Raw genomic sequence first — 72,089 nt, forward strand, 5'->3', positions numbered from 1 at the left:
ATCTATATTAACACAACTCATGTGGTGATGGCCTTCGACGATGACCAGAAGGAGGCATTTGTGCACCCTAATTGGTTCAAATGACACAAGCATGCCTTCGACGTGGACACCTTCTTTAGAGGCACATCATCGACACACTCTGACACTCTGTGTCATAGTTAGGCAGTGTACCTCTAGCATTGACACAACCTTCTCAGGAGGTGTACATGACCCCTGCTCCTCCAGCCTGGCCTAGTCAGAATGTGGTCCCTTTGACTCACTCACATACTCCGTGGCACACGTGAGGGCTGGACATAAGGCGACCAAGCCAGGAGTTGCATGCGGGGTTGCCCTAAAGTAGGGGAGGCAATAGGCTATATTTCCTATCACTTTCGTTTTCCAAGTGTATATATAACTACTACATTGCATTACTACTTATATGATATTTTACTTACCTATGCATTAACAACCATGCATTACTTTCTTTCCTTTGTAGTATAAGTTAGACTTGTGTTAGATATTTATAGGCTAGTACTACAACTTAAGGATGATATGACAACTAAGGGTGTAGCCTTTCTAGATGGATATTACAACTCATGATAAGAGATTTTTCTTTTCCAGATATAGCCTTTGTAGATGATGGGACAACCCAATATCATGCATCTAAACTTCACCTGGATCCTTAAAAAAATATGAATAGAGATGGTCTTACAATTTTAATGTTCAATATTATAACTCGTAAAAAAGACATAGGATATTGTTGCTCAGGCGACAGATCCTTGTTACCTAGCCTTTAGGTGGCAGGTTCTAGTCGCCCAAATATGAGGCGGTTTTTTCATGTCATTTCCACCTCAGCTGCAAGCATGCCACCTAGCGTACCTGAAACCTTGTCGCCTAATAATTGGGTGACAGAAAAATCGCATGGCAGCTAGGCGACTATTAAAAGTTGCCCCTTGGTTAGGCGACAGGTGCTTAGTCTTGTAAATTCTTAAATCGGGTGTCTTTTTTCTTTTTTAAAAAATAAATAAAATCCTTGGTTTCAACCTTATATAACAGCCGATGAGGAAGGAGAATGCTACCACAAGCCAAACATTCTCTACATGGATCACCAGCCTTGGTGTCGCCATTGCCCCTCGTGGGCCGAGTCAGGAAACGCACCGTCTCTAGGGCCGGTGAGATGGGCCGAAGCGGAGTTGGTGCCAAGTAAATTGGGCCAAACCTAAAAGGGCGAGCGGGCTGACCAGAACCTGGTCGTGGACGAGGCAATCGGATCTGGGCGTTCACGAAGGAAAAAAAAGTTGGGACAACTTGACCACCTTTGGTGTACTACCTTTCCTCTTTCCGTTCTCTCAAATGTGCGCGCCACGTGAGAGCAAAAAAAAAAAAAGTGCGCGCCACGTGGCACACAAAAGGCACCTACACTGACCAAAAGCTCAAGCGAGCCCACTCCCGCGAAGTGGAGAGCCGCACGCGAGATGCGACGCGCTCCAACAGCTGAGCCTAAAGATCGTCAGCACCTACACTGACCTGTGGGACTGCCTTTTCCCCTGGTCCCGCATGTCATGTCACCGTGCTGCACGCGTCCCTCTGCCTCGGCTTGCCATGCGCGCGCGCTAGTGCGACCGCCGCTTATGCCAAAAGGGTCGTTTATCTTTATGTAATCGTCTTGGGATGCGGAGCTGCTAAGGGCATGCTTGATTCATGATTACATGTTGTCATATTTGGTCACGTTAAAAGTTTGGTAGATTTAATCAATTTTCACAGTTATTTGGTTTGTAGTATAGTTACGATAAGATTTCTTTTCTGTTGCTATAACTCCATATGTTAGAGAATCAGAAAAATATGATAAGGTTCTGTTAGATAGTCTAAGATATGATGATGATTTTTTTCACTAATGTAATAGCTTACACAAAAACATTTGTCAAACTTTTAAGTATTCTTAAGCTATGAACTAAATAGGTCTAAGTCACACTTTGGCCACTTTTTTACGTCACGCATCTGCCACATCTGCCGTAGGATAGCAAGCGGACGGTGGATCACGTGCTCGTATAGAACCTCTGGTGCGCACTGCACGCACACCTTTCTTCAATAAGAAGATGTAATTCTACTTATCTATTTTTCTCACTTAATATTTATTTCTTATTGATTTCTTTACTTGACTCATGTTTTTTTCATCTACTATTTTAACATAAAATCCATACGTGGGCATCCAGCATGTCCTGCCAATAGATGGGAGTAATATGAGACCAGATTCGCCACCTCGAGCTGCTTAAACCGCTGTATGATGCGTGGGTCCATGTTGGTCGCGACCCCACTCCTCAGACGAACGGAGCGCGACGGAACCGAGGAACAACGCACCAAAACGGCACACCCCTCGCTCCACGGCCGTATTAAAGATGAGACGCACTCCCCTCGCCCGCCGCGGACCACCAGTCAACTCCGCTCCGCTCGCCACTCGCCGCCTGCTTCGAAATCGAAACCGAGTCGCGCTCGCGAATCCTCCGTCGGGCTACGGCGGGCGCTCCTCCGCCTCCCATGGATCTCCTCTGCCCCGGCGATCCCACGGTGCGCTTCCCAAACCCCCCGACATACCCCTACTCCTGCGCCGCGCCGACCTTGTTTTCGGCGTCGGACGATGAGTTTTTGAGTTTTGGTTCACGGTTTGGTGGTAACCCGCGAGGTTTTTTTCCTGGGCCGATCTCTCGATGCAGGTCTGGGACGGGAGGCGTTTCGCGCCGTGCTTCGCGGATTTATATCCTTACTTTTTTTTTAATTGTGATCTCGAGTGGGTTGCTGTTCGTCGCGTGGCTGGCGCACTGGCCGTGTGTTGTTGGTCGCGCTTGAGCGCGTTTTGTGGTTTGTCGTTGCGTACTTGTTTTCCTTATCTTTTTCTCGTCGTCGCACGGTGCTGGGGTTCGCGGGGAATGTGGTCGTCGCGGCTGCTGCCGTCGCGCTCTTCCTTTCCAAGAGGAACGCGCCGAGGACTCAGGTGCTTGATTTTGCTCTGCTTTTGTTCTGTTTTATTTAGCCACTCTTCATCGATGTAAGTATTTCGAGAAGCATTTGACAGTTTAAATTTAGTTTGTATTTAAGTCAAACTTATGCTATATAGGGTGCATGGTACAAAGTTGACAGGATAGATGAGGAAAGTATGTCTAGTGCAATTAGCAAATTGGATTAGCAAATTTTACTCCTAGGAGAATTTGAGTGGTCAGGCCAATAGTCACCGGGAATGTTGAATCATGCCGCGTTCCTTGTCCCGGGAACGTCGTCCCTGTTCTGGGAACACAGGAACAGTCTGATCCTGCCTTGTCAAAATCTTTCGCAAGTAGCGTACCGTGTTTCTCGACCCCATCGACCGGGAAATTATGTGACCACTCAGTGTATGTTTCGATTGCAAAGGAAAGTTGAATGCTGACAATCATTTCCTCCAGATGGAACATTATGGGTACACTGGATGCGTCATTCCGTTATTTTGGAATGGTTGTCAGAGATTGGGGTTAGATAACAGCGGTAGTTTATCTTATTTATAAAAGTCTAAGTTTGCCGAACGAGTAACTGCTCCCATTATGTATTTCGTCACTCACTCAAGATGTTTCCTCTTGTGGTTAGACCATTTGGAGTATTGAGGTCAATACTTTAATGAAATAATGTATCGATGTTATCCTTTCTACCTTTACCCATTCAGTTAGTTACGGGTTAGTCAACAAATGTAATTTGATAAACAATGCAGAAGTTTGGTCATTATACTCATTACCTGGGAGAGCTTAAGCGCTGGCAGTAATACTTGTCAATATTACATGATGATGATATTATATATTGTTTGGTGCTTATTGGACTCCTTTATGAATCATAATAACTTGACCCAGGTAAAACCGTCGGAACTAATTTTAGCAAACTAATTTATATTGTAGCACCCTAGAGAAACAATTCTCGAAGACAGTGGCGCTGTTTTCTTGCAATGACTGTTACCTGATAATTGGCCTTATTTAATTTTATGTTCTCCATTATTTACACCTTGCTATTTTATGTACACAAAATTAATAATTATTACTACTACTTTAGAATGTCAGGAGAGGTTTGTCGGAGAAGTTGTTTGTATTCGGTGTTCCTGGTTTTGCAGCCTGCCTTTCATTGCTTGGACTAACTATGCTTGTAAAGAAGAAAATTGATGGGAAAGATGTGGAGAATCACGAACTATTCTTCATATGCTCCCAGTTTATTACATGGGTAAGAGTTCTGTTACCATAACAATGATACGTTTTATCTTTCCAGTCATATAAATACATGGACAATGTCCTTAAAATCAGTGTTAAATCTTCCTTGGAATAGATGTCTGTAATCCTCGTCTGTGCGAATGGGCCTTGGTTTGAAATCCTCTGCAACCCAACCATGTGGTTCTGCTGGGTCTTGAAGATTCTTCTAGAGATACCTCATTTGCAATACAAGCTTACATTACCAAAGGTATCCCATTACTCAAAATGACTTCCTTTCCCTTTAATAGATGTTTCTTGGTTGTTAATACGAGCTATGACACACTTTTACAATTTTCTGCTGTTTTATGATAACTGTAATAAAATATGTGTTCCTTTCAGTCTTTAACATGCTAATTACTGCAAAGTGCATACAAATCGACACAAAATGCGATTATTTAAGACAAAACATCTAGTTTAAAGTTTTATTACGTAATCAACTGCAGGCGATTGTATCTTTTATGGAGATTGTCTCATTTTCTACTGCAAGTACATTTGGACTCTTTGTTATTGTGGCTGCTGTAGTGGACCGATCATGCAACAGAAGGTACTTGGTTTGCTCAGACCTGCTACACAATTTTTTTGCATCTTTTGTAAATTATCCAATGTTCTTTAAAGAGATAGTACTATAGTAATACTGCTTGGGCAACTGCCAATTTAAGAGTTATGAGGCAATCATGGTATAAATAAAAAGTTTGAAAACATCTGCGGTTTCTGCAGAGATATCAGATTCATGCTAACTGATGTCCTGGCTCCTGGGTATAGGAGACATATTGGGAGCTAGTGTTGTTTATGATATTATCTCAGCATTGAAGCAAAATAAAAAAGTATGCCATATATGGGTAACCCATGCTTGCGATTTTATCAGTGCAATCATGTACTTCATTTAAATGTTCCCATGTTCATGGTTTGGAATATGGAAGTAGTTGCTACTACATGAAAAAATTAGCTATTGTTCTAATTTTCTTTGGAGTCCTGCATTCTCATGCATTACTTGATTCTCCTTTGATCTAGGCACACTGGACTTTTCTTTTTCCAAGCATAAGCATCTTGCTACTCTGTTGAATAGTTTCTTATTTGTTCTCTTTTCATTGTCATAAAATATATACAGTACCAATCACAATGACATTGTTCCCTACAATTTTTTTTGAGCTTTTCTCTTCACAATTTCTCTAAAGCAATGTGTGATTCCATGTTCTTTCAGAAAAGTGAACTCTATTGAAGCACCACTTGTTCCAAAGAATGAAAAAGATGAGGGTGAAACTACGGACTTGGTATGCCATTTTGTTAATAAGCCTTTTGGGTTTCTGTTGTACATTCAGGATGGTGCAATTTCAGTCTATTAACCTGAGTAATGGTTTTATGCTGGATTGCTGGTTATGTTATTGCTATCATAATCTCCTCTCTCCATACTTGCAAAGTTGCTGTTACCTTGCCATTTCAATACATGGTCTTTTAATACATTTGGTTGCATGTGATTCGTTTGATACAAATGACATCCTTGGTTGTGAGTGACTGGGTGTAAATGCCAGCCAAATAGCTGAAAACTCCAATTCAAATGTTGACAATACTTGCCATGTCTTGACTGGACCGTGCTGACACGGCTAGAATAGTGGAATCAAATATACCGATTCCTCTAGCCTGTTACACAAACATGCAACCATGTTAAAAAAAATTGGTTGACTTTGCAAACATGTCCTTAAAATAAATCTTTGTTACTGCATAGGAACAACTATCAACTTGCAACCTTTACAGGACTTGTGCTAACTTCCGCATGCATTTACTTTCATATCGTTGACTATTTGGAAGTTCGACATCAATCTTTTATTCTATCCATTTTTGTTTATATTTTGTTTCTATTGGCTAATATACCCAGTTTCTGAGTTCTTCCATGTGCTATTCCTTCTCTCAGGTAAATAAGGACTATAATTTGTGGGAACTGTTGACTTTCAAGTTCGTTAATCCAATTATGAAGATTGGTATCACAAGACAACTTGACTTCACAGATCTACTTGAATTTCCTGCTGAGCTTAGAGCTTCCTCCTGTTACGAAAAACTTCTGTCTTCCTGGACTGCTGAACATCAAAATCACCATGACAACTCATCTCTACTTAGAGCCATGTCTTGTGCATATGGATGGACTTACCTGCGTTTGGGCCTTTTAAAGGTACCCTTTTCTTGTTATTGAGGAGATTGAATTGAGTAAATGGATGCTGCTAAGTATGAAGTGAGGGATTAATCATTCATGACAAAGGAGTTGGTGTCCCTTCTTTTCTACCGCCCCTTTGTCACTATCGACATCTTTTGAAGTTATCTAAGAATCACTATTTTCTATAATGACCAGATTAACTGTAGGACCGAGAATGACGACTAGAGCGGGGTGGGGTGGAGGTGAATAGATGGCTCAACAAATTTCTTTCGAAATAAATAGTTTTCTCCTATTTTGTCACCCAATACACCTCAAGAACAAAGTACAACACAAAACACAACGGAAGCACAGAGCTCAACCCGGAAGATCAATCTAGAACAGAACAAAAACTCAAAGAATTCAAAAACCAAACTTGAAGATTCAATCAAAGGTGGGTCTCATGGTTGGAATCGAACACTAGGTTTTATATCAAACCAATCCATAACTCATCCCCACACAAAGTTTAGAAGTTGAGAAGAAAGAATAAAAAATCAAAGATAAGGTCACCGGTTGAAGAAATTCTCCAAGTTGATGATCTAGAGGCAATGGATTTCAAGATCCATGAGTATACACTCATATGTGATTTTTATACCTCCAGCAACAAGAAGAATGATTTCGCAAGGTGCTGAAAATTCAGCCCAAAAAATAAAACGAAAATCACAATTAAACACTGAAAACTTGCAAGGGAACCAATAGAGAAAACTAGAAGGAAGGGAATTTAAGCATATGCAAAAATATAAACTTCATTACTCAAAGAGGCTAGCTCTATTTTAGACGGATTACAAAGATTTTTCTCTCAAAACTCTCACCTATTACATAGGCTAATCACTCATCCTCCCCTCTACTAAAACTCTAGCACAATGCTCTCATATGGGTGGCATAAAGGACTCAAATGGCTGGTTCATTACTCTTCCATAGCCTAACCCCTAGGAATGGCAACGGGTCTGCCCCCGCCGGGTTTTGCTGGAATGGACCCGAACCCGAAACCCGACTCGCCAAACCCGACCCGGACCCGAAATCAATATCGGGCGCAAAACCACCCCCGGCCCTGGCCCCGACGGGGACCCGAAACCCAACGGGGCAACCCGAAACCCGGCAGTGTGACGGCGGCGGGCGCGGCGGGGCAGGCGAGCGGGGCGGGGCGGGCGCGGGGCGAGGCGGGTGCGGGAGCTGGGTGGGCGGGGTTTCGAGTTTCGGGTGACACCCACGGGTGAAAAAATAGACCCGAACCCGAACTCGACCCGAGTTAAAGCCCCAACTCGACCCGACCCAATACCTTCGCGAGGTTTTTTTTTGCACCCGAGCCCGCCCCCGTCGGGTCTGAAACCCACGGGGACCCGACCCCTCTATTTATAGGTCTAGAAAAATAACGAAGTGACAAGAAACACATTATCATACTATACCTGAAAATCCGTGAACTATGACATAGAATTAGTTTTATCATAGAACAGAGTTTGTTACCCTTATCTGTGAAGTCAAGCATTCATAAAGTTGAAGTTCACATTGGTTGCTGTAAGTTTCTAACATTCTATTCATCCAGGTGATAAATGACAGCATCAGTTTTGTTAGCCCGCTGCTACTCAACAAGTTTATAAGATTTCTTCAGCAAGGTATTATGTCCTCGAAGAGCAGAACGCTCGTTTACTAGATTTTTTCCAGACAAATAGCTATTTTGTTCAGTGTTGACGCTTGAAGCTATACACTGTTTGTTCCAGTATTTCATTAATTAGTTTGCTTGACATGTACAGTGTCATGGTAACCAAAGACCAACATCAGACATTCTTACATGCCTCTTTTTAGTTTCTAGGATTCTTGTGTAGTTCATGTAGAGTCTTTGAGTGATATATAGACATTATTTTATCTAAAATATGTAGCACTTCTTATAAAACAGCAGGGTATGCAAATAATGCTACTTATCCAAGTCACATCCATCCTACTCGTTTACTTGTGATCCAAATTTTATCAGCAATGTAATAAACCAATTTATATCTTATGTGGTTTTCTGCATTTCTTTTCAGGTTCTGGAGGCATGGAAGGATATGTTCTTGCCATTTCCCTAGGATTGACTTCTATTATCAAGTAAAGCATCTGACTATATAATTCACGCTTTTGCACATCCATGGAAAGTGTCTATGATTTCTTTTGTACTAAAAAAATCAGATAATGATGAAGATCTCCTTTTCATGTCATTTATGTTTTTTTAACGTTTTACAGACCATTCTGTACTTATATATTGAGGAGGTACATGTGAAACTCGCAGTAAATTGTCCACATTTTGGGAAGATAAAATTATAAAAGTTTACATTGGGTACTTAAGTTCAATGTTCAGTCTGTTTAAGTGTCGAACTCTTTTGAAGTAACCTTGAATAGAAGACCCAAGTAAGACTTCAGCTAAATATTTTCAAATTCAAGTTTTTTAGTCATTGACTGTTATAGTGCTACTATGCTACAGTGTTATGATGCTTGTGTATACAGACCTCTTTGCCTACTGTGCTCTTCCAATTTACTTGTATATATAGCCCTTCTGGGCCTGGTATTAGAATGAATTTCCAGTCATAACACTGACAAGTTAGGCGATGCGTATTAAACTGGCGTTGTGTCGGGATTGGTCTAAGAACAGACCAATACCCTTGCCATATATTGAGCCAGGAATCAATCTCAATATATAGAGACTTCACAGACGATAACAAAATACAATGTCATTCACTTAACGTGAACAATCGTTCTTACAGAGAAGACCTTTGAAGGTCAAAAAACAAATAAACTCTGCAGCTAGCGCAGTCTTCTTATTCTGCATCTCCCACAGGCAGTCGATTTAGAGCACCACTTAAGAATTTTCCATCTTCAAAATCTTTCCGACAAGCATTATGGCTATAGCAAGTGTGAGTACATCTCGTACTCCGCAAGTTATGATAAAATATGATATGAAGGCATTCACAATAATAAAGCTTACTTGCATAAAGGTGAAAATTAATAAAAATATTTAATAAAAGCGAAAGTAAATGCTGAATTAAATAACCTCAAGAATGAACCTTCTTGACATGAACCACCTCAATCGAAGTTGACCACCTCAAACATTGTTTCCACAATCATGAATGAACCACCAACCCAAAGTTTTCAAACTAGTGTATTCTGTGGCATTCCTCACCGCTCATAACCGTGAGCACGGTCGATTAATCAGTTTTACACTATAGAGAGGTTGTACATTTTATCCACAAGACATGATTATCCGTTATGCCCGTATTCGCGTAACACTTACACACTTCAGATGTGTACGGCCTAGATTATAGTTGCATGACCTTTACAAAATTTCTCCCAACAAGTGTCTACCCGTTGAGATTTCATTACTACGTGACACATGTATTTTGAACAACGGAAGTCTCCTCTTGCGCCTTACGACTCCAAGGAAATTCCATTAGTTCCTCGTTCTATCATCTGGTCTATACTATATTGGGAGGGAACTAATTAATTGGTCAGGCATATCCCATACTAGGCTTGTGGTTGTACTGTAAAGCTTAGTATAATCGCACCATGAACCGATCCTTAATGTGGTCTGGGCAAGACTGCTATCATCCAACACAGGGAAATCATCATTTATCCGACAAAACCCACATTGTCCTGGAACACATCACAAGTCAACCCAACATGTCAACTTGCCTAGACCCTAAGTTCCATGTTGCTAAAACCATTATCAAAGTTATTAAACCAAGTGTATTCCCAAGCATGGCTAAGCAACTTTACCATTGATTCCACCAAAACCGAGGCGATAAGGTAGATATGAGAAAACTATGATATAGCCTAACTTGGGTTTCCCAACAACAACTATAAGCATGCAACTTTATAAAACAAAAATATTTAGAAAACTTAGAGCAAAATGCATCAAGGACAATTTTCCTTAACCTTGGTGCTCAGCGGAAATCAAGAACTCAGTCCTAAAACCTGCAAACTCCTGCGATTAAACGTAGATGTCTAATTGCAAAATAAAACAAGACAATAAACATCAAGAACCAAGAAAGAGCCAAAAGCACACAAAACAACTCAATTTGTTATTTTTTTTATGATTTTTGGTGAATTATTAGTGAAGGAAAAAATTATCGAAGTTGCGACGGTGGAGATATGGTTGGGAAGGGTGAAAGAAGGGCGTGTGAATTTTCCTGGATTTTTTGGATTTCTTAGCAATATTTAGGAATTAAAAATGATTTTTCTTAATTAAAGAAACACTAAAAAGAATTAAAATAAATTATTCTAAATTATTTACTAAAGAAAACTCATTCTTCTATTTTATCATAATTATTTATTATTTTTCTAGGATTAAAAAACATTAAAGAAAACCTATTTAAACATTAAAAAAATATTAAACATTAATCAGAATTTTATTATTATTTTAACCCTAAAATAGAATTAAAACATTTATTTTATTATTGAAAAATATATATAAAGAATTCTTAAAATTATTAAAAGATTTTCCCAATTTTATGAATTATTTTTCTACTAAAAAAGGGAATTATTGTGCATAGCTGACATCACTAGAGGATTAAAAGAAAACGGGAGAAATAAAAGCTGACGTGGCATGCCGACTGGGCTCGAGCTGTTGATGAGGCTTGCCACGTCAAGCAAAAGCGTACATGTGGCTGGCTTACGTGGCGCGACTGACTCAGCGGAGACTATTTAAATCTCGACCTCACGATAAGGGTTGGGTGGCTGAGATCCAATATGGATGAAAGGGTATGCACTTTCTAATCTAGGCTTTATGCGAGAGATCCGGCAACGGAGATGCGGCCTACCTTAGCTTCGGCTTGGATCGGCGTTGACGGTGAGCTCTCGTGGCGGCGCTCTCACCGGAGAAGCGCGGATTAGCATTGTGCGGCCCGATCTTCGATAGTGAGTGACGGAGGAGCAACCTCGGGCGATGATGAACTCATTTGGAGCACATGTAGGCGGTAGGGGGCAACACAGTAGCCTGGCCACGACGAAGCTTCGTGGTGGCAATCGGTGCACAGCGAGAGAGCTCCTAGGCGGCGCTTGGGCTGCAATTTGTGAAGGGAAATAATGCAGAGAGGCTCGGGGTGCTCAAGGATGGGTCGGGAGGGGGGTTTTAAGGCGTGGGATTCGAGTTGGGCTAGGGTGCGGCGGCTGGTGGCGATTGCGTGAGTGATTTCCGGGTTTCCATGTTCCATTTTGACATGATTTGCTCCCCTTTCCTTCCTTCTGTCCGGTGCTTCCATGTACGCGGTCTCTAGCAATTTCCTTTGAAAGATTGGGCGCAGATTGGAGCGGATTTGGTTGGCGTTATCGGGCATAGAGAGAGGGAAAAGGGGGCGACGAGAGGTTGAAGGCGGGTCTAGCAGATAGAGGCATGATAGGGGGCGGGCGAGCGCAGGCTGGCGTGGTCACAGGCAGGCATGCGGGCTGACACGGCTGCCCTAGTCTAGAGGCGGGAGTGCGTGGGAGGGGAGGTGGGCCGATGCTCGGCTGAGCCAGAGATAGACCGGGATAGAGGGAGGGGTAGCTAGGTCAGGCCGGAGGCAGGGTTGGACGCGGGCCGCATGGAGAGGGATGAGGGGCCCGAGAGGGAGTTTTCATTTTATTTTATTTAAAAGCTGGCAAAATGATTTTTCTTGTTTTACTTCTTAAAGAAATTTTTGGTTTATAAAATTTGGGCCGTTACATGTTGTGATGTGGCATGTTAGTTTGTTTGGAGCAGATAATGCACTTAGTCATACCAGCTGTTGAATTGTTGCATTACGGGTGTGAGATTTTCTTGTTATATGGTTGACACTACAAACACTGAAACATAATACCTTATACCTTATTAGTGGAGATTTCCTTTCCCATTTGAAAAATCATCTTGGCAGTTCCTTGGATGTCAATCTTCTTGGTATTAACAGGTACTTGTTTCTTTACATTTTTGTTCCCATATGCCAGGTCGTTTTTAGATAGCCAGTACTCCTTTCGTCTAGCAAAGCTCAAGTTGATGTTACGGTCGAGCATCATGGGGATAGTTTATCGGAAGGTATGACCATTCCCTATCATGCATCTGTTAGTGCCATTCTTTGAAAATAAAAAATTGAGTAATTCAAACATGTGCAGTCAGCTTGCGTTGTATAATGGTTTCCCAACTTGGCTATAAGCACATACATTGAGATGTTAAGCATTCCTAATTTGTACTCTGATGTCGCAACACAACATCGGATTGGTTCCTTAGCTATTACTCCCTCCATTTCGCAATGTTTGTCCATAGCCTCGGGAGTATCTGTCTCAAATTGTTTGTCTATTACGGTAATCAAGGATGTTTTATGGTCTATTTTCCTGTTATACCCTTGAGTGCATGCATGCATTTACTCCAACGCTGGTGAGTTACTTGCTCTCATCCTTGCATTGATTAGTGGTAGCATGGTCATCTCTATGCATTTTTTCACTCGATTTCAGTATTCCTTGGTTTGTACGTAATGGTGGTCGTGGACAAACATTGCGAAACAGAGGGAATATGCATAACATATGCATGAGCACGACTAAGGCTATCAGTTATGAATGATACAAATTGACACCTAGGAGGTGGATCCTACTCTCTCCTGCCATTGGATATGGCACTAAGTAGTTGTTTGTATGCTAGTTCATACTCCTTGTGTTCCCAAATAGAGATGGCATGTAGGACATCAACATGGTCTTCAATACTCAAATTTGACGATTACTTTCACAAATTATATTTTAATAGAAATGGTAAATATGTAATCATATGAAAAATACTTTTAATGACATCTACTGGCATCATTTCCATTTGAAAAGTCCAATGGTTTTGTGAATGTTAGCTAACAAATTTTTTATAGTTCGATTGAGCACATTCAAGAATGATTTGTGATAATGTAGAACTGCTGCTGCATATTTTGTATAGCTTCTGTGGCATGCCTTTTTGTTCTGCCAAGTCGCCATTGAACTCTATAACAATTTCCTTTCTAGACTTGAAGCATAATTCAACTTTGCTTGACTTATTCTTTGTTCCTTTTTAAATTTGGATGGACTTTAAAAAACAGTGCCTATGTCTTAGTCTAGCTGAGCGTTCTAGGTTTTCTGAAGGTGAGATTCAGACCTTCATGTCTGTTGATGCTGATCGCACAATAAACCTGTGTAACAGCCTTCACGATGCCTGGAGGTATTTGTCTGTCTTTATCTGACGTTTCTCTATGCAGGACTTAAATTATATGTTTGCACCTCGTTATCTAATTCTTTGCATGATTTGGTGTTTGCCTAGCTTGCCGCTGCAGATTGGAGTTGCTCTTTATCTATTGTATACACAAGTCAGTTATGCTTTTTTATCAGGGCTTGCAATAACTATCATACTAATACCAGGTATGTTCACCATTTGCTTCTTTATTTTGCATTAGATTTCTTTGTGTTTCAAAGATTTGCCAGGCCATGCATTTTTTTTCTTTCAAATGATTTGTGCAGATAATTCATTGGTCTCTTAGTTTGCCCATATCATTTATGGTCCCTTTATAGTCAGTTTGGAGCTATCATAACAGTTAGGTTCCAAACTGACTGTAACCATGCGACTGTGATAATCGGGTATTGTTTCAATCGGGCACTGAACCGATTGTAAAAACGATTTTCATAGTCGGGTTGTGTTTTGAACCGTCTGTGATATTATTTCCAAAAAAATCAATATTTTGGTACAGAAAAAAGGAGATTTTTTTTTTGTCCCAGAGGAACCCTGCACGGCCAATGGCTTCTTCAACATGAGGGATGTGACCCACAGTGGATCCGATTTCAAGCTTTTAGCGCATGGTGATTAAATTGCTCTTCCTCCACACGAAGTCCTGCACAAGGATGAGATGGTGAGGGAATAAGATCCCAAGTTCCTGTACGATCAAGTGCATGAAGCTCCTCAGACATAGCAAATTATTACTCAGGAATATCAGAAGGCTCCTACTAAGTAGATAGCTTCTTAACTACAATAACACTCGCGAGCCTCAATAGTAGCATGATCACGTAGATTATAAAGGGGACTACTAGGCGACTCATCAACAACATTAGAATCAATAAAGACAGGATTAGGACTGATTGATGAGGTGGGAATGGATGGATTGTCAAAAGGAACTGTGGTGTGGCGAGTATAGACATGGGTGATAGACAGAATATATGATGGAGGAGCTGAATCCAGAGCAGGTGTGGGTGAAGTAGGTGTAGGAGAAAGAGATGGAATAGAGATATGATCACCAGATGAAGGAGGAAGGAATAGAAAGGAAGTGGACTATATGCGAGAGGAAGATAGTTAAGTGCAGGAATTATAGGAGAAGGGGCGGTCCTCAATAAAGGTTACATCACGAGAAATACGAATGCGATGAGAGGAAGGATAATAGCAACAGTAACCCTTACGCTCAAGACTATATCCAAGAAAAACACACTCAACCACTGGACAGACAACTTAGTCCGCTCACGAGGTGCAAGCAGAACATAGCAAGTACACTCGAAAACACGAAGATGAGTATAGCTAGGAGTAGTACCAAAAAGGCCTCACCAGAGTACTTTTCGACCAGCTTTGAAGACGGCTACCTGTTTCTCCCTAGAAGTAAGAAGGGACAAAAGATGCAATGAGGAATGTGCGAGCAGTCTCTACAAGATGCTGATGTTTGCGTTTAGTAACACCATTTTGAGCATGAGCCTCGGGACATGAGAGTTGAGCAAGAGTGCCTTTAGAGGCGAGGAACTAATGAAAATAGAAGATAAATATTCTCCTCAAAGGTTAGAGAGAAAAACTCTAATGGCAGTAGAAAACTGAGTATGGACCATACGAGCAAAAGATTGGTATATAGAACATAACTGAGAGCGATGTTTCATGAAATAATCTAAGTATATTGAGAATGATCATCAATAAAAATGACAATAACTATGAACACTTTTTTTTGAAGCAAAAGATGAAGGGCCCACATACATTGAAATGAATAAGATCAAAAGGTTTAGCAGAATGAGAAATACTACTGGAATATGGAAGTTGGAGCTGTTTACCAAGCTTGCAACCCTTATAATAAAAAAATGGATTTAATAGACGTATGACCTAAATGACCCTGACGAACCAAAGTAGACAGACGCGATTCACATAAGTGACCAAGACGATGATACCACTTGACAAAAGATGAAGCAGATGACAATGCAGCAGATGATGCGTGAGCGGTGGAGCTGGTGGAATGAAGACAAAGTGTCCAGAATGTAGAGGCTAGGAGACCCGCTATGGCGATGGCCAGTCCCAATCACACTCCCTCTTTAAAGATCCTGAATAAAACAAGATAAGATGTTAAATCAAACATAACAGTTTTGATCAGTGACTTGACCTACGGAGAGGAGATTCATGTATAACTGAGGTACAATGAAGCATTAGGTGCAGAGAAATAAGAAGTGGAAAGTGCGCCCTGATGAGTGATATGACAAGATGTACCATGAGCTGTTTGAATAAAACCTCCAATAGTGACTGGCTTGCAAGAAACCATTTAGGACTTATCAGATGTCACATGGAATGAAGCTCTTGAATAAAGAACTCAAGACCAAGAATCACTATCATGACTAGCAGCAACCGATATAGAACCTCGGGAAGGAGCTGTATTACGAGCAACATGACATTCATGGAACTCAACCAACTTCTCTAGATGTTGAGAGAAGCAATTCTCTAAACGATGGCCAGTTTTTTGGTAATGTTCATAAGAAATACTCTTGTTGGTCTTATGAGACGCTACAAATACACTATGAGGTACTGACACTTAAGCAGTTGTGAGTGAGTGAAGACAAGTCTCTTTAGCAATCAAAGCAGACAATACATCAACAATGGATGGAGTGATGTGATTATTAAGAAGTTGTGTGTGAATAGACTCAAATTCTGTGCATAGTCCATGACAAAACTGGTACATGAGGAACTTCTCAATGAACTTGTTCTTGCTTTGACAATAGCCTAAACATCCTCCGGTACACTGAGATACTATTAAGAGCAACAGTCCCATCAAACTATCAAAATCAATGTAGTACTCATCTATGGACAGATCATTCTGCTTAAGGTCATGAAGTCTTGTTATCAGAGTATGCGAGAGAGCACCGCTATTCTGAATATAGCGGCGCTGCAGATAGTCTCACATTTCTTTAGCAGTTTTGTGATGCTCAAAACTCATAATCAAGGATTTCTTCATACTAGTGACAATAGCAGTCATTACCTTTTCATCATTATTATGCCAACTCTTGACTTCAGCCGCACCAGAACCATCTGTTAATTTATCAATAGGTGGAGTGTCAGTCAGATGAGATGGCAGAGCATAATCCCTACACAGTTCACAGAAATAGTCTACTCTCGATCACTATGACCATTAAGCTTAATAGGGATTGCAATTACACTCAGACGTGATATATTGGAAGCAAACATAACAAATAAACAATAATAGTAGCAACAGTGACAACAACAGTAGTAGAAGCAACAACAGGCACAGTAGCGGCACCTGTTGCAGCAACAATATCAACAATAAGGAACAGTAGGCAATCGAAATACCTCCCTCCGCTGTGCTCCATAGATAACAGTCGCAGGCAAGATGGGCGAGATGAGCACCACAGCCGGCGATCCAAGATGGCAATAACGACGCCCTACGACAGGACGGGATGGGCGGACAGCAACTGCAGCAGGATTCCATCCACACGGGACCGGCGGACAGTAACTGCGGCTGGATCCATCCACATGACAGCTGATCGATCCCCAGCGACTGGGTCCGTCCACACAGGGCAGGCGGACGGTGAAGCAGGCCACCAGCGGTTGGATCCAGTCGGGCGAAGACCGCAGCTCGATAGAGATGGCAGGAACGCGCGACAGAGAGTGGTGACCGCGGACAACGGGTGATGCAGATCGAGCGGACGGTAGGAACGGGCACAATGACTCGCGGACGGAGGATGGCGATGGGAAGTGCCCGCGATGGCGGGCTCAACGACGACGACAAGGAAGAAAGCCGTGATGGCGGCTTGACACACGGCAACAGCCGCAATAGAGGACCTCCGGATGACTGTGGCGAGTGGATCTCGACAGAGAGCAACGCCGACACGTAGAGGGTAAAAAAAAGGATGATGGATGGGGATTGTGGTGGATTAGATTAGTCTATCCTTAACCCTAAATTTGGCTATGTTTCCATGTTACTTGATTGGAATTGTGGGAAGAGAGATAACTATCCATTAGACTTGCTTCCAATATATAGAGTAGAGATGGATCAACACGGGCTAGAATATATATGTGCAGATATATACTTAACATAGCGCATGGTTTTTCATAATTTTCCTCCTCACAAAGTCCCGCATAGGGATGATAGTTGGCAGCCGCGTCCACTACTCTGCAGATGGAGTCAGGCAGCCTTTGCATTTTTTATTTCCGGGAACACCAAAATCGGGCAGCGTCCGGCTGCATGTCGACTCGACTCTTTCCATCTTTCTCCGTGGAATTCCTAATCCAGAAGATGTCAATGACAAATACTTCCAGTACTGGTCCTTCTTTCGCCGGCCTAAGGAGATGGCCACCGCTGAGAAGGTCCCGTCGTTTGTGAATACTAATCGGCTAATCGAGATGTGCATTGTAAAGACTGTGATTGTACTGGGGACTGAGATTATAGTGCATAGGGCTAACCCTTGTTTATAATCTAATTGTAACTTCTAAGAATTAAGATTTATGCTCGTATTGTTTGCTTTTAACCATGTTGTCTCCTTTGTCTGTAACCATGCTGCACATGCACAGTAAACAAATGGATTTCTACAAGGATTGCTGGTGCAACAGAAAAGATGATGAAGCAAAAAGACAGGAGGTGAGAAAATTGTTCCTCCATTGCAATTGAAGAACAAAGAAAACATCATTTGTTTCATTTTAGCATATTGCCATATTGCTTTGTTATTTTTGGTTGCTACACTTTAAACACCATGAGATTATACCTCAATTTCATTTTCACACATTGTCTAAAAAAACAGTAGGGTTAGGATCATGAAGCATGAAAAATTATGCAAAAATTGGCTAGTCAACACAGTGATTATATATTATACTCAAAAAGATATCCATGGGTATTTTTCCATGAACAGGATAAGTTGTGCAGGAGAGCTCTTGGCACATATTAGAACAGTGAAGATGTACAGCTGGGAGAAACTATTCACAGAACGTTTGGTGGAAAGAAGAGAACTAGAAGTGCAGCATCTTGCGGTGTGCAACTACTGCTCATGATTATTTTTCTTTTATAATAAGTTGCATATTTTGCACTGGAACTAACAAGAGCCTCATATTTCCCAGTAGACCAGAAAATATCTGGATGCTTGGTGTGTCTATTTCTGGGCAACTACACCAACTTTGTTCTCCCTTTTCACCTTTTCCATATTCGCAGTAATGGGCCACCCACTGGATGCTGCCACGGTAAAACAATATCATTTGATATGTTTAAGATATGCATTTGGAACAACAAAAAATCCTACTAACATATGAAATCCGTCTTACAGGTATTTACTTGTGTTGCACTCTTTAACACATTAATATCGCCGTTAAACTCATTTCCATGGGTTATAAACGGGATGATTGATGTAAGTGGATAATTGACATCTGTTATTATACTGCTAGATACATTTTCACCGATGCTAACCTTATTTGTATGCCTTGGTACTGCAGGCTGTTATCTCTAACAGACGGCTGAGCAATTATTTATCTACTCCAGAACATTGCTCATCTGAGTTGAGTGCCTCGGCTGACCTTTTGAAGCACCACTTTAAAAGATATACCGAAGCAAATCATAATCCCATGGCTGTCGTCCTTCAGAACATATGTTGTTCATGGTCTAGCAGCTCTGATGTTGAGCCGAGCATAGTTCTGAGAGACATATCTCTGCAGATACAGAAAGGCCTCTTTGTTGCAATTGTAGGCGAGGTAATTATTTAAACGGAACATTTTCTGTTTTTCCTACCATGGTTGTGGGTGTCCTTTATGGGTTGGAGATAACACAATTTTGTTCATTTAGTTGGAGAAACTGAAAAGCCTGTCAGACACTATATTACTGTCATGTCATATCTCAATTTGCAAGTACTTTCAAAAGTAATGCCACCAGTCGTTTTTCATAACTTTCTAATCTAAGGCTGTTGCTATTTTTTCTGTGTTAATTGAGAAAAAAAAATGTCTATTTCAGGTTGGTTCTGGTAAATCAGCTTTGCTGAACTCTATCATTGGAGAGACTCGTGTCATCAGCGGTTCTATTAGCTCTTGTGGTTCAATTGCCTATGTACCACAGGTAGCACATTACGATTTCGAAATTGCTTAAGATTTGTAGTCAAAATGTCTGAAGACTAAAAATGGAACTGATGTTGTGTAGGTACCGTGGATCTTATCTGGCTGTTTACGAGATAATATTTTGCTTGGGAAAGAATTTGATCCAAGGAGGTAGGTGATTTATGTCTTAGGATATTATACTACAAGTTTGTGTTATGATGTCATGGCATGCCATTAGAGACAGATGCCATGTACCATTGAAGATGCCCATAGTATTTATTGTTTGGTGTTTTATTTAGCATTGTGCATACATTTACGCAGATACAAAGAAGTAATAGAGGCATGTGCACTTGATGTTGACATATCAGCAATGGCCAGAGGAGATATGTCACATATTGGAGAAAAAGGTACCAACTTATCTGGTGGACAGAGAGCCCGTCTAGCATTAGCAAGGTGGTGTTTAACAACTTTGTGCACTTGAAATTGAAACTTCCTAAGTTTTCTTGCTAACATTATGATCTTACATTTGCAGGGCTTTGTATCACAATTCCGATGTGTACTTGTTTGATGACATCCTTAGTGCAGTTGACTCACAAGTTGCTTCATGGATCCTGGAAAAGACCATTATGGGCCCCCCTATGAAGCGCAAAACAAGATTAATAAGCACCCACAATCTTCAGGTAATGTTCATTAAACCTCGTCCAAACAATTGCACCATGTTGGTACTGAATGTATGAATCATATTTAAGGTTATATCTCATACTAACAGGCTGTATGTATGAAACAAGCATTTAATTTAATGGCAAGAAATTGAAGAATGCTAAAAGAACAATGTCTTTTCATTTTCCTTTTTCCCCAGGCCATTTATGCTGCAGATATGATTGTAGTCATGGCTAATGGGCTTGTTAAATGGTTTGGGACACTGGAATCTTTCTTGGAAACACCATATTCAAGAATCTCTAAGCCAGACAGTTCAAGCCCTACCTCATCAGCAGTTTCTAAGAAAGATAAAACACCAAGTGTCTCGTGTGAATTCAAGGCTGATGTTTTACTTGACGACGATTCAGTGGTTGCATATGAGGAGCAAAACGATCATGTTGAAGCAGAGGCAAGGAAAGAAGGCAGGGTTGAGCTCGGTGTGTACAAGTGAGTTATTTTGTTGAATGGAGATCTTTTGCATTACACAATTGAATAAACAGGTTTTTCAGTTTTTGTGCTCTATTATAATGGCTATTATTTTACAGAAAATATGCAACATTTGCGGGATGGTCAACTGTTATTCTCATATGCCTAAGTGCGTTCTTAATGCAAGCATCTCGTAATGGCAATGATCTTTGGTTAACTTACTGGGTTGATACCAGTAAAGGCACCGAAAACACAAGATTTTATCTGGTAAGAGCGCTTTCTATCTAAGTGAATATGAATCACAACAATCAGTATGGTGAAAATCTGCTTATCAATAACTGACTGCTGGGAAGGAGTGTGTAAACTAAAAAGAGATATCTTAGTGCCTTTATGCCGATTCAATCTTTGGCTGTGCAGATTATCCTTGCTATGTTTGGCATAATCAACTCTCTTTTCACATTGGGAAGGGCATTTTCTTTTGCATTTGGTGGTCTCCGCGCAGCAATCCATATCCATGCGTCTCTTCTTGAAAATATAATCAGTGCACCGGTTTGTTTTTTTGACCAAAACCCTAGTGGTCGGATCCTAAACAGGTTGGTATCTTAGTTACATCTACTCTCTAGTTACACTCGAAGGGTAGAAGTGCCCCTTGATGATACTTTATGAACTTCCAGATTATCATCAGACCTCTACACTGTTGATGATTCTCTTCCATTTATCCTCAATATATTTGTGGCCAACTTCTTCAGCTTGCTTGGCACTCTGGTTGTTTTGTCTTATTCGCAGGTAAATATGTAAACAATATTTTAGGCCAAGCTTGTATAAGAAAACTAATTCATGTGCTTGTATTTCATGAATTTGCTGTGCAGGTTTCCTTCCTACTCATCTTACTTCCTCTCTGGCTTATCTATAGCAAATTGCAGGTACCTATTTACCCATCTTTTTTCTCTGTTGCAGCTTGTTTTATTTGTCTGAGTGGCTGAGTCTTTGTATACTAATATCCAGTCTATGATGCAGCACTACCATATCCATTCTTTTTCTTCTCAATGGTTTTATTGGTTTAATCTGTTCTTTATCTGTCAAGGATTTATTTTCACAATATTCATCATGCATGTTATCTAGTCATAATTGAGTCAGCTATGATATTGACAAGTTCTATCGCATAACATTTCATTTGAAAGCTCTTTCCACATAACTGACAAGAGACTGGAGGGAGTTAATGTGCTGTGGTGCACAGCTATAGAATACAAACATCTTGTTGATAACCTTAATCCATATATAATTTGACGCCTTAGTCTCTTTGTAAGGCAACGTATGAAACCTGATTTTTTTTAGCCAGTACAGTGCATCATACTGTACATTTCTATGCTGTACCTTATGAAGAAACGAACTGATGTTCTGTGCAGTTCTATTACAGATCGACGTCACGTGAAGTAAGGCGACTTGACAGCGTTGCTCGTTCACCGATCTATTTATCTTTTACAGAGACGCTTGATGGTTCATCAACAATAAGAGCATTTCAAAAAGAAGTATGCTTATTTTTCTTGTGGAGCAAAAGGAAGTATTCTAGCTGCATTTAGACATATTCAAAAGGAGGTTAAGATTAAGAAAGATAGAACTGTTAGAACATCAAAGCTCTAGTGACTAGTTTCAGTGTGGTTTGTAAGATACTGACAGTAAAATGCACAGGATTTCTTCTTGGAAAGATTCATCCAACATGTGACACTATATCAGAAAACATCCTACTCTGAGCTGATTGCTGGTTTGTGGCTCTCATTGAGACTCCAGGTATAATTCCAATACCTATTTCTTTGTTCTTCAAGAATAACATCATCATCATCATCTACTTGGAATTAAGAATTTTAACCCATCAGTAAGGCTTACAACACAAGCACTGCAGTGACCAGCAAACTGTTCAGTTGTTGGCAGGTTTCATCATTCTGTTCATCGCCATGATGGCCACTGTCAGCTTCCATAGCAATTCTCTTGTTAACTTTGGAACACCTGGACTGGTAGGTTTCACAGGAGACATTTACTGACCTCGTGCTGAGGCCTTTCCATCCTGATGGAAATTGGAAATATTGTTCTGTTCCAAGTACCCAGGTATTAATCATATAAAAAATCTACTGCAGGTGGGCCTGGCTCTATCATATGCAGCACCTGTTGTATCACTGTTGAATGGCTTCTTAACCACCTTTACAGAGACAGAAAAGGAAATGATCTCTGTTGAGAGGGTTGTCGAGGTCAGATATAAAATATTCGCTTTTATCCTTATTCGTCAAGCATCTTTTGCTCTAATAATTTGATAATGCTTGCAGTATGTTGGTATACCTCAAGAAGAACTCCAGGGATCAGAATCTCCACCGAGAAGCTGGCCAACAGAAGGGATGATTGAGTTTGAACATGTAACTCTGAGGTACAAGCCAGAGTTACCACCGGCTTTGATTGATGTTTCCTTCCTTATTGCATCAGGCATGCAGGTATAATGTTATCAAGGCTTTCTTGTTGAATAGCTTTTAAAGCTATCCTTAAATCTGCTCTGCCGTATTAGGTTGGAATAATAGGAAGGACTGGAGCAGGCAAATCCAGTATACTGAATGCACTTTTCCGTTTAGCTCCAATCTGCAACGGCCGCATCTTGGTAGATGACATTGATGTGTCTAGAGTTGCTGTCCAAGAACTTCGGAGACATTTTGCAGTAGTCCCACAGATCCCCTTTTTGTTTGATGGATCTTTGAGGTAACTACTGGTTTGCTCTTATTTCTGTGTTTCCAGGCTGACTATTTTCATGCTAGGACTGGTTAGGGAAGAAATAGAAAATCAATGTTCAACATTCAATATTTTAAATCGTGAATGTCCATGATAGGGAGAACCTGGATCCTTTTAATACAACAACAGATCTCAGGATATGGGAAGTTCTTGAAAAATGCCATATGAAGGTAGAGATTGAATCAATAGGTGGGCTAGACATCCATGTGAAAGAAAGTGGTGCATCTTTTTCAGTAGGCCAGCGACAGCTACTCTGCCTTGCCCGTGCCATCCTAAAATCATCCAAGGTACATGCTACCTTTTCATTGTAGTATTGTTTATAGCAGATACGCAACTGTGCATAAGACCAATAACATAAAGTACCTTTTATCCTGTACACTTCATAGTTGGTCAAATTAAGCTCAACTTGTTATTAATTATCAATTCTACAGGTACTTTGTCTTGATGAATGCACAGCCAATGTTGACAACCAAACAGCCTTCCTGTTGCAAAATACTATTTCTGCTGAATGCAAAGGCATGACAGTTCTCACCATAGCACATCGTATTTCAACGGTGATGAAGATGGACAATATTATAGTTCTTGATCAAGGCAGACTGGTACGTAGTGTGCTGTTATGCTTGACATTTTGGACTTCTAGTGGGGAAAAATAACGAGAATTAACTATTAAGGGTACTATGACTTATTAGCAATCAGAACATAGATGCCGTAATAACATTTCACAAGAGCGAATCCATGGTACTACATATGAGAACATAGATGCCGTAATAACATTTCACTAGAGTGAATCAAAATTCATAAAAAAGAGGTGCTAAAAACATGTGACAAATAAAAAATATCTAGGACCTTCGAGCCATGAGTATTCTTTGTTTAAAGGACTTCTCATCCAATAACTTAGCATATAATCTAACTCATATTGCTCCAAATTTAGGTCGAAGAAGGAAACCCAGAAGTTCTTATGAAAGGCAAATACTCAAGATTCGCACGATTTGCCAAGGCATCTAACATGTGATTCTGGGAACATGCTCCGCTACCATGTTACTAGGCCTCAGTGTTAGCAGTTAGCACTCACTCTGAGGACAGATGTTTTACTCTATAATGAGCTCGTAAGAACAGCTATAACAATTTGCACCCATAGCTAACAGAAGCTCTGATCCACGAGCTATGCGAAACATCAAGCAGAAAAGGTCAAGATCTTCTGAAATGGGTCAGAGCTTGTTTCTGAAAGAGAAGTCATTCATGAACTCAATTGCTTTGACTTCTTCCCATTTCCTCATGGTTGCTTGGTTTGGTACCTGGGAAAGGGATAACTAAATCAAATTTGATAGCTTCTGCCAACATAGTTCTCACTACAGGCGAGGATCTGTGATGAACCGACGATTCAATGCACTAAGCTATCTCAATTGTTATCAGCCTTCAATGAGGCGAACTACTCAAGATTCAAGAACCATCTCCAAGTTCAAAGGAGCCATTTCAACACCACAACTCAGCCAGGTACCGAATTAACCCCAAATTAACTGCATAAAACCCACAGCACCGAATCTCGGTCCAGCTGATTCGACCAGATTGTCAGATTAAAGGCTGAACAGGCCAATTTACAAGCAACATGAACATGATTCATTCATTCTACTAACCCATAAGGATCCACCATGGCGATCCATCCGTCGGTCAGGCGACGTAGACGTAGTCATCGTCGTGGCGGCGGGGGTCGACGGAGAGGATGACGTAGACGGCGTAGAGGACGCCGGGGAGGTAGCCGAGGATGGTGAGCAGCACGCTGATCCAGAACTCCATCTGCTCCCAAGTAGAAATGAACCAACGGTGAGAGAGAGAGAGAGAGAGAGAGAGAGAGAGAGAGAGAGAGAGAGAGAGAGAGAATCGAGGAAGGGAAAGGAACGGGAAGAAGGGGGCGGGGCTGACGGAGCAGCAGCCGTGGCGGAGGCAGACGCCAAGGGGCGGGAGGAGGACGGAGCACAGGAGCTCCAGGCACCGGCAGCAGCACGAGCACAGGCCCATCTCGGCCTGCTGCGGCCGCGCGCGGGTGCTGAACTGCTGCCGACTGATGGTGCCTCCGCCTCCGATCCTCCCGCGCCGCTCCGCTTGCTCTGGGAACTGGGATTCGCGGTCGCCGGGCTCGGAGGGGAAGGGGGGAACGGTTACTGCTTCTCTTCGACCGCAAGGAACTTCACCACGGCACTCGGCACCAGACTTGGCGCGTGAACGCTGGGTGGGAGTTAACCAATGGAAGTTTTATGTGTCAGAATGTCAGCTCGAGGTCGCGTCTCGTAGAACCTCATCTCGAGTTTTCCTGTCCATGCTCTATCAGTCCTTCGAAGCTAAGCTTAAGATGAGATCCAATCTAATAGGGAGATTTTAGCTTTCGGACGTTCGATAGATCGGACGTTTTAACTGCCTGTTGTAACATTGAAAACTGACGTCTGCAATGTCTGAAATCAATATTTTTAACATAAAAAATACACTAAAATAGCATATAGATCTGAAAAAAAAATTATTTAAGTGAGTTAAATCTTATATTTCGTATCTTCAATGCTTCAGACGTAATAGAAATTTGTTGCAGAAGTTATTTTCGTTTATTGCACTCAATTCATGCATCAAAATAGCACACAGATTTGGATCCGAAAAAATTATCCATTTAAGATAATTTCTATATTTTTTAATCTTCAATATTTCATATATTCAAATGTAATGTTTCAGACGTTATGAAAATTTATTGCCACAGTTATTTTTGTATGATACATTCAACATTCGGTGTCCGATTTTTGGTTTATCCTTAGTACGTTTGGAGCAAAGCATTACATAATCTAATAAAGTTGAGCTGGCCTTGAACTAATCTCGGAATTCCGGGTAGAAATGATTCTATTGGGGACTCCATCCAATGAAAGCTTCCATTGGTCTGCCAATTTCAGAAAGCACCTTCATGTTCATGCTTTTTTTTTGGCATTTGCAAATACCTCCTTGATTTTTTATTTTTTATAAGGATGTCACTCGAATGACAATTTTAATAGCATTTTTGTAAATTTTTGGTGGCAAACTTACAATAACACCAAAAGTAATAGTTTCTTTGCAATTATCTTTTTTTTTCTATTACAAAAGGACGCACACGCACTACTAGGCACACACCACACCTAATACATACGAGTGCGGCTCTATCACACGTCTATAAATATACCGCTAAAAGTACTTATGTGTGCGTAAATATTAGACATCGAGATTTAAACATGGTGGGTGGAATCGTAACATCGCGCATTTACCACCATACCAATATGTTCTTCCTTTATCCATGTTTTCATTCACAAAGCGTCTCTACCACCACACTAAGAGGTTCTTCCTTTGTCCATGCTTTCATTCACAAAGCAAAGCAAATACACAGTTCTTAGTTTCATACACAGTCCATAGGCACACACCACATCCAATACATGGTGGGTGGAATCGTAATATCGGGCCTTTACCATCATACCAAGATGTTTTTCCTTTATCCATGCTTTCATTCACAAAGCGCCTCTACCACCACACAAGAGCACCACACCAAGAGATTCTTCCTTTTATCCATGCTTTCATTCACAAAGCAAAGCAAAGCAAATACACAGTCCATAGTTTCATACAACACTGGAGCACATCCTGTCACACATCATGAAACTACCGCAAGCTTTTGCAAAACGCATGAGTGGGGTAGGTGGGAGCACGCGCCTGAATCCCGTGCCCGTTTTGGATCTGATGGTTGAGGCTGCACATGTCTGCACTGCAGATATACTCCATCATGTGCACCACAGATATGTTTGCCAAGATGCATTATTTTTGACACACATGGGTAACGATTGATTAGTTTCTTGTGTCCATACGCTGACTAGTTTGCTATTTACAACATCGGACACTGCACAAACTAGGATCTTGATACCATAGAAGAATGTCATTTTTGCTGACTATCATCACCATTCAAGCATTCAGTCATGATAGTCCAACTGTCGTAATTAAACCATTAAAACATGAGTTAGGACCTCGATGCTTCTATATGGTGAAGGGTGATGCTGCGAAGTGGGCGCAACAACCAGGGAGAATCGGGCCATGGCTTGGTACAGCCGTGCAGCAGCCAGTGTTCTTGATAGCTCATCCATGGTGGGTGGTAAGCAGTATAGACGTACATGCCACAGATGTGGGCGGATTTCTGGGTCTCATCACGGAGCTGTTTTGTGCGGTTACAGGCACATGCTATGTCGACTACGTGCACTACAGCGAATATGGATTTTGCCTAGCTAACAAAAAGGAAGTTAGACGTAGTACCAACAGGTGTGAGAACAATCATTCATCTTGAGGATAACTGTTTGTGTTTATGGCTTTTGAAGAAGGATTGAGATGGAATGAATTGTATTACTCATCTCATCAGGTATATTTATACACGTTGTACAACAGTTCACTGAGGTAACTAACTCCCGAGGTGCTAGCTATCGAGCGCTAGAGACTAGGACGGTGATACAGAAGGCTGCTATCTGTAATACGATTTTATGTCATATAGACATAATATAATAGATAAGCTATCATATAAATTAGCTACAAGTAATCTAAATAACATCTAATTGTTAAATGATACATGAAAAGTTGAGATAATAAATAACAAACAGTATTCATATAATAGAGAAAATATTGTCTATAATAGTGGTTGCCTGATATTTTAGACCGTATAATAGTGGTTGCCTGATATTTTTCTTTCCTCCACGTCAAATAAAATCCTAGATAACTTTTTTTTCTAAATAACTGATATCACCTTATTGTACACGCCCAAAGCAACTATTCCTACAGCTTCCAATACAAGACCAACGTACCTTAGGTGTAAGATATTCGTTCGCCCAGATAACGCCGTTTAAAAAAACAAGTTCTAAATGCATATCAATAAAATAGCTAGCCGCTGAATTGCTCAAGCTATCCAGCTACTGTTCCTGAATATGATACTTCGAATTGAATTGAAGTGGCATAATTCCAACTTTGACATGCAATGAACATGGGAGCACTGCTCGCTCTTCCACGAAGCGCCTCCTCTACATAACACAGCCAAATTCACACACATGATGGTGGCATACCAACCAAATTCGCATGATGGTTATAGACTAACCATACATAGAATCCATGATAAATTCACATCAACCAGACAGACTAAACGAAGTAGCAAGATTAACCTCTCTGCCCACCGATCGACCTCTCGCACTTCGCCCTCAGAAAGAAATGGCAGTGGTCCTGCTTGTACACGAACAGGGATGAGTCAGAGCCAGTTGGGTGGAGACCGAGAGTGCTTAGATGACCGGTAAAGTGCAGAAACCAGGCTCTGGTCGCTTGCTTCAAGCCGTAGAACGACTTTGACAGAAGACAAACATAGTTTATCTTGGAGGCTTCGACGAACCCAGTGGGCTGGTGGCAGTATACATGTTTAACCAATTTGCCATGAAGAAATGTGTAATTCACATCAAGCTGGTGGACAGGCCACTGTCGAGAAGCAGAAGGTTGATGCACAAGTCGGATGGTTGTTGGCTTGATGACTGGAGACAACTTTTGGTCGAAGTCGAAGCCCGCGCGTTGAGCACCATGCGGCTGTGGAACGAGCAACTAGGTATGATTGGCTTGAAGGGCCACAAACTCTTCCTTCATTGCGGCGAACCACTTGGGATCACAGAGTGCCTCACGCACGGAGCATGGGATGAACACCTCTATAGTTGCAGTCGCATGGTTACGGTAGCGTGGGTTCGGCATTGTGATACTAGCCTTGGATCTAGTCATCATAGGATGGGTGACAGACCACATGATGGTATAGGAGCATCGGAGGATGTGGTGACGGGAGTCGGCGATGCTGATGTAGCACGAGACGATGAAGTCAGCGATGAGGCCAATGGGTCAAGAGCATGTTGAAGTACTAGAGCGGTCATCTAAGGCACAACTGAGCTGTGTCGTTCATCGGATAAGACAATAGAGGCACCGTTGTTGTTGTGGGCACAACAACCGGCACTAGCTTCGTTGGTGAATCCACTCGATGAGTAGTGGATGGTGGTGCCTGTACCTGTTGGAAGGGGAAATCACTTTGTCAAAATAGAGGTGGCGAGATGTCAGTACACAGCGCGACATAGGATCATAGCACCAATAGCCTTTTGAGTCTGGTGGATAGCCCAGAAAGACGCAAGCAATAGAGTGCGGCGCAAGTTTATGAGGAGCCGCGAAGGTCTTGTTTGGATAGCATAAGCAACCTATAGAGAGATGGAAAATTGCGTAAAACACCACACTCATCGAGAGGCTAGGGTGCATCTCTATTATAGCCAAGATGGCAAATAATCAGGCAACAATCATGTACAGTGATCCTCAATTAGAGGAGGTAGAAAAGGAAAGCTATAGTTGTACAAGATATTGCTGCTAATACCCGCCTGTAGTCGCATCGGGAGGAAACCAAACGCAAAGACTGGGCCGAAACTTAGTAAACAACTGGACAGGTATGCCCTTGGTCATGATGTCCGCAAATTGGTGCGAGAAGGGCATGTGAAGGACTCGAACGTGGCCGAGTGACACCTTCTCGCGGACGAAGTGGATGTTGATCTCAATGTGCTTCGTGCGCCTGTGTTAGACCGGATTGGAGGACATGTAAACATTACTCACATTGTCATAGTACACCAGAGTGGCTGAAGCGAGAGAGACGTGCATCTCTTGAAGGAGTTAGTGTAACCAGCAGCACTCTGCAATAGCATGCGCAACAACACGATACTCAACCTCCGCACTAAAATGAGACATGGTGGTTTGGCGTTTGGAGGACCAAGACATGAGGTTGTCGCCAAGGTAGATGTAGTAGCCTGATGTTGAACGCTGAGAATCAGGGCAACCGACCTAGTCCGCATTCGAGTATGCAATGAGGGATGTTACTTGAGAGGTACCAATGTGAAGACCGACGTCGATGGTGCCCTTGATGTAGCGCAAGATGAGGTTCTCACGGATCATGCATAAATAGACAAGTTCGCTGAAACGCATAGGCTAGGTCAAACCGTGTGAGGGTCAAGTACTGAAGGGCCCCAACGAGACTCCGGTATTCGGAGGGATCAGACACAGGTAATCCGTCCATGGCAAATAGCTTAGCTCGAGTGTCAACTAGTGTCAAGGTGGACTAACACTCGACCATGCCGACATGTTGGAGAAGATCCAAAGCGTATTGGCGCTATGAGAGGAAGAGTCCCGAGGAGACACACTTGACAAAGATCCCGAGGAAGAAGTGGAGATTGCCAAGGTTGATCATGACAAACTTGGAGTGCATGAGCCAAGTCAGCCTCTAAAGTAGAGGACCAGAAGATGATGTGAGAATGATGTTGTCCACATAGAGTAGCAAGTATGCTATGTCATCTCCATCTTTGAGAACAAAGAGAGATGTGTCTGACGTCGAGCCGATGAACCCAAAGCGACGAATATAGGTGGTGAATCGCTCCACATAAAGTAGCGAGTATGCTATGTCATCTCCATCTTTGAGAACAAAGAGAGACACGTCTGACGTCAAGGCGATGAACCCAAAGCGACGAATATAGGCGGCGAATCACTAGTACCAGGCATGAGGAGCCTATTTGAGACCGTAGAGCGACTTCTGAAGTAGGCAGACATGATCTGGGGCAGAAGGATAAACGAAGCCAGAGGGCTGCTAGCAGTAGATGGTCTCCTCAATATTGCCATGCAAGAATGCATTCTTGACATCGAGCTGGTGGATCAGCCACGATCGCGAAGCTGCAATGCTTAGCACAACACGAACCGTTGACGGCTTGACCACCGGGCTGAATGTCTTTGTTGTAGTTGATGACGTGTTGTTGGGAGTATCCACAGACCACCCATCGCGCTTTGTGACATGCGCGAGTGCCGTCAGAGTGGAATTTTTGCTTGTAGATTCACTTACCCGGCATGACATTAGCACCAGTTGGATGAGGAATGATAATCCATGTGTTGTTGTTGACGAGGGCCTTATATTCTTTCGTCATTGCCGTGCGCCAATTTTGGTCGGTGAGGGCGCTTCAATAATTTGTCGGGATCGCTAAAGGTTGGGTGTGGATAGCGGAGAGGTTCAGGCGTTGAATGGGATTCACAATTCTGGCAGCTACTCGTGTGATCATCGGATGAGGACCAGGGGCAGGCAGTTGCACTGGTTTGCCTAACACGTTCAGCTATGCGACAAGCGTGTTTGGAGCAGCCGCATGCACAGTTGGCCCAGCAGGTCTTACCACAACTAGTGCTAGAATTGTCATGCATGGTCCTAAGGATGGCAATTTGCCCCGTCAGGTCGGGTCCCCGCGGGTTTCAAACCCGACGGAGGCGGGTTCGAGTGGTAAAATGGACCTGCGGGGCTATCAGGTCGGGGCCAGGGCAAATATTGCACCCGCGGATTCCCCGTTGGCCCTAAAGGCGGCCTAAAAAATGGCCCAACCAAACAGCCTCTCCCCAACTCCCCCTGCAGGCCTGCACGACCACCTCATTCGCACGACCTTCGCCCGTTCGCTCCGCCTCGCCCGTAGCCCTCCAATCCCTTCACTCGTCCACGCCGTCTCGCCCACGCGCGCTCCGCTGTTGCACTGCCGTGCCCTCCGCTGCTCCGCCTTGCTAGCCTGTTCCTCGGCGCCACCTCGCCTCGCCCACTCGTCCACTGACGCCGCCTAGCCTCGCCCGCGCCCGTCCACCGCCGCCGCTCTTCCTCGCTCGTGCCCTCCGCCGCCCTCCTGCTCCTCTGTAGTACGCCGCCGGGTCCCCTCGCCTAAGCCCTCCGCCGCCCTCCCGTTCCTCTATTGCCTCTGCAGTATGTCACCGGGTCTCCGATGGGTCTCGAGTCCCTACTAGGGCTAGGGAGAGTTTTGTATATGGTAGATATTTCGAGGCCGAGTCAAGTTTGAGGTCGTGGGTTTCGAGTCGGGTGTGTTCTCACTGCACCCAGCCCCAACCCGACCCGTTGCCACCCTTAACGTGATCCGATCATGCCTGAGGTTGAATAGGGGGCGTCTGACCCAGCTAGGGGCGTGCTGGCACGCGAAGCTGCGCTCGAGGAGGGAAGTAGCACGACATGGTCAGATGTTGAAGGAGATGGCAGGTGTTCAACATCTGCAGGAGATGGAGCAGTCGCGTGGACAAAGCGTGCTTGCTCGATATCGCGAGGGGATGGAGCATGCGCTAGAGGCGATTGGGCGCCAGAGGGTTCGACGACAAATGGGTGTCGGGCGCCGAACGGTCTGACGCTGCTGGAATGCTAGGCGTCAAAAGATCCAGAGCGATCCGGACCTTCCGAGTGGAGAGATGTCGCCGTTGCAGCAGTGCGAAGCATCGGGACGGCTGGACGATCAGCATGGTTGTCAATGAAGAAGTCCAAGGAGGAGCTAGCAGGCGCAACCGGCAGACCTATGACATGATTAGCAAAAGGAAATGACGATTCGTCGAAAACAACATGTCGTGATATGATGATCCATCATGTGGAGAGGTCAAGGCAGCGATACCCCTTATGAGGGGTAGGGTAGCTTAAGAAGACACACACGGTGGATTGAGGAGCGAGTTTGTGAGGGGTGGTGGAGGACAAGTTTGGATAATAGAGGCCCGAATACGCGGAGATGACTATACGTGGGAGAAGTACGATAAAGTTTTTCAAAGGGAGTAAAGTGGTCTATGGCGGAGGATGGACGGCGGTTGAGGAGGTATGTCACCGTAGCAAGTGCCTCGGCCCAATAGGTAGATGACATACTGGCGTGCAACAGAAGTGCGCGTGTGACGTTGTTAAGAGTGAGTAGAACACGTTCTGCCTTGCTATTTTGCTACGAGGTATATGGACAAGAGAGGCAAAGAAGGATGCCGTGGTTAGAGAAGAATTGAGAGAAAGTATTATTCACAAATTCCTTGCCATTGTCAGCTTTAGTGGATCAAAGGAAGGCCAAATTGTGTGGTGACATAGTTGAAGAAGTTAATGATGTGCTGATGGACTTAGGATTTGTTTGTGAGAGGATAAGTCCAACAAAAATAGGAGAAATCATCTATAATCACCAGGTAATATTATGATACCTGGAACAACTTTTCTGAATGGTCGTGTAGGATTTACTTCAGAAATTGCCATTGACTGGCAAATTTTATCAGCTACAATCCCGACAGTAGTCACCGCAGGCATGCCAACAAACCAAGAATTTTGATTCCATATCTCCCATTAGTCATGCTGCAGGTCTTCTCTACACCATGGGCCTTGCATCAATCGTGCTATAAATCCTCCAAGCAGATAAAATTAATCTTCTCAACCAGAACCTGTCATTCATTTGATTTTGAATGACCATGACCACCACATAATAACAAGTCAATCTATTGATCATTCAATCATCAGAACCCTTGTCATGGACAGGACGACTGTCCTGATGAGGCTGTGAAATCCAGTGCAGCCCATCGAGCAATTTTGAATACATCCTCTAGTCCAATGGCCCTCGTTTCCTCCCTTTCAGCTCATCCAGCACCTCGATCGTCTCCTCTGTCCGTCCAGCCCGGCACATCTCCTCCAGCAGTGTTCTGTAGGTGATCATATCTGGCTTCTTGCTATCCAACATATCCAACAGTACCTGTCTTGATTCCTCGAACCTCCACTCTAACGCCAGCGCCGACACGGCGATCATGTACACATCGCCGCTTGGCACAAATCCTTTGTCCCTCATCTGCCCAAAATACGGCATACCCTTGTCTGTCCAGCCCTTCTGGAACATGGCCTTGACAATGTAGCCGTAGGTGAACTCATTCTGCTCACAGCCGTACAGCGGCATTTCACGGAACACCTTGAGTGCATCGTCTATCTCAAGGCATCGCGCGTACGCCTTGATGATGAGGCTGAGCAGGAAGGTGTCCGGGACCACGCCGGAGGCCTTCATCTGGCGGGAGAGGAGCGTGTAGGTCTCGACGTCCGGGCGGTAGCCCGCGGGGGCCGGGAGGGCGCGCATCTTGTTGAACATGTCGAAGGCGAGCGGGAAGAGGCTACGGCACGCGCAGCAGAAGTGGAGGCAGGCGTTGAGGAGCCGAAGATCGGGCGCGCGGGCCCCCGCGAGGACTTCGTGGACGAGGGCCTCCGCGTCGGCGGGGCGGCGGCCGGACGAGGCAGCGGTGAGGGCGGCGAGGTAGGAGTCCGGCGCGTGGCGGAACCCCGAGCGGAGCGCAGCCAAGCGGAAGAGCGCGAGGGCGAGGTCGGGGTCGGGTTTGGAGGGGATGGCGGCGGCGGCCGGACGAGGCTGCGGTGAGGTAGGAGTCCGGCGCGTGGCGGAACCCCGGGCGGAGCGCAGCCCAGCGGAAGAGCGCGAGAGCTAGGTCGGGGTCGGGTTCGGAGGAGATGGCGGCGGGGGTGCAGGAGGCGGAGGCGGCGCGCGGCGCCGGCGGCAAGCAGCGCCATGGTGGCCTCGGCCGTCTTGGTCCGCACCGTGTCTGTTTCACTGGACGTCACAAGGCTCGGAGCGACGAGCATGGCCTCGCGTGGCGGCCTGTGGACGTGAGCTGCGAAGCGTCCCGGCTGGGTGGAAGGTGGGCTCAGAACCTGTGCGTTCCTCGGCGTCGTCTCGCCGTGGGCCTGATCCTCGGGCGTGGGGCAGAAGTGGGTCGAATTGGGGACCTGCGTGTGAGCTGTGGCACAGCTCGGCCCGACGTTTTGTTACACGGCGGGTTGGTTCGCTCGGCTCCACTGGGCTGACTTCTTGCAATTGGGCTCTTCACCGTATGGTGCGGTCCAGTTACTGGTTCGCTCCTCTCAAAAAAAAAAAAAAACTACTGGTCTGCTCGAGCTGGCTGTTGAAACTGGTGCTGGGACTAGTACTGGCCTTTTGAACCAACTACCTGCTACGAGTCCATGACAGCTTGCTGGGACGGTGCATGTCTTGAACAATTGGATAATGGATGGTGCTCCGTGCTCCGTGCTCCTGGGCACTCAATCTCCATCGTATAATGGATGGTGAGCAGTTGGTGGAGTGAATGAATAACAAAGCAAGACATGGGAAATGCTTGGCATCCGTTATCTAAGAAAAGATGTGCCTTTGGGGCTGTTTGATTCACGTTTAAATTTGTCAAATCTGAAGTTAATCACATTATAAATTTTTAGGTAACTGTTTAATACACTATCACGACTGTGATAAGCCAGACCTTTTTAGCGCCGTGACCCACGTATCGTACACTCAGTTTTATGATTGCTGAGCTCATGCTAACTCACAGAGCAAATTCGTGATGTTCTATTTTCCTAGGCTTCCCGCTGAGTTCAGTAGATGGCCAGCTAGTCACCGGTATAGTGGTTGATGATTCAGTGGTTCACCTGCCACTTCCAGTCTTCCATTCAAGACGAACGGCCACCTGATTTGGCCACTGGCGCTAGTAGAGCGGTGGTCAAGTAGTCGTCAAATGTGGAAGCAAAGCATCAGTTTGATTCAAGGAATGGATTTAGCTCGATGGAGTGCCGGAATTCAATTAAATTTTGCCGCCTAGATCCAACCATAATAAGGTATTGTTCTCCTGCACCTAATCGGCGGGAACAGATCGACGAGATGAAGCAAAAGAAACTTGTTCCATTCCTCGGATCAAACTTTGTTACTGCATCGATCTTGCCTGTGACGTGACGCTCCACGAAGAAATGAAAGCTAATAGATCGAAGCATTTGCGCTGCGCCGTGGCTCTTGCCCTCACACCATGGAGACGCCGTCGCTCTCGTCGGCGTCGCGCCCCTTCTTCTCGTGGCGCCGCCGCCGCCGAGCGCGGCGAATCAGGGCGACGACGAGCGCGGCGGCCGCGACGCCCAGGAGGTCGGCGGCGGCGTCCTTGGGCGAGGCGCCGGAGGACCCGAAGAGCCCGGCCTCGTCGGCGGCCTCCTTGGCGGCGCCGGCGGCGAGCGAGGCCGCGGAGCCGACGGCCACGGCGCGGCGGCGGAGGCCGGGCCGGCCGCTGCGTCCGGCGAGCGCGGCGGCGCACAGGGAGATGAGGAGGCAGGCGAGCACGTGCTGCAGCTTGTCAGGGGCCAGCCACTCGTCGCCCTACTCCATCCGCCGCCGCCGCCACTGGGTAGGTCTCCCCGTCTCCCGCAGCCCCTGTTACGTGGCGGACGCTCCTGTTCGCGTGCGTTTGGTTCGTGGCAGGTAGGGTTTGGCAGGCGTTCGATTTCGGACACGTGTGGTTGAATAAGTTGTCTGCCAGGGTTCTAACCAAACACGTCCGTAATTTCTCGTTGGCTGAACGCGATTGAATAGAATGCGATGGTTTCCGGAGGGATGCGATGGTTCTGGATGAGGTGATGTATATATATGTATATATATTGTTTGATTAGATGTATGTGATGATATAAGAATATATTTGGTTGGATGTATTAGATGATATGAGAATATATTTAGTTGTTTAAAAACTATATATTATATCTATGTATAATTTAATTATTTTACAAAATAATAATTTTTATATTTTTTATTATTAATAAATTATGATAATTAGTATTAATCATAACTTAAATTATCAATAACTATCATCAAATATCCACAATAATAATTAGTTAGGGTTAATAACATATAATGTAACTAATATTTAACTAAATTTTTATAATAATCACTGATAGCCACTAATTATTACTAATTATAAGTAATTAGTGGAGTTGATAGGAACTGTACGTGATGGATGAACCAATTTTCTTAACTGAGGTGTATAGAATATTAAGGGAATATTTTCAAATTCCGTATCACTTTTGTACCATCTTATTCAAGTAGATGGGATGATCCCGTCTAGGTTTTTAGCCTCGGATGTTTGGTTCGTGGACAGAGAGCGAATGTTGTCATCCAACCGAAAGAAATAGCTCATATTTCTTAATATGCTGGATGAGCTGACCCGTCCCAAGAACTTAGACCAACCATTCACGTTTTTATGCTAGCTAGCTCATGTGTGTACGTGTGTGAGCAAGGCGTGGCGATGACGGCATCACTGCTGTCACTGCCCGGCAAGCAAGCCAAAATTGTCTGCATCTAGGCGCGCCAAAATTTCAAGATCCAGGGGTTGGTGAGAGCCGGCGGGACGATCATTAGCTTGTTTGTGTGACAATGGTTCGCTTCCAATCAAGCAAAGCACACTTTGACTGACTCCGGTGTGTGAGTGTGACATGGCTCGCTGAAGAAACGAATAATTATTTTTGGACATGACTAAATACTGGCCGTGCATGCTATAAGCGGATAGCATGCACACCCTTAATTAGAAAAATACTTAATTAATTATTTTTCTAATCAGGGCAAATTGACATCTGCACGCAGAGCGTGCCTGCGACAACACCTGAAAACAAGCGAATTTCTATGTCCATAGGCAAAAATCCTATGCATTGAAAAAAGTATTTTATATACTATAGAAAAGCATTTCATATGTTATGAAAAAGCATTTCATCTTATCATCTTTTTCATTTTTAGTAATCCTAACAAAGACTAGCAGGACAATGCAGCAAGGAAGAGAGGCGCACCCAAACAATCTAGAAAATCCAAAAAGCAAATTGTTTCAATTTGCACATGAGCCAATAACATCTGGTGCTCAATGAACGGCTGATGCGAGCATGCATGCCGCACGACAAGAGCATGCACGCTCGGAATTTAGTCTTTAGGATTATTTTTATATATATAAGAAAATTTATAAAACTAAACGTTTTTCGTCAGTTCGGTAGACGATGTCTTTAGTGATAAGTCAACGTAGAAGCCAGCAGTAGGGCATGCCTGTGCCACCAACCAAAACGTGATACCCAAGTAGCACTGCAGATTGGTCAAATTTTAATTGTCCTGCAGTCTCTTAGAAATTTCGTTCCATTCCTTTTTGGCTGTCTGCTCACCTCAGTGCATCGGATCCATACGCGCATGCAAGAATTTTTGTTTTAGAAAAAGGGAAAGTTCCGGCCTCATAGTCTGTCACGTGGTTCTGTTTTGCTTTGTTCACTGGAAATGAAGTAATGCACTTTGATTGAACCAGCAAATGAATACGTGGAATCAATTTAATATATATCAATTCGAAAAAAATAAAAAAATAAAAATAAAAGAGAGGTTTATATATAAAAAAAATCATAATATGATCATATACATAATAATGATGAGTACCTGGACAGAAGGGCGAATGAGATCTTATCATCTAGAGTTGGCCGTCTGTAGTAACGTTGTGAGGAGGATTAAGATGGTAACCGATTTGCGAGGGGATAAAAATAATTCTCGTATAATACCTTAGTGTAAAGATAGTGTGATAGATATGATCTCCGTGTTAAACGACGGTGGAGGCAACGTGAAGACGACGGTGCACCCTCTTCATAAAGCTGGCATTATAGGTGAAGTGAGGGAGGCGACACAACATCTGAAGAAACCTGAAGTTATAGGTAAAGTATGGGAGGTGTCACACCCTCTAGAAAAAATCCAACGATGAATGTATATAAGACAAATATTGGACGTCTAGGTATACAAGTCAAATAATGAGAGATGGAATGCATTTTTAAATGTATGTAAGGTAAATATTAGACGTCTAGGTTTGGAAGACAAATAATGAGAGATAAATGTATCTTTGAAAAGAGGAACGGATTTAACTTTGCACAATAAATATTTGATCAACTCGGATGCATAGTGTAGACCGATCGGATCTGCTAATACTTATGCATTTTATAGGAGTATAGATAAGGTGAATCACATGAATCTCGCAAAACACAAATTAACGTTATGAAATGCAGTAATGCACTTTTGTGGGAAATTAATATTTCCATGTTTCCTCGGAGCATGAATTTATACTGCTAGCATAAATTCGTAAGGTCAAGCGTACAAGGATATGGAAGGGAGAAGGAGATCACCGCTGTGATAGTGTGATTTATCTCACCAGATATTCTCAAAGATAGGTATTAAAATTCTGTTGAAATTTCGCTAAAATTTTATGAATTTCAGAGGGAAACCAAATATCTAATTATAGATTTTTTTTTACTGATATATGGGATCCACGTAGCAGAGGACAAAAATTGATTAAAATTTTAACAAAATTTCAAAAATTTTGATCTTTCTATCGGTAAACAAAAAAATTATAGAACAAAATTGAAGTCCATGCTCAAAACAACACTACAAGAACACCAAAACATAGTTGGTAGTTCCAATTTCCATACAGAACGTACACTTTACGTGAGCTGAGGTAAGCCCTCTCGTTTAGAGACTGCCCTCGACCAACCGTCCAAGGTGTCAGTCTGAAGAAGGAACCTGTGCTTAGCTTGAACGGTACTGATTCTTCGACCAAAGGTAGTATAATACAGAGTGTTCTGACAGCATTTTACATGCCTTGACAGCATTTTACGTGTTGCTGCCCATATCCTATTTGAATAGCTTACTTGCCATGTTTTGAGATGCGCGTGGGACTTTTATTTGTCTTCACGCATCTTGGGCTAATTTTGACCGGCGATCACCTGTTTCACGATGTCTGCCTTCTTTGTTTGTTTGAAATGCTAATTCTTGGTGGTGGGGGCAGTTTTTTACTAGTGGTCACCAGCTGCAACGTGCATAACTGCACACATGCATGCAGCACGATGCATCTAAGGTTTCGGAAAATAAAATGTCCTCTCATCTCGGTACGAATCTCTATAAGAATATATAGTTGATCTATGAAAAAAAAAGAGTGTTGCTATATTTCAAATACATGAAAATAAAGTAACTATCTCTCGATGAATGTAAGTGCTTCAATCTTCATCCGACGAATGTTGTTCTTTCTTCTGCCTTTCGTTCACCCTGCACCATTCGTCTTCTTGCTCGAGCCAACACAACTTGCCCCACCTACCGCCTACCTCCACCATCTCCGCTGGACCATCTCTGCTCACACCCACCCTATCATCACCCACTGACAGTTCTCCATCACCCGCGGTTAGCAGCATCCCGCCGCTCCACCCCACACCCTCCTCCTCCGTCGAGCTAGCCTCCCTTTCTAGAACTTCTTCTTAGTCTAGCGACGAAGGAAACCCTCCAAATCAACCTCTCCCTTAACCCCTGCCATCATCCAACGTTGTTCATCGTCCGATCGATCCATTAGTGGTGTGAAAAAGAAATCATGCTCCGGCTCTCCTTTCAGTCTGGCTGCAGCTCCAGTCATACGGCCTTCCAGTCTCCTCTCCATTGCCTTTACCGCAGTCAACCGAGTCAAGAGTTTTAGGCGCGGGAAAGTGTTGAGCACATGTACCATGCCAAGCCACAAACCGCGTGCCCGCCATGCATGCACCTCCTCTTCTATATAACCCAGCAAAAGCTCGCAGATTCCATCACAAATCCGCAACGCAGCAAAAAATAGAAATACAACCGCCTGCAACACGCGAGGAAGCACGCACGCAGGCCGCAAATCCACCGTAGGCAAGAGCGCGCGACGTGCCCATGGCCACAGTGGAGGTGTTGTCATCGGAGGTGGTCGTCCCCGCCGAGGAGACGCCGGCGGGCGCCGTCTGGCTATCCAACCTCGACCTGGCCGCGCGCCGCGGGTACACGCCCACGGTCTACTTCTACCGGGCGGACGGCAAGCCGGGATTCTTCGAAGCCGACGCTGTCAAGGACAGCCTCGCGAGGGCGCTGGTGGCGTTCTACCCACTCGCCGGCCGCCTCGGGCTCGACGACGACGGGCGCGTCCAGATCGACTGCACGGGGGAGGGCGCGGTCTTCGTGACTGCACGGTCGGACTACGTGCTCGAGAACCTGAAGAACGAGTTTGTTCCGTGCAACGAGATGCGGGACCTGTTCGTGCCCGCGACGCCGGCGCCGAACCCGCCGTGCGCTCTGCTGTTTGTGCAGGTCACGTACCTGCGGTGCGGCGGCGTCGTGCTCGGCCTGGCCCTGCACCACTCGGTCGTCGATGCGAGGAGCGCGGCGCACTTCGTAGAGACGTGGGCGAGCATCGCCCGCGGCTCCACCGGGGACGAGCCCTTGCCGCCCAGCTTTGACCACAGGCTTCTCAGCGCGCGACCGACACGCACGGTGCTCTACGACCACCCGGAGTACAAGCCCGAGCCGGCGCCCGTGCACGCGGTCACCGGATCCACCTACGAGAGCGCTATCATCACGCTGACCAAAGCACAGGTGACCGCGCTCAAGGCGCGGTGCGCGGGGGCGTCCACGTTCCGCGCTGTGGTCGCGCTCGTGTGGCAGTGTGCGTGCCGCGCACGGTCGCTGCCGCCGGACGCAGAGACGCGCCTGTTCTCCATGATCGACATGCGCGCGCGCCTGGCTCCGCCGCTCCCCCCGGGCTACTTCGGAAACGCGGTGATCCGCACGTCAACACTGGCCACGGTCGGGGAGGTGGTGGCCAACCCCGTGGGCTACGCCGCGCGCCGGGCGCTCGCGGCGACGAGCCAGGGTGACGACTACGCGCGGTCGCTGGTGGACTACCTGGAGGGCGTGGACGCCATGAACCTGCCGAGGAGCGGCATCTCGCGGGCGCACCTCCGGGCCATCAGCTGGATGGGCATGTCCCTGCACGACTCCGACTTCGGGTGGGGCGCGCCGGTGTTCATGGGGCCGGCGCTCATGTACTACAGTGGCTTCGTGTACGTGATGCAAGCCCCAGGGAAGGATGGCGCCGTTGCACTCGCGCTGTCGCTGGAGCCCGAGAGCATGCCGGAGTTCAGGAAGGTGTTCACCGAGGAGCTGGCGCGTCTGCTGATGTAGGTAGGCTAGCTAGTAGCACATGCACAGCCGTGCATATGTTGTAGGTCGGTGGGGAAGATTTGCATACTTTAAGCTATCATAAAAACATGTCACATCACTACATTTGGCATGAATCGGAGTACCACGTGAATTGGTTGCAACAAATGTTAATAGCCCTGTGATATCACTTGAGTCGGCATCAATCAATTAGTAGAAGCTTGGAACTTATGCATGCATCGTCAATATCGAGTACCGGTTACAAATTTTTGAAACACTTAGATACCAAAAGCATAGGGATAGATATTTTTTTAGAGATCCTAGTATAACTCGTAGATGTATAAGTTTGATGATACCAAAAGCATAGGGATATATGTTTGGTGATACAGAAGAAAACTAGACACATGTTTTTTTGTTCAAAATAGCATGGAATACAGAACATGAGAAAAGATAGAAGAAAGCTACATGTCAATTAAATTAAATTAGCTCTCTAACTACCCAACAGATAGTAGATAATAATCACTTATTTTCTTTCTCTTCATGAGGATGAGGGGGCCAGCCGTGTGCTAGCAAACTACTACAGATTAGCTAGTGATTACCTGATCCCTTGAACGAACAAGATCGTTGGAGGGGGGGGGGGGGGTGGCCCCTGCTTGGCCCCCCTGCCTCTGCCCCTGCCTAAATTTTTGTTTATACCTTAATTACAATTATTTATATCAGATTTACAGTTACTTTGTGCAGTCAAATTTTGTGTAATTTTTGAGTAATGATAGTGTAACAAAAATTCGGGTGTTAGAGCCCCAATAACATTTGATATGTTGGTTAGTATAAGGTTTAGATCTAATCCAAACCGCAGATCTCAAAATTGAATGACCGAAGAATCATGGGCGGACCCACCATGATGCATGGGTATTCAATTGAATACCCAACTTTTTTGCAAAAAAATTGAGTATATAGCACCTATACTTACGTATATATATCTTTTCTGTTTCAATCCATCAGATCACTCAGCAAATCGTAAACTAATTGTTTTAGTAAACTAATAAAAGTGGTTTCACTAATTTTGGGGTGTTATGGATTAGTTATGAATTAATCTATCTGCAACACATTTACTCAATCCTGTACGTTACAATAACTATTTTAAGATTTTATGTATTTTTACAAGATAGAGGATCATGTAAGAAGACTAAAAAATTTTGTTTCATAATTTTTGGATTAGTAAATAATTAATTATGCATTTAACTCGAATTAATAAATGAGTTGCACGTTTTTCTTTTTTTTTCAAACTTACTCTCCATATAATATGATGTAAAGGATATTATTTTTGAAAATAAATTTCACAAAAGGTCTTATAATTGTCTCTAGTTTTTTTTAGAATTTTTTGTGATTTTTTTAAATTTTTTAAATTTTTGGGCGTATTTTTGCAACAAAATCAAACTTTTGGGGGCTTTTTTTTTTCAACAAAACAATTTTTGGAGGGGAAAGTTAAAATTCAAGTGATTTTGGGGGTTTGTATTTTTCCCTAACTGAAAAGAGCCCACATAGCAACAAACATCAGGTATTTATGATCTTTATGTTGTGCTGCCCAGTTCGGTAATCAGCAGTTGAGCGTGAATTTTTTATGCAAGTTAAGGATAGTGACATCATTAAATGCTTCCAATCCATAAAGGAACATAAAGTTAAATTGTAATTTTCTTTAAATACTTTGTAATTTTTTTTAATTAGTTGAAACTTCTCTACTACGAACAATTTATACTTTAAAATTTACGCTATATGAACTTCTCGTATTTTGGATTAAACATTTTTTTTAATACTGAATACCCAATCACCAAATTCTGGGTCCGCCGCTGCGAAGAATTAGGTGTGAGAAGTCCTAAAACACGCAGGTGTTGTATAACCGTTCCCTTTGCAAACAGACCAAAAGTTTTCCATCAATCGTCAAAACCGAAAGCTCAGAATATTTCCCAACAGTCAAAAAGCTGCTCGACGCAAATTTCACCAATCCCCACTACCGGAGAGGAGTTCGTTAGTGGCACATACGCATACGGAAAGCAATCACGGGATCCTTTTCTTCCACGGCGAGGTTAACTGGTGGGCAGCGGAAATTAACCAATAATTGATAGTTTAGTGTGGAATCACCACCACGACGACGACGACGACCTCTGCTGTTGGCTGTGCGGGCTCACTGTCACGGTGACGATCGATCGATGCAATCATGCCGAACCATCTACCAACCTTCGATGGACCATTTCGTTGGGGAAAAAAACTTTAACGAACCGTCGAGAAACCTTAACCTTTGAACCCCATTTCGTGCTCTGTTTCTGACATTTCGACATGGCTAGGATTAGGGAACATAAAAATTCTTTTAAGGTAGGTTGACGTATGATTTATTAAAACCATTTATTTTGTGTTAAAATTTAAAACATATAGATGATTGACCAGAGGAAATTAACCAGTAATTGATAGTTTAGTGTTGAATCACGACGACAACGACGACGTCGACCTCTGCTGTTGGCTGTGCGGGCTCACTGTCACGGTGACGATCGATTGATGCAATCATGCCGAACCATCTACCAACCTTCAATGAACCATTTCGTTGGAAAAAAAAACTTTAACGAACCGTCGAGAAACCTGAACCTTTGACCCCATTTCGTGCTCTGATTCGGACATTTCGACATGGCTAGGATTAGGGAACATAAAAATTCTTTGAAAGTAGGTTGACGTATGATTTATTTAAACTATTTATTTTATATTAAAATTTAAAATATATAGATGATCAAAATAGGTCGTACGTGCATAGTTATATTTTTTAAGGACTAGGAACTTGATTGTGACGTGGAGGCTCTGCCTGAAGTTTCAGCAGGGGCATAGCCAATCTCGCATCGACATCTCTTACGCGACACTTGCGAAGTTTCCCGGGCCGGGATGGCATGCAGCTGCAGCTCATGATGCACATGGTCAGAGTTTCAGTTCCCATTAGGCCATTATACGGGAACTTCTCTGAGGAAACGTCCATGCGTTTTGTATATAAGTAGCATAGACTATATCGTAAGCAGGTTAACCACTAAACTTGTTCAAGAAAGCCAAGCTTGGACCTCAATGATATGCGTAAGTCCAAAACAAAGAATATGTGATCCCTGGATCCCAGACGCGTGAGCCGGAAACAACGTGCGGTTTTCTTTACTGATTCAAAAATCTTGTTGCACACGTGTCAACTATCGGTAAAATTAATTATGTAAATATTTATTTAAAATAGGGATACTGGTCATCAACTATGCCTATCGAAGAGAACACATTATTTTATACAGGTTCGAAACTCTCTTAGAATAACACCCTACGTTCTGTGTTGCCTTGATTAACCTTAGGAGAAGACAAATGCAATAGAGTGATCTATTACTATGAATCTCGGCTTGTTCTCTCGTGTTTTAAATCCTAAAACTCTTATTAGATGAATCTGATCGTATCTTGAATTTGTTGTGACTCTTAATGGACCGTTCCTACTACTATTTAATCTCGTATTGCTTTTTTTTAGCTCTCTTTTTGGTTCCCTTTCACTTCTCTTTGTCCTCCTTTTTTGGTACTTTCTCCCCTTCTTATATAGTCAGACCAAGGAGACGTATAATACTTGGAGTCTCGAGCGTAACCTTCCTAAATTCTATTATTTGGAGAGTTCTTTCATATCCGGAGATAGTTTTCATATAGAACATAATAAACTGACTGAAATAACCACACATGCCTTATTTTTCTCATATAGGTCATTGAACCTACCGCATTTGATGGAGACCACATGTAAGGTGGATATCCCATCATTAGAATATACCATAATTCAAGTAAATTATTAATTGTTAATTATAAAATCCTCAGTAGCTTTATTAACTTTGCTATATATACTTAGAAAAATATTAATGATCGTTATGTTTTTTCGAGAACGTGCAATGCACGTATTTTATTAATAAAATAAAGAATATGTTTTCGAAAATGGTTGACATCTCCCACAGGTGACATCATATTAGGAATCTCAATGGGGCTCCATCCCCTGTTCCTCGGTGGGTAATTCTTCTATTATAAGATGAGAATGAGATTATTTCTCTCACTATAAAGATGTAATTGGAGGGATTTCTTCCCCCATCAGATAAAGTGGGGGTGGGTATGTTCCCCCTGACCCCGTCCTCATATCCCCTTGCCCCTCTCCTCGAACTATGTATGGTGGTTTAAAACATATATATTATGTTATTTTATAGTTTTAGACATCTATCTTGTGCTATTATGCATTTGTGCTAATGTTTGTATTAGTGATGTGCATTTTAACTTATATTCTATGTTAATACTAATATTCTATTAGCATGTAACGGGGATGGAGATCCCAGCGCGTAACTATAACCCGCATGAAGGGATACGAAAAATTATCCCCTCCACAATTTTTCTATAGGAATGGGGACGGGGATTTCCCTAGAGGCATGGACGAGTAGGTTCACCCACCCCTACAGGGAATTTCCTTATTGTCATCTCTATGTTAGATCAGAGGTGGTATCGAAGGAAACATGACCATCTCTATAGAAGCAAATTCTATATGATCTTGTCCAGAAGATCCTCATGAGAGTCTATCTATATTATTCATCTCATGATTTAATGGCTGAGCTGAAAAAGAGAAAGAGTGAGTAGACACGTGTCATTACAGAAAAATAGTTATTTTTAAAAATCAGATTATATAAAATTTGCTTGTAGAGAACTCTTCTCTATGACCGGCCCACCGCCATGCATGAACCACGGTCCAAGCTAAGTACCGAACACCAGCCCCTGGTCGATTCTTTTCTCCCAATCGACCACACGGTCCACACCTTGTTCGTGGTATCTCCCTCTCCCTGTCGTACATGTCGCCTTCATATCTGTACTCGGAATTGAAGGCACTGACAATATCATAGAAAAGATCCATCCGTTCCAGATTCCAAGGTTTTGGCACCACACAATTTTATCATTTTTTTGTTTCAAAATTTTAAGCATGCCATTTTTTGTACACAGGCTAGTGGAAGACTGCTTTGGATTAGTGGACCATTGACGATAATTTGTCGAAACACCGGCCTTGTCGACCTAGTGGAGAACCTGCTTTTGACTAGAGGACGGAGGACCATCGACGAACATTAGGCTTCAACTATCGAATCCTTACCAACACTCCCGAATAAAGCCTTTACGCTAGAACTACAACAACTATAGAATGTTTTTTGAACCAACACAATTTTTTTTTAAAAGGAAACAGTTGTACAGGGTACACACTTGGTTTCTGCTGGAGGTAGCACGGCCTGAAAGGCTGCAGCACACTCTAGGAAGCAAATAAAGACATGGAGAAAAAGCAAAAACAACAATATTCCCTTCACTTTTTAATACTTATCACTTTTAATCAAACACATATATCAAGATAGAGCTAACTTTAAATGAGAAATTATAAAATAATTTTAAAAACTAACCTAGATATTTTAGAACCTAACATAAATGAGTGTCGAGAGATACTATTTTGTAAGAATAAAATTGAAAACTATATCTTAAAAAAGATAAAATGACAAGTATTTAAAAATAAATAAAATGATAAAAAATAACAAGTATTAAAAAACGAAGGAAATATTTTAAAAACAAAAAGGCTGTAGGCCGAAGAAGCAAAGAACAAAAAAGTAAAAAAATGCCACAACGGATCCGGTGGAGCTACGCCTCAAGGACAGGACCCTCGGGGTTGATGTTTCAAAAACTGTTTATAGAAAAGTTGTTGTTGAAAAGTTATTTATAGAAAAATTATTTTTAGAAATTTTTTGATGTGGATAAAATATATATAATATATGTAACACTTTTTAGAATACCATCTTTTAGAAGCTAAAAAAATTCTATAGACTAGTTTCTGATTCCTATTAATAATAACATTTTTTGTTAGCTTTTACTTCTAGAAACAAATTGTTTAGCACAGCTTTCTGCATCTAAATAGTAGTTTTTGCCATTGCCGGCAGACAACCGAACAGCGAGCGGAACAGAGCAGCCAAAAACTCATCGAAGTCTAGATGCGTGGATAGCTTCCAGCACACTCTTAGCCACCACGCGTTCAAGGCAACTGGCGTTGTATGTTCGATGTAGTATTTTCATGCTTCCCAGGCAAGAGTATAACCCCAGTGATGTATATTATTTTGAAGACTTAACAGAAATAGAGACGCTAGTAGAGACTTCTTAATCATTCAGGGCATGTTTGGATGGATCGAGATGCAGTTACTCAAGAGACTCTAGAAGACCGGAAAGAAAAATGACAAGTAGTTCAAATCCCCTCTTCACACACATGACACGTGGCATCAAAAACAATTCTTATGTGCTACTATACAAACTTTAGTTTGATCAACAATGGGAAATGTTCAAGCTAAGCATACATACATTCTTTAGTCACGCTCACGCACATCCTGATACTTAGGACTTGATCAGGTAGAACCTAGCTTATGCACGGTGCAACAAAAGTTTATTCTTATTAAACGCTTGTTACTTGCCGACAGGGAAGAATATACCACTTCTCATGGTAGTTAGCAATTGACATAGTAAGTAGTTTCTATGACCTTGACTCTCTTTTGAGTGGTAATCCAAATTGAAATTCTGAAGCTTCGAGTATTTGAAAGCTAGATTCAGATTTGAATTTCTAACTTCAAGTGTTGAAGTTTCAAGTATTTGAAATCTTCACCCGAAATTTCAGACTTCAGTTATGTGAAGTGTCTATAGTTCATTGTTTTGGACCTCAAATTCCATATTTCAATTCGAAAAGATAAATTGAGAAGTTTGAAATTCATATATCATCTTGGGCTAAATTTAAAGTTTCAAACAAATATTGAAAGCTAAAAAAATTTGACCTCGAAATTAAAACTTGGTAGTGTGGATTTTGAAGTTTTTGGAATTTTCCTGACTTATAAATAAATTGGATGCCTTTTAGTAGGCTCGGATCGATTTCTTTTCTACAAATTGCGCATATCCAAGGGTACAGTAGGTTTTGTAGAAATAAAAAACAAAGACCATTCAAGTAACAAGGTCGTACATACAATTTATGCCAGTTGCTAACTACCGAATATTTTGTGCCCATTGCAAACGAACCTTCCTAGCTATCCTTGTCCTGCATGACATATGATCTATGTACAAGGGTAAATAATATTGTCGATGATTCATCCAAAAGAGTAGTTGCATGTCAATCATGAAATTTATGCAAAGTGATGTGAGGAACTATTTGATCCCTTGGGTTTGTGCTTGCTATCGCTCTGCTTACCACGGCGAATTACAAGTGTGTTTGTCTTTGAATCGAGCGTGTTTATTGTCTCTAAGTCATCGGGACTTGTATTTTATAGCCGATAAAGGGGTACTTTCTAATCATCGGACAATTGTAACCTTTGTGCGGTTTGTTGTTCCATGCGCGCAACGCGCCCCTGCGGTTGAACTGCTTCGGTAGTTCCCCCGGGGTTGTGGACTAACCGCCGAATTTTCCAACATAGTAATTTGAGCGGTTGTTATGTACATGTGGTTACTCGTGTGGCGTATGCAGTTATGTATTGCTATGTTTTTCTTAAGTCAAACTTATATTGAGCAGCTTATTGGGATTTGGTCTCACCTTTAGTCACGGTGGCTAAAGGTGGTTTTCGAGTTCTCTCGGAATCTTTCGAATTTGGAGGCCAAAAGTGGTATCCTATCCTTGTTACATACATGCAACATTTGTTCATTTCAAATTTCATATTTTTAATTCAAAATTAACAATTAGAAATTATAGTAAGTAATCGATATAAAATATTTGGTTATTGCCACTGCTGTTTCTTATTGGCAATAGCGAATGGAATGCCACGCATAGCTTAGCATCCAAGACTTCACAACTAGATTTGGACAATCACGTGACAATCACATTCACATATCCAAAAATAGACAATATAAGTCACCGTATTCGCTAAAATATACAACATAGCGGCGTACTTGCAAATGTAGTACATGTATTCGGCACCTTAAATATCAAAAACCTGATAGGCACCAAAAAAACGATGGGCTCGCCTGTATTTGGCACCTGAGGTGCCGAATATGACGCTGTGCACCGCATTCGGCACATCAGTTATCGAAAACGCCCCTGTATTCAGAAGAGGTGGCTGGGCCAGGTTGACGCCCGGGAGAGAAGGGAAAAGTGAGAGAGGCCGGGAGAGGGAGTTGGGCTGGAGGAAAAGAAAACGGGTCGGCCAGAAGAGAAAAGAAGAGATGGGTTGGGGAATAAAAAGAAAAGAGAGAGGGAGATGGGCTGCTAGGAAAAGAGATTTGAGCCCAGAGAGAGAGGAGAGACAAAGATTTTGAAATTGATTTTAAATTTTGAAATGATTTTTGAATTTGAATTTTGGCTGAAAACTGGGATGTTACAACACGAGGCCTATACTCCCTTTAGGATATTGTTGAACACCTCCGCTATATTCGTTGTCATGATGGTGTACTTAACATGGGATATAATAATTTTAGAGGGCCTATTTGTATAAGTGAAATGTACGAGATGTCGCATAGAGGGGGGATGAATAGGCGATTCCTGAAATTTAAAAACTTGACAACGGATTACTCGATCCAGATGCTCTGGGTTATATAGAGTCCAGATACTCCAGCCTTATCCGGATAGTCCTGATTATACAGGAAAATGAAACTAAAGAACTGTTGAGTAAATCTAAGTGATTCTAAAGGTTACTACAGGTTCTAAAGGATGTCTAAGTGCCTTATCACCAACACCCTGCAGTCACAAGCACACAGACAAGTAGATCGGGAAAATCCTCAAATATTAACTAAAACAAGTAAATGTGCAATAAAATGAAGTGCATAAGAATTTGATCCCAAAGTTCGGTCACTTCACAAAGAGGTGCCTACGTCCCCGTTGAGAAGCTCACAAAGAGTCAGGTCTTTTTTAACTCTTTCCTCTCCCAAACGACCACAAAGATCAAGCGAGGGTTCTTACTCAAATCAACGAGGGTAATACAAACTTCCCGGGACACTCTACAAATTTAGGTGCTCTCCGGGTGACACCTTGCCGTCTATGAGCTCACAGCTCCAAGAGAAAAGAATGTGAATCAAAAGCTCGTTGATGACCTCAAGTGCTCAAGAGTGGAATTTTTGCTTTCTAGCACTCAAACTCACTTCCCAAAACCAAATATCCAAATCTTGCACAAATTTGAGCTCTAGAGGAGTTAGGAGGGCTATTGAATGGCTTTGAAAGTATTTGTCCACGAGTTGATTCATCAGCACCTCAACAAAGGGGGTGAGGGGTATTTATAGCTCACTTCAAAAAACTAGCCGTTATAGTCTATTTTGAACTGACCCGGAGTATCCGGGTTCACCCGAAGACTCTGGGTAACATCAGATGACTCAAGCAAATACACTGTCCGGAGCCTCTCCGGAGGGTCCGGAGACATCAGAACCTGGAGTATCTGAGCCAACCTGGAGACTCCGGATTAAGCACTTAAGGCCAAACCGAGACTCTCTGGCGGAGTCTCACTCGGAGACTCTGGCCACGAACAGAACACCAGAGTATCCGGGTTAACCCGGAGACTCCAGGTTAAGCACACAAGGCTCGGAGTCTCACATGAAGGCTCCAGCCACAAACAGAACCCCGGAGTATTCGGGTTCACTCGGAGACTCCGGGTTGAGTTTCTTAGACTCAAACCGAGACTCTCTGGCGGAGTCTCACTCGCAGACTCCGGCTGACTGAACAGAGTTCGGAGTATCCGGGTTAATCCGAAGACTTTGGGCTCAGACAACAAAAACTATTTTTCGGTGTCCGTGAGTGATTGTGTGGATATTTTGAGCACTGAGACATCTTCAAGACTATCAACATGCATCTCTCTTGATAGTACAGCTATCCTTAACTCAAATTCAAAATAAAATAAATTTAAACCTATTGAGTAACTATACGCCGCTTCTCTTTCTTTTTGAGGGACGCCAACATCTCTTATCTTAACCAATGGGACTTGAAACCTGTTCATGACTTCAGCAAACTCATTGTTCCCTTAATCATTTGTCATCAATAAGCCAAAACTCACGTAGGGGGTCTAGATGCACTTTCAATAAGAAATGGTATAATATGATCATTAAAATTCTATGTGTCAACGTGGTATTGTGACTGTCATGAATTAGGGCCTGACGCTCCACTGGCTTTCGCGCTTTCCATTAGCTAAACGTAGCACGTGAACGGCTAACGATATTTTGTCCCTCAACCATTTTCATTCACAGATAGTCCTCTTGTGCTTGTTGCTCTGCTATCATCTTGCAAGTGATCTTATTTAACTCTCTTCATATCTCGTTGAACTTCGGCTATTGGTTCTGCAAATATAACCCTTTGAATCTCTTTACAAGAGACTTGGTACAATACCTTGTGTACAAGTTCGCTCCCAAATGTCGCATGCACAATCTTCTCTCCACATTAGGCTATGAATGGAGTAGTTTGTGCTATCATGCAACACGTCCAACGCATGCATAAGGCACTTGTTGTGGTCTGAGATGATGCAAACTCATTCCCTATTGCCCAGGACACATGTCCTCACCAAGGTGAGGAACCACAACTAGCTATCATTGTTCTCACTCTCAATCATTGCAAAGACAAGAGAAATGATATGATTATTTGCATCTGCCGCTATCGCTTTCATAAGGGTACCATGTTACCTGCCACTCATAAATGTTGCATCCATGCATACAACCGGCTTGCATATTTGAAAGCTTCGATGCATTATCCAAAGGACTATAATAACCTAATGAGGTATCTGTCAGTGGTGCTATATGACCCATCCTCTAGCTTGATGGGCTCATCCGTCATGGCCCACTTAGTCCCTGGATTCGTCATAGTAATCTTCTACAGTAGCATCAGAGCATAGTTGTAAGACTCATCGAAACTTCCAAATAGCATTTTTAGCGCCTTCTGTTTTGCTCGTCACGCGGTGTGGTAATTGATCAGCATACCTATCTTAGTCTGCACCTCCTCTATAATAGATTTTAGCGACAAACAAATGTTTGTGCCAACAAAGGTGACGAGGAGTTGGGCTATGAACCTCGCATCAACGACGTGCCTCATTCCTAATAGCCTCTTCATTGGATGTATCTAGGGGGTGTGTCTACTGATCACAAAATAGTTATCATATTTTGGCTTATGTGCTCGTACGAAGTAAGGACAATTCGGGTGCTTGAGACACTTAACCTCATACTCCGTAGGGTTAGACCAGGCGTACTTGTGATCCCTTCTTGTCATTACAGCATAGTTGCTAATAAAGTAGATGACCTCCCCTTGTTACGAAACTATTACCCGACTTAGATGTCGCTATTTTAGTATCTTTAGTTAGATAAGGTGTTATACTCAACGACGGCACCACAGAAGTACTTCATCGTCAGCACTGGGTCATCTTTGCCAGCAGATTCTTCATCCCCTCTACCACTGACTTTATTATCCATGCATCCTGCATCTACCTCAGAAGGGTCCACTCTAGCTCCCTCTCTACCGGAACTGTCCTCCCTGACATGCCCTTCATCCTCTTCATGCATCACTTGCTAGCCTGATTCTTCCACGGTAGTTATTGCATCACCTTGCACTAGTCATGGTACTATGTTTACGTACACCCACATATCAAAGTTCTTCTCCAATGCATTGCATGAGTACAAAACACATACGTTGTTTTTTCTCATCTCGAATAACGTATGGACAACGACCAAGCTATTTGGAACAAGCCGTGGCCACAAACCCTCCAAGACAATAGTATAGATTTGCTAGTTCAAATACAAAAGGCTCATAACATATGATTTCAGACTATCTAGGTCATTAGATACCTTAGCCGAACTCTCTATGTGCTGGCAGATCTGAATTGTTACGAGTCTCTCATATAAACCTACGAGACGTTCTCTGTAATAAATATGGAAAGTCATACCAAAATAAAGTTACATATAATGAAATAACTACTTATATATATATATACATGGTATACAACTAATTACATCCCTCGATAAATAATAAATTAATTCACAATGTAAATTAAATAGTACAATACTTAACAATGCTAAATATTTAAATAATTAACAATGCTAATTAAATCATTAATATTGAATTTAAATGAAATAATTAATAATTAAGATTGAATTAAAATATTAATTAAACATGCTTACACACTATTCATCCATCATTCACATCACATCTCATCCCTCACCATCTCTCCAGTCACACAACTGTTCGGTGCGACCACTATTTTATTGGATTGAATTAAAATACTAATTAAACAACCCCACACCACTATTAATTAAAAATTTTAATTTAAATTTTTGTTAAAGCATTGTAATTTTAATCGAATCTTTCTGTCCAACCTAACTTTTTTGAATCTTTCTGAAATTTAGTTTTTTCCTTTATTTTTCTCTCTTTTCTCTGATTGCATCGACACCTACTTACACCTATGAAGAGTATACATGCACTAGGCCATCACGCTACACCACTACTAGCAGAAAGTATCACCAGTAGCCCATCATATTATTAAACTAATTAAATAATCTAATTAAATTGACTAGTCAATTCACACTAATTACTATTATACAATATACTTACTCTGGCTAAGCAAATAATTACTATTATATAAATTCACGTTAATTAGTATTATACAAATTTACATTAATTACTATTACACTGACTAAGCAAATAATCAAACTAAGCAAATAATTAAACAAATGTAATCGAATGGATTAAACAATCTACCTCCTCTAATTACTTTTATTGCTGCAAGTATTAATTAAATACATAATTTAAGTACTTATTGTAACTCGTGTTGCTGCTGCTTTTCGTCTCGGGCTGATTCTCCTCTTCTTGCGCTGCTGCTATTCCTCACCTCAAGTTGCTTCTACTCTCTTTATGCTACTGCTCCTTCTCGCCTCATGTTGCTTCTCCTCTTCTCGCGCTACTACTACTCCTCACCCTGCGTTGCTGTTCCTCACCTCGCACTGCTTCTTTTTTGCTCGCGCTGCGGCTTTTTACCACGTCTCTCTCATCTTATAGAGAAACACGGTAGCGCAAAGGCTAAAAGTCGCGGGGACAAAACACGGCATGAAGGGACTAACAAGACAAAAGTGAAAGCAAGAGGACAAACAGATGCGACGTGAAGGGACGTGAGCACCATGCCTGACCTATATTTGGCAACCGAATACGATATTGTTCATAGTATTCGGTACCTCATGTGTCGAATACATGCAAACATATCATTTTTCAGTGCTCAGATATCGAAATCGATTTTTCAGTGTTTGAAGTGCCGAATATAGATACTTAATTTACAAATATGTCAATATATTATTTATTTTAATAAATACGATAGCATATATTATTTATTTTTCGATTTTGCTTGGAGACCTGCCATGAGCCAACCACAATCCACATTCCACACGCACATCTATAGCCACGTTGCACTCATGCTGTCTTGCAACTGTGTACGTAGGCCGTAGCGCTGGAGCAATGGACTACACCACCTCCAGGCGCGCGAGCTCCTCGCCGAACACCTTCCTGAAATCCGGCATGCTCTCCGGCTCCAGCGACAGCACGAGCGCGAGGGCGCCGTCCTTCTCCGGCACGTTCATCACGTAGACGAAGCCGCTGTAATACATGAGCGCCGGCCCCATGAACGCCGGCGTGCCCCACCCGAAGTCGGCCTTGTACAGCGGCATGCCCATCCAGCTGATGGCGCGGAGATGCGCCCGCGATATGCCACTCCTCGGCAGGTTCATGGCGTCAACTCCCTCCAGGTAGTCCACCAGGGACCGCGCGTAGTCCTCGCCCTGGCTCGTCACTGCGAGCGCCCGGCGCGCGGCGTAGCCGACTGAGTTGAACATAATCTCCCCGGCCGTGGCGGAGACCGACGTGCGGATCACCGCGTTGCCGAAGTAGCCCGGCGGGAGCGGCGGGTCAAGGCGCGCGCGCATGTCGATCATGGAGTAGAGCCGCGTCTCCGCCTCGGGAGGTAGCGCCCGCGCGCGGCACGCGCACTGCCACACGAGCGCGACTACGGCGCGGAACGTGGACGCCCCCACGCACCGTGCCTTCAGCGCGCTCACCTGGCCCTTGGTCATGGTGATGATGGCGCTCGCGTACGTGGACGCGGCGACGGCGTCCACCGGCCCGGGCTCGGGCTTGTACTCCGTGTGGTCGTACAGTACAGTGCTCGTCGAGCGCGCGGCGAGCAGCTTGTAGTCGAAGCACGGCGGCACCGGCGCGTTCAGGGTGGCCCCACGGGCAATGCTCGCCCACGTCTCGAAGAAATGCGAGGCTCCCCGCGCGTCGACGACAGAGTGGTGCATCGCCTGGCCGAGCACGACGCCGCCGCACCGTAGGTACGTGACCTGCAGGAACAGCAGCGCGCACGGCGGGTTCGGTTCGGGCGTCGAGGGCACGAACAGGTCGCGCATCTCGCGGCACGGCACGAACTCGCTCATCAGGTCGTCGAGCACGTAGTCCGACCGCGCGGTCACGAAGACCACACCCTCGCCGGTGCAGTCGACCTGGACGCGCCCGTCGCCGTCTAGCCCGAGGCGGCCGGCGAGCGGGTAGAACACGACCAGCGCCCTGGCGAGGCTGTCCTTGACGGCGTCGGCCGCGAAGAAGCCCGGCTCACCGTTGGGCCGGTAGAAGTAGACCGTGGGCGTGTACCCGCGGCGCGCGGCGAGGTCCAGGTTGGACAGCCAGATGCCTCCCGCCGGCGTCTCCTCGGCCGGGACGACCACCTCCGACGTCAAGACCTCAACCGTCGCCATTGCCTCCTCACAAGCTAGCACACTTGTGGTGCTGAGCAGCTGGTGTTGGTTTCTTGCGAGCATTTCGTCGGTTTAAATAGGGGTGTGTGAGGAGTGAGGAGTGAGGCGGAGGGCGCGCGGTTGGGCTGCTGACAGCGTCGTCCTCAGCCATGTGAAATAGCTGACTGGTTAGACTGGAGATGCTTTAGCATTGAGTGTTCTACAGCAGCTTGCACGTCTCTGTCTCCGGACGAGGAGTGAAAGTCTGAGTGCTGACAACGTCGTCCGCAGCCGTGGGAAATAGCTGACTGGTTAGCATTGTGTGTTCTACAGCAGCTGGCACCCGATATTTTTGAATTGTTAATGGGGAGTGAGTGAGACGGCGACCTCGACATGAGACGGCGACCTCGACTGACCTTGACTCCGGTGGTCCGGCTCTTGGCTGGACAACCTACAGAGCCTAAGGCTGTCCATGAGGAGGCCGAGGAGGTGAGGAGAATTCACGGCAAGATCGAGATGAGGAAGATGTTAGATAGCTTGGTCCTGGTGCCGTCGAGGTTGTCGGTTGAGTCTGGGCGGTCTACTTCTTCTCGTGCCATCGGAGAAGACGAGGAGGACGACGGGTGGACACATAAATTCTTAGATGTATCACATAAAAATAAGCGAAGTGAATCTAAGAAGTCACAAATCAATAAATAAGAAATAAAATATTCGACTATGGTGTGAGAACCTCTCTGTAGACGATGTTCTTAGTGCATATCCCACTCTGCTTTGAGTGCTTCTTATATTTCTTATCGTCGTCCAGGACGGTGAGGATCTTGATATTCCTTCGAGCAGTGGCTCTAGATAGCACGACGTATAGCTGACAATGAGAGAACACTGGCTGGAGGAGGTACACGTCGACGTTCAGGATAGTCTATCCCTGTACCTTGTTGATTGTCATAGCGAAACTGAGCCTAACAGGAAACTGCTTCCGCTTAAATCGGAAAGGGAACATCTTATCATCAGAGGGATATAGGGGGCTCGAGGCAGGAAAATCCTCTTCCCAGCATACTGCCCGAGCACAATCTCTGCATCAATAGTATTTTTTTTAACCCCGGACCAGAAGCCTTATCCTGTTGCAAAGTTCATTGGCGGGGTTAATATTTCTGAGTAGTATGACAAGATAGTTAACCTTGAGCTTCAGCACATGCGGAAGCAACCCGTTTGGCGTCAGAGAGTTAAGGAATTCCAGGGTAGTAGTTGTGAGGGTCATCTTCAGCGCGATCAAAGTTATGGTACACCATCTCACCCTCGAAAATGACCAATCATCTTTATATTAATTGTATTACGAACTCGTTTCGTGTGGACAGGATAACTCTTAACGTGATGGAGTTTCGATCATCTAGTTTAGCTATCTATAAGTTTATCAAAGTCTACATCCTTTTCTGTATATTGCACATATATATCATAAAAAGATATATTTTACTATCACCATCAGTCTTCTAATATTTCACAAATTATAAGTCACTGTAAATCCTCTTGTTACACGTGAGCTCTAGATGTCACATACTCTCCCACAGTCAGAATCTGCACAACGTCAAATAAACTATTTGATATCCTGACTTTCTCGATCTGAAATCGCGCAGGAGACCGGTGAGTTTCTCGCGCGAAGACCTAGCAGCAACACTACTCAACAGTATGCAACAGTGCGATTCACAGGCTTGCTTCAGACGTGCAGCACAGGAACCGATGTGTACCAAGGTACGAGGATCGAGACCCCAACAGAAAACCGCGGCCTCCCTGAAAGCTGCTGACGTGCGGTTGCGAGCGCTGGACAGCAGGCGGCTTCAGCTTTGTGGCTGCAGCGACAGGAACGGATGGCCCGCAGGATTCACAAATTCATTGGAAACCACTCAACATTTGCGGTTTTCGACGAATTTGGTTAGCACCACGTTTAGAATGCAACCGTATTTTGATTTGATTCAAATTTAAAATTTAAAAAATAAAAAATTTAACAAATTCATCTAGTTTCTACTAAATTTTACCGAATTTGTACCGGTATTCGTAAATTTCAGAGAATTTGCCAGCCACTGCATTTTGGTGGCTGAACGAATTTGTAAACCTTGATGGCCCGCTGCTTCACGCCCGAGACGTGACCCGACGTGCACTCAGCGATGGCTAATCTAGAGGAGCGGCACAGGTGAGGCCCGACAACGCGAGGGAAAAAAAAACTAAACTACTCTAACGTAGATGTAGGGATGGGTGTGGAGCAATTTATAGATCAACTCTAGTTTAACTTACATAACTAACTTATAAATATAGAATGGAAAAATTGTCAGATTAGTTGATTAAATTTCACTAGAGGAGATCCATAAATATCCATTAGTGCTCTATCCCCATCCCTATCTAGATGCAAAAAGAACTAGAAAACGAAAAGGATGATTATGTAGTTTGGCATGTGCTATATATATATACTGGTGTGCGCCTTTATTTCCAAATTGGCTTGCTATTAATTACTTGGTTAAATCCTTAATTAACAGCTGAATTAATTAAATAATTAACCATCCGGCTAATTAACCACTCAATTAATGCGATTAATCCAAAACCCTTAAACCTGTCAAATCTTGTCATCAACACCATTTTGCTACATATTTTTTATAATAAAATTGATCACATTTTATATTTTGTGGTAAGAAAATTAGTCACCTAATCTTAGACAAAGTTTGAAAAATAACTTCATTTATGACAAGCGGGTCATGTGACAAGCTATAGTTGTGGCAGCAAATAAACATTGACAACTAAAATCGCAACTTGATCTGATTATATGAACTGTAGCTATACAAGAGGCACCCATATTTGTACCATCACAGCAATTAACAATGGAAGTCAGAGACCCTAACTGTGGATACTTGATCAAGTATGGGCCACGTCGAGAGGTGGTGTTTTGTGGGACAAGAAATATGGCCGACGCTATAAGGGTAAGGGGCCGGTGGCAGCAGCAGGAATCTATCAACCTCACAGAGTCTCCTTTTTGCAAAAAGAAAAGTTTGGTAAGAATCGGTTTTATTTGGTTAGAGATATGGTTTGAGTTAGTTTCTAATTTAGCATGAGATAAATTAGAAATATTAGGATTTAAAATCGGATTGTAATTGTATTCTCCTCACTATATAAGAAAAGAATAAAACAACAAATTAGAAGTACTATCTTCCTCCTATTTCTCTCCCTACCAATCGACCTCCTTCCCCTCTAGCCCTTCTTCTCCAGCAACACCACAACGGGGAGATGGCGTAGAGATTGATCTCGCCCTCCCGTCAACTACAATTACTACCTCCGTAACCCTCCACCAGGCACCAGCCATAACAGGTGGTGTAGCCTAAGGTAGGGTTCCAACTAAATATGTGGTGGTAAACTCCTTTTCCTTTATTTAAGAACATACAGGAAGATGAAATCCAAAGGGCGGAAAACTGAAAAGGGGACGTGAAAGTATTGGGAGACTATCAATAGCTGGATGTAGATTGGAGAGTATCTAAGGGTGTAGAAAGAGAAAGAACAGATGAGGTAACTAGAGAGAGGCGAGCCCTTATTAGTTGGGGAACTCAAATATTATATTTTGAAAGCGGCTAAATCCTATATTTTTACTTTTCATACCATCTATCTGCTACTTAAAAAACAGTTACCTACACAGTTGTTGCCGGAGAAGATTATATATGTTTCTAATATTCAAAATAAAATTTGTAATTCCGCGTTTGCAAATTATGAAAAGTGTAATTCTAAAATAATGCTATCTACTTTTCCACCAGCTTATAATACTTATGTGCTTTTAAAATTTCTAGCCCGTGCACTAAGGCTACTTCCAATACAAACAATGTCTTAGTCTTTCATATCATTTAGATACTATTGTAAATATAAACTCTCACAATACTTAGTGTTTATTAGTGAGACCGATCAGTAAATATAGATATTATTTGTGGAAACTATATTCATCCTAGTGCATTGTTTTGCCTATGTCTTACCTATTGAATTGTGTGCTTAAGTTTCAATGCATTTTTTAGGTGTGTGCTTAAGTTTCAATGCATTTTTTAGCTATTTCTTTATGTTGAATTTTGTACCTAGCTTGTTTCTCATAAAAGACACTAGCTTCTTCTCCCTTTCTTTAATCAATTGCTACATCATCTTTTATCCTATTTGAAATACCAGTTAATGTCTAAGACACAACTTTGACGCTTGGTTGCTCAGGTGACACTGTCCTGATAGATCCATGAGATTCTCGTACAGTCGTACTGATCCGGAACACCGCATGCACCAGCCGTGGCGCTTGGTGGAGCTGCCAAGTCTGCTTGCGTCCTCCTGTTTGACTGCCGTGGTCTCGGACCGTGAAACTTACGCTAGGGCCTAATTTTACAGAATTTGTCCTCTTCACTGAGGTACCGGTAATTTTTAAATTTCAGTTGCTAACATTCGTCTCAAAAGCAGGGACAGAATTCTGAAGGTTGCAATGATCGGCCACCAGAACGAAAGATTTGGGGCGAGAAGAGGGAAGATTCAAGGATGTAAAGGAGCTTTCTGCATTTTTTAAGGCTGGAGACGGCAGAGGCTAGAGAAGCCTAACTCATGAAGCAAGGCTGGAAGGATCCCTAAGAAGTTTTGCATTCAGCTGCCGAAGAAAATTGACGATGGCAACACCATCACGCTCCAGAAGCACTCTGCTACGTGCATTTGAACAGCTTTTTAGCTTGAAAATCAATTTTTATAAAAATGAATTGTTTTATTATGGGAAGACTAAAAAGTATAAGAAACTATACTCACATGTGTTTGAGTGTGAGATGGGAAACTATCCCTTTAGATATCTTGACATCCCTATGCATATCAGGAAATTGAGTAATAAGGATTGGCGAATAATTGAGGATAGATTTCAGAAGAAATTGAGTAGCTGTAAAGGCAAACTTTTGACTGTTAGGGGTCGCTTAGTACTGATTAATTCAATTTTAAGTAGCATTGTGATATACATGTTATTCTTTTTTGAGATTCCTCGCGGAATTCTTAAGAAATTGGATTACTATAGATCACGTTTCTTTTGGCAAAGCATTGAGCACAGGAAAAAGTACCGTCAGGTGAAGTGCGGAATCTTATGTAGACCTAAAGATCAGGGTGGTTTAGGAATAAAGAATATTGATGTCCAGAACAAATGCTTGCTTAGTAAATGGTTTTTCAAGCTTATGAATGAAGATGGGACGTGGAAACAATTTAAAGAATAAAACGATAGGAGAAGTGACATGGAAACCTGGTGATTCTCACTTTTGGTCAGGCCTTATGAAGATCAAAGATCAATTCTTAAGATTGGGATCTTTTCATCTCAATAACGGTACTTGAATTAGATTTTAGGAAGATACTGGGCTTGGCAAATCAAGTCTCCGAGATCTTTATCCACATCTATATGTTTCTAATATTCAAAATAAAATTTGTAATTTCGTGTTTGCAAATTATGAAAAGCGTAATTCTAAAATAATGCTATCTACTTTTCCACCAGCTTATAATACTTATGTGCTTTTAGAATTTCTAGCCCGTGCACTAAGGCTACTTCCAATACAAACAATATTTTAGTCTTTCATATTATTTAGATACTATTGTAAATATAAACTCTCACAATACTTAGTGTTTATTAGTGAGACTGATCAGTAAATATAGATATTACTTGTGGAAACTATATTCATCCTAGTGCATTGTTTTGCCTATATCTTACCTATTGAATTGTGTGCTTAAGTTTCAATGCATTTTTAGCTATTTCTTTATGTTGAATTTTGTACCTAGCTTGTTTCTCATAAAAGACACTAGCTTCTTCTCCCTTTCTTTAATCAATTGCTACATCATCTTTTATCCTATTTGAAATACCAGTTAATGTCTAAGACACAACTTTGACGCTTGGTTGCTCAGGTGACACTGTCCTGATAGATCCATGAGATTCTCGTACAGTCGTACTGATCCGGAACACCGCATGCACCAGCCGTGGCGCTTGGTGGAGCTGCCAAGTCTGCTTGCGTCCTCCTGTTTGACTGCCGTGGTCTCGGACCGTGAAACTTACGCTAGGGCCTAATTTTACAGAATTTGTCCTCTTCACTGAGGTACCCGTAATTTTTAAATTTCAGTTGCTAACATTCGTCTCAAAAGCAGGGACAGAAATTCTGAAGGTTGCAATGATCGGCCACCAGAACGAAAGATTTGGGGCGAGAAGAGGGAAGATTCAAGGATGTAAAGGAGATTTCTGCATTGTTTAAGGGTGGAGACGGCAGAGGCTAGAGAAGCCTAACTCATGAAGCAAGGCTGGAAGGATCCCTACGAAGTTTTGCATTCAGCTGCCGAAGAAAATTGACGATGGCAACACCATCACGCTCCAGAAGCACTCTGCTATGTGTATTTGAGCAGCTTTTTAACTTAAAAATTATTTTTTATAAAAATAAATTGTTTTATTATGGGAAGACTAAAAAGTCTAAGAAACTATACTCACATGTGTTTAAGTGTGAGATGAGAAACTATCCCTTTAGATATCTTGGCATCCCTATGCATTTCAGGAAGTTGAGTAATAAGGATTGGCGAATAATTGAGGATAGATTTCAGAAGAAATTGAGTAGCTGGAAAGGCAAACTTTTGACTGTCGGGGGTTGCTTAGTACTGATTAATTCAATTTTAAGTAGCATTGTGATGTACATGTTATTCTTTTTTTAGATTCCTCGCGGAATTCTTAAGAAATTGGATTACTACAGATCACGCTTCTTTTGGCAAAGCATTGAGCACATGAAAAAGTATCGTATGGTGAAGTGTGAAATCTTATGTAGACCTAAAGACCAGGGTGGCTTAGGAATAAAGAATATTGATGTCCAGAACAAATGCTTGCTTAGTAAATGGCTTTTCAAGCTTATGAATGAAGATGGGACGTGGAAACAATTTAAAGAATAAAATGATAGGAGAAGTGACATGGAAACCCGATGATTCTCACTTTTGGTCGGGCCTTATGAAGGTCAAAGATTAATTCTTAAGATTGGGATCTTTTCATCTCAATAACGGTACTCAAATTAGATTTTAGGAAGATACTTGGCTTGAAAAATTAAGTCTCCGAGATCTTTACCCACATCTATACAGAATAGCCAAAAAGAAAAATATAACTGTTGCAGACGTATTAAAATCAGAACCCTTTAATATATCATTTTGTAGGGCTCTAGTAGGGTGCATTTTAGATGACTGGAATTTTTGTCTCAAAATTGGTTTTTGTGCGCTTAATGATCAAGAGGATGTGTTTAAATGGTCTGCGAAACCGTATGGAACTTTTACGGTACAATCTATGTACAACTTGTTCATGAATCAGGGTTTCCATGGTATATACCATTTTTTTGAATTTAAAAATCCCTTTAAAAATTAAGATTTTCCTTTGTTATTTAATTAGAGGGGTCACTTTCACAAAAGATAACCTTTTTAAGCGAAATTGGCATGGTAGTGTCCAATGTTGTTTTTTAATAGCAAGGAGACTATTCAACACTTGTTTTTCGATTGTCAATTTGCCAAGTTCATTTAGAGAGCGGTGCAGATTGTTTTTGGTATTACACCTCTAAAAAGTATTTCAAATGTTTTTGGTAACTGGTTATGCAAAATGGACCAAAAGTTGAAATCCCAAATTTTGGTTGGGGCAAGTGCTTTATGTTGGGTCATTTGGCTAACCAGGAATAAAATTGTTTTTGAAAAATCAAAGCCAAACACTTACATGCAGGTAATCTTCAGGGGACGCATTGGATCCAATAGTGGTCCTTGCTACAAAAGGAGGACGCAAGATACCAAATGAAGTGGGTGTGCCGTATCCTGGAGACTACGATAATGGAGATTTTCGTCAAACATGGATAGATGTTTACTAGGAGGCTCGGACCTTGAAGTTGCCTTTTGATCATGTTCATATTTGTGTTTGGATCTTTTTAGTTTTGCCATTTGTTGGCCTTTTTTAGCCTACAACTGAAAAGTTATAATAATAGATAGCTGTGTGTATGTCTTGTGCAAAGGCTGAAATAAAATCATTCCCTCGTTAAAAAAGAAGCACTCCGCAGTTAGAGTAAGGGCATGTATTTAAGAATTTTTAAAATTAAATATTTTTATCTCTAAAAGTTTATAAAGCTGGAGCTACGTGTATACCAATAGTATTGTAGTGAGTCATCTTGCTTATGTTTTAAATTAAAAATAGAAGCTTAAGTCATTTCATTTGAGTCTACAATATCAAAATTTGACTGGAGTTGAGAGCCGAAGCTCCAACAAATCTAGCCTAAGCCATCCGTTAGATTTAGAATTGATCCACCAACCACTTTACTAGACAAATAGTACACATATCAGAACACATACAACCCACTTATATCATACTCTACTTAATATATGCACATATGGACATCCTAAACATACACATTACAGATAGATCCTCACCAGTGCACACGTGAAAACAATCCCGTACACACGTGAGCCGATCCAAAGATGGAACCCGGTGAGTGGGGCGAGCCACAACGCACCCACCACCGAGCTATGAGCTGGTTCGCAGGCAGATAGTACTTATGCTCATGCATGATGTCTCCCCGGCCCCCTACTCGGATCCAATGAAATCAAAGAACACAAAAGCACCGACAGCAAAGATACTTAACTGATCATACGTCTGGAACCTACTGAAAAAACAACCCAAAGATATACCATACTACTCTTTTCTAGAGCCATCTGAGTGTTTCTGTAAGAACAATAAAGCTAAACAGGAATTGCATTTGTGCTCCATTGGCATGCTTGGCCACGGTTAGAGGCAGAGCCCAGAGATAGGCCATGGCGCCATGCCATTGCCATGGGTTAGAATAGTGGACCTCGTACGTGTTCGGACCATTTCTTTTCTTTTTGGATGGAGTTTGGTAAGCTCAGGGGTAGACCTAGAAGAGGCCCAGTAAATTCCTGTTTTTCAATAGATTTCAATGAATTTAGATTTTTTTTTCATGAAGTTATAAGAACTCAGCGACTTACATCCCGTTCAATTTTTGGGCTGTGTCCACCCTGCGTAAGCTAGTGATCCTAGAACCATGCCTAAACCCAAAAAAATGTGCCGAAACAACTATGCTAAACCGACCATACATCCAAGACATACACATACCTCTAAATGGCACACTGGGTTGACGACGACCTATGGTGCTGGTGCGGAGCCATGCAGACGCCATGGGATATGGTAAAAATCAGAGTTGTTCCGAGATTGATGCAACCCTAACTAGCTACGGTGAATTCTTCTTCGTGCTGCATTCGATTTGTCCCCTCATCCTTTTCGTGCAAAAGATTCTGGTCCTGGTGCTTTTACAAAAGAGTGCACGGAGACGGAAACACGAAGTTGCACGCCACGCATTTCCTAGTGCGATCCATCTATTGCATGCTCTGATCATCACCTTATCCTCTCTAACACCACAGTACTTGTTGTGACCACCTGGGTGGAGAGGGATGGAAATGATTTCTAGGTCCTGGGTTCCAAGCATGCCGGGTCTGGGTGTACATCCTTAGTTCAGTCGTGTATAGGTTCAAGTCAATTTCAACTTAAATTTTAATATTTATTTCTTTGTATATACAATGCCTATTTAGTTCCTTTTAGGTTGGTCAGTTTTTTTTTCCAGATTTCAACTATACATGGTACATAAATTTAGATGTCTATTTTGTAAAGAACCCGCATCTACAATGGACAGTTACTTTGGCATTGATTAGATTCGCCGTAGTCAGGTGTGTGGAGCAATAGGAGCCATCTCTTAGTATGGTGGCGGCGGCGTTAGGGGATAACTTCATCATTCAAATTCTGGTACCTACGATTTACATGCACGATAGTGTTTTCAATGGTATTATTTGTGCGCGTATGAAAGAGAGTGTGTATGCATAATGGTGTGTGCATGTCACCTTGTAAGCAGAAAAAAGTGTGTGGAACAGAACACCTTGTGCAGATCACCATTTCAGCAAGCAACAAAAGCAACGTCAAATTGGGCCGTAGAGAACGCCAAACTCTCCAAACACCGGTGTTTGCCGATCTGCTAAATAGGCGGAGTGAGAGAAAAGAGTGAGGAAGAAGGAGGGGAGGAAGGAGGAAGGAGAAAGGGGAGGAAAGAGAAGGAGGGAGAGGGGTCAAAGGAAGGAGGAGAGGAGGAGGAAGGAGAAACATCTTTATTGGAAGGTAAATTTTTTTATGTTTTTCTTGTTCGTATAAATAATGTAAAGTAGTTTAGAAATTTAGATATAATTTAAGTATAGTTTAAAAAATTTAGTTTAGTTGTAGAAATTATAGTGTGATGTAAAAATAGAGTTAGGAAATAGTTTAGAAAATGTAGTTATATTGTAGAAATTGTAGCATCGGTGTGAAATAATTAATATTAGGTTATAATTATTAGATAGATACAATATTTACTATAGGATAAATGAGTCGGGAAATAAAATATAGATTTTCTAATGTTATTATAGGTGTAGAATTTAATTTGAGGTATTTGGTAATTGTAGATGTTCATAGAAATAATAAAAATTAGGCTCTAATTATTATACGTATGCAATATTTACTTTATGATATATGAGTCGGGAAGTTAATTATAGAATTTGCAATGGTGTTATAGATGTGCAATTTAATTTGAGGTATCTTTTAGATGTTATACATATTAGATAGATGTAACATATAATTTTATTTGTGACGACATCGACAAGCTAACGATGGGATCAACTTTGGACACGCCGACGGGTACATCCTTCAAACTAACTGCAAATTTTGTATCCGTAATAGTCATTCTCCAACTTAGATGCACCATAATTTTATAGCCACAGTGGGCGGGAGTGTAGGTTTGTTCCGCGTACGAGGCTTTCACAGAGCAATTTGACCACATGCGGCCTGAGATGGTCGTTTGAGAGCCGTACACCACTGACTTGTTGCTCTGACGAGCAGCCGGGCGTGGGATCTCTGCCTGTGCTATAGGGATTTGATGTTTTGGATGACGAGGAAGAAGCTGGTGTTCGCCGTATTCATCGAGGACTACGTCGTGCACCGAGTAATGCGCCAGTTTGGGTGGCGCCAGGAGTTCTCCGTTCTGTTAGGAGACCGCGTTCCTAGTACAGTGCACCCATAAGTTATAATGTTACGTACTTAATCGTATTTGGTTTAATGAAATTGTCTAATTGAAATTACATTATAGGTTTTTGACGATGGGGCCACAGAAGAGCTTAGCTGACCTGACCAACAGGATGCAACACTAGTCTACGTCACGTTCCTGAAAGTGCATCTAAGCCCTTAAGTGAATTTTGGTGATAATGACAAAACAATTAAAGAACTAATGAGTTTTATGAAGTATGAACATGTCTAATTCAATCAAGTGAGAATTTAACACATGGTGATCCCAAAAAACAAAAGTGGCTCATGGATCATATAGTTTTAAATTCATTTATCTATTGAAATTGAGTTTAGGATGTCGTACTATTAAGGGGATACAAAATTTACTTATTGACGTAGAAATAGTGCTCAAAAGATCTAATAACTTATGAGAGACACCTCGAACAGTGCACTTGCATCTAGGTTAACCCTTATGTTGTAAAGATGTGCAAATGTGGAGTGTCCATATTTTTGCGGACAGCCCGTACTTTTATGGAGTTTGGGTTAACTAAGGGTGTGCGAAAGGTCCGCACTTTTGTGGAGTCTCTGTATTTTTGTGGAGAGCCCGCATTCTAATAGTTGTAACGGCTAGTTTTTAGAAGTTGGGTATAAATACCTCATCGCTCCCCCCTTTGGTTGACTCCTACTTTCCTCAAAAAGGGTGAATAGCTTTAGAGCTAAAAGCACTCTCCCCACCTTGCTTTAGCTTAAGATTTGCAAAGTTTTGAGAGTTGGATTGAGAAAGAGATATAGTGCTAGAGAGAACAACTCTAATCTTTGAGCACTCGCTTTCTTTGTTAAGCCGGTGATTTCGTGTTTGTTACTGTCGGAGAGTGAACTCCTGTCGCAGGGATCCCGAGAGACCCCTTTTTAAAGATTCGGCCGGGGGGATGATCCTGAACGAGCTCGTTGGGGAAATAAACGAAAACGGAAATAAATGCAGCGGCTGGTGGTGGGGGAAGATCGACCTAGTGCAAAAGAGATAGATGCACTGGGGTTTAGACAGGTTCGGGCCGCACGGGGGCGTAACACCCTACTCCTGTGTGAGTGTAATATCTTTTCTTGAAGGGAATTCTTCAAGGATGTGCCTGGTTACAAGGGTGTGTTGTCTACAGAGAGCTTGAGGCTCCCGTGTTCTAGCTCTGCTCGAGCTTGTCTGCGATGTTCTTGTTCTATCGCGTTCGTCGCGCTTCTTCTATGTCTCCTGCTTATGCTGTCTTGCCTGACGTGTTCTTTATGTGTTCTCCATCCTTTCCTTTTATAGGCGCGCCGACCTCGACATATCCTGAATGGGAAAGAGGGGGCGCGAGTGCCAAGGTGCCACGGAGAAAGGTGCCATCATTCCGTCTTGGCGAAGTGACAGGGGCGATGGAAAAATGCGGCGTGCATCCGACCACCCGCCACTGTGGATGTCCTCCGGCGCCATTAAGAGGGCCCACCGGGCAGCCATAGAGGTGCCCGGTGCGCCTACCCTGTCTTGTTCTTCTGCCGGGGCAGGGTGGCAGGCGGAGCGCTTCGATTCTGACAACGTTATCCTGAGGCACCCGGATGAAACGGGACGGGACCCGTGCATTTAATGGACCCACACCCCCCTGCCAAAGCATGGCAGGGTTTGACACTAGGGCGTGGGCAGCTGAGAATGTCAGGATGTCAGGCCGCGCGTGACTATTGAATACGGTATTGGACCTTTGACTGGCTGACACCCCGCCGATGGGACCCTTCGGGTCGTCGGGCGATCTTGCGTGAACCTTCGGGGAACCAGGCGCTCGGGGGCTGCCACGTGCAGCCCCGAGCACCCTCTCCCGAGCACTCCGGTGAGACCTTCGGGGAACCGAGTCCTCGGGGGCTGCCACGTGCAGCCCCGAGCACCCTCTCCCGAGCACTCCGGTGAGACCTTCGGGGAACCGAGTCCTCGGGGGCTGCCACGTGTAGCCCCGAGCACTCTCTCCCGAGCACTCCGGTAAGATCTTCGGGGAACCGAGTCCTCGGGGGCTGCCACGTGCAGCCCCGAGCACCCTCTCCCGAGCACTTTCTTCCCGGTACTTGGACTCTGCGGGTCATCGGGGGACTGGGGTGCTCGGAAACCGGAGGCTGCGGCCCCGAGCGCCTTCTCCCGGAACTTAAGTTCTTCTCATCGTGTAGGGGGGTCCTCGCGGGATGGTGACACGTGGCGGATGGCCGGCCCGGTCTCGGGACTCAGGGACCCCTGGTTCCTGATACACCGACAGTAGCCCCCGGGCCCATTGGTAGGCGACGGGATGGAACTGCGGATGGGCCCTTCGTCGCGGCCGAGGCCGAGACTGGTGCAGACACCACATGGCAGGCTTTTGAGAGGTGGCCCTTGCGGACCCAGACCTCAGGTACGACCCAGCGGGAAAACGAGTGGACGTGTGTCCATACAACTTCCGAAGGGTATGTCGACCATACGGGCGGCACGCGCGGCCGTCGCGCAGATCGAGGAAAATACGCCTGGCAGTTGCTGATGCCGCACGATCGGCGGGAGATTCGCCTGGCGTTTGCGTCGACCGAGGCGATGCTTCACCGAGCAAACCGTTGGGCGGCAATTTTTGAATTTTGAGATATAAAAGGGGAAGGGATCGGCCCGTCCCCCTCTTTACGCCTTCTTGCACTCCTGCTCTTGCTTTCTTCGTGCTCCGAAGCCCCTTAGGAAATTCTCAGATGATCGGAGCATTCTTCCTTCTCTCTCTCTCCACCACCAAAACACCTTCTATTCTTGCCGAGATGACGAGGGTCGGAGGAGGACGTCGGGACAAGACTTCGGACAGCATCTTGCCGGAGTCTCGTCTGAGGAACGAGGAGACGGCAGACAAGATCAGGAAACTGCTCGTGCCGGAGGGGCAAGCAGGAGCTGTGGTAGTGACGCCGGCGAGCCTGACGCCGGCGATGATCGTCCCTGGGCGGATCGTCCTGTTCACATCTTTTGTGGCGGCGGGGTTGGTGCCGCCGTTCTCCACCTTCTTATTGCAAGTGCTGGAGACGTACGGCATTCAATTGGTGCACCTAAGCCCCAACTCCGTGGTGGTGTTGGCGATCTTCGCGCACCTCTGCGAGATGTTCGTGGGGGTGGCGCCTTCGGCAACGCTGCTTCGCTATTTCTTCATCCTTCGGCCGGTGGGGAAGAAGAGGGGGCATTCCACGGTGGACGTCGCGGGGTGCTGCAACCTTCGGCTTCGGGATGGCCTGGGGGATCATTACATTCCCCAGGTGCTGCGCAGCAAGTGGGAGGAGTGGCGACGGGACTGGTTCTTCGTCGACGTCGACCCCCACGAGCGCTTCGAACTGCTAGAGGTGGCGGCGGAACCCCGGAGGTCGACGTGGGAGGCGCCGCCGCCAGAAGACGCGAGGCTGAAGTCGGTGCTGGAGCGCATCCAGGAGCTGCGCGAGTCCGGGCTGACTTCTGTCATGGTGGTGGTGGACTTCCTGCGCTGTCGGCTGGCGCCTCTGCGAGAACGGGCCCGACCGAGTTGGTTCTACACCGGGCCGGAGGACATCACCAGGACCCAGATCGGCACGAGCTGGGACCTGAGCCCGGCGGAGTTGCGGGGAATGACGCGGGTGATCACCGGAGTGGAGGACATGGGCCGGGCGGAACTCCCGTGGCCGGAGATGGCGCTCTGCGCCAATCCCGACCGGGTGGCAATCATGGCGCGGCTGCCGGAGTTCGACGCCCAGGGGCCCGTGGACCAGCCGAGGAGCTGGAGTCCCGAGGCCTCCGAACTCCCCGGATTGGAGGAGCTGCTCGGCGAGGAGGCCACAATCAGCTCAGCGCGGGCTGGCGACGGGGTCGCCGCATGCAGCAGCCGCCGTGCCAGAGAGGAGGGCGCCTCCGAAATTGCATTGGAGGTGGCACCGGGGGACTGGGGAAAGCGTCCCCGAGCCCTCATTCTAGTGCCGGATTCTCCGCCGTCGCCGACGGCAGCGGCGGCATTCCCGGTGCTGGAGCCGCGGCTGGTGCGGATGGGGCCTGCACCGGCGCCTGAGA

At 43.5% G+C, this 72,089-nt stretch overlaps 3 protein-coding genes and 2 pseudogenes across 3 annotated transcripts; 2 read left to right on the top strand and 3 right to left on the bottom strand.

Moving 5' to 3' along the window:
- Window positions 1-2,406: 2,406 nt before the first annotated feature.
- On the top strand, window positions 2,407-24,895 carry LOC133926374 (ABC transporter C family member 13). Its single transcript, XM_062372299.1, has 36 exons — window positions 2,407-2,544; window positions 2,691-2,731; window positions 2,884-2,968; window positions 4,045-4,209; window positions 4,312-4,443; window positions 4,679-4,779; window positions 5,437-5,506; window positions 6,145-6,399; window positions 7,961-8,030; window positions 8,439-8,499; window positions 12,346-12,433; window positions 13,452-13,570; window positions 13,670-13,767; window positions 18,164-18,230; window positions 18,499-18,616; window positions 18,707-18,823; window positions 18,907-18,987; window positions 19,073-19,327; window positions 19,584-19,685; window positions 19,767-19,834; window positions 19,985-20,116; window positions 20,196-20,343; window positions 20,523-20,809; window positions 20,908-21,055; window positions 21,206-21,381; window positions 21,463-21,574; window positions 21,658-21,711; window positions 22,195-22,317; window positions 22,478-22,576; window positions 22,708-22,800; window positions 22,921-23,031; window positions 23,107-23,268; window positions 23,340-23,527; window positions 23,655-23,844; window positions 23,989-24,156; window positions 24,489-24,895. Exons 1-36 carry the CDS (start codon window positions 2,515-2,517, stop codon window positions 24,567-24,569), a joined length of 4,395 nt encoding a protein of 1,464 aa, XP_062228283.1. The 5' UTR covers window positions 2,407-2,514; the 3' UTR covers window positions 24,570-24,895.
- Window positions 24,896-33,516: 8,621 nt separating this feature from the next.
- Window positions 33,517-35,036, bottom strand: LOC133927546 (pentatricopeptide repeat-containing protein At3g25210, mitochondrial-like; annotated as a pseudogene).
- A 667-nt stretch (window positions 35,037-35,703) lies between these two features.
- On the bottom strand, window positions 35,704-36,591 carry LOC133925789 (uncharacterized; annotated as a pseudogene).
- A 4,227-nt stretch (window positions 36,592-40,818) lies between these two features.
- Window positions 40,819-42,385, top strand: LOC133926375 (hydroxycinnamoyltransferase 4-like). Its single transcript, XM_062372300.1, has one exon. It carries the CDS (start codon window positions 40,939-40,941, stop codon window positions 42,220-42,222), a length of 1,284 nt encoding a protein of 427 aa, XP_062228284.1. The 5' UTR covers window positions 40,819-40,938; the 3' UTR covers window positions 42,223-42,385.
- Window positions 42,386-55,445: 13,060 nt separating this feature from the next.
- LOC133926376 (hydroxycinnamoyltransferase 4-like) lies at window positions 55,446-57,039 on the bottom strand. The gene has a single exon (XM_062372301.1). It carries the CDS (start codon window positions 57,031-57,033, stop codon window positions 55,684-55,686), a length of 1,350 nt encoding a protein of 449 aa, XP_062228285.1. The 5' UTR covers window positions 57,034-57,039; the 3' UTR covers window positions 55,446-55,683.
- Between the last annotated feature and the right edge of the window lie 15,050 nt (window positions 57,040-72,089).

The sequence above is a fragment of the Phragmites australis genome, chromosome 8, assembly GCF_958298935.1.
Source record: "Phragmites australis chromosome 8, lpPhrAust1.1, whole genome shotgun sequence".
Lineage (NCBI taxonomy): Eukaryota > Viridiplantae > Streptophyta > Magnoliopsida > Poales > Poaceae > Phragmites > Phragmites australis.

Bases quoted from the DNA above. Each gene is read 5' to 3' on its own strand.
- LOC133926375 (XM_062372300.1), top strand. From the start codon at position 40,939: ATGGCCACAGTGGAGGTGTTGTCATCGGAGGTGGTCGTCCCCGCCGAG.
- LOC133926376 (XM_062372301.1), bottom strand. From the start codon at position 57,033: ATGCTCGCAAGAAACCAACACCAGCTGCTCAGCACCACAAGTGTGCTA.
- LOC133926374 (XM_062372299.1), top strand. From the start codon at position 2,515: ATGGATCTCCTCTGCCCCGGCGATCCCACG. The intron at 4,780-5,436 runs GTACTTGGTTTG...ATGTTCTTTCAG, and splicing joins GACCGATCATGCAACAGAAG to AAAAGTGAACTCTATTGAAG. The intron at 21,382-21,462 runs GTTGGTATCTTA...ATGAACTTCCAG, and splicing joins AGTGGTCGGATCCTAAACAG to ATTATCATCAGACCTCTACA.